This window comes from Erythranthe guttata, chromosome 3 (genome assembly GCF_056151865.1).
Source record: "Erythranthe guttata isolate IM_541 chromosome 3, IM_541, whole genome shotgun sequence".
NCBI lineage: Eukaryota > Viridiplantae > Streptophyta > Magnoliopsida > Lamiales > Phrymaceae > Erythranthe > Erythranthe guttata.
The window spans coordinates 4,059,103-4,131,191 of NC_142535.1; the positions used below are offsets into that span (position 1 = coordinate 4,059,103).

Consider the following 72,089-nt stretch of genomic DNA (forward strand, 5'->3'; position numbering starts at 1 on the left):
GCTTAATTAATTGTATGAAAAAAATGCATCTGACTCGAAAATGTAAAAAACATAAAATAAAATAACTAAAAACAATTCTAAAATTCCTCCTAACTCTTTTCGAAAATTTTGAGACTAGAAAAAAAAAAAAAATATATATATATATATATATATATATATATATATATATATATATATATATATATATATATATATATATGTACATATATATATATATATATATATATATATATGTACATATACATATATATATATATGTATATATATATATGTATATATATATATATATATATATATATATATATATATATATATATATATATATGTATATATATATATATGTATATATATATATATATATATATATATATATATATTACTTTGGTCGGGCTTTATTCGGGTTGAACCATGGTAAGCTCAAACTCGGCTCATAGTTTAATCGGATTTAATGAAATGGCTCAAACTCGGCCCGGCTCACAGTTAATCGGGCTCGGCTCAAATAAAATCGAGCCGAACTATCGGGCTTCGGGTAGGCCCGGCTCAATTGCCGGTCCTAAGTGTGAGTGTGATTCGTATCAATATTAGTATGAGTATTGTTATTGAGTGTGAGTGTGAGTGTGAGTGTGAGTGTAAGTATTATTTTTAGCATTAGGAGTAGCATTAGCATTAATATTAGCATTATTAGTATTTGTACGAGTATAAGTATTTTAATTGTGTTTGTATTAGTATTGGTATTGGTATTAGTATTAGTATTAGTATTAGTATTAGTATTAGTATTAGTATTAATATTAGTATTAATATTAGTATTAGTATTAGTATTAGTATTAGTATTAGCATTAGTATTAGTATCAGTATTAATATTACTATTAGGATTAATCTTAGTAATAGTAATAGTATTAGTATTAGTATTAATATTAGCTTTAGTATTAGCATTATTATTAGTATTAGTATTAATATTAATATTAGCATTAGTATTAGTATTAGTATTAGTATTAGCATTAATATTGGTGTTAGTGTTAGTGTTTAGTGTTAGTGTTAGTGTTAGTATTAGAGGTGACATGTACAATTATACTTCGTAATTTTGAGAGTTAAGATTAGAGGTGGCATGGACATTTGATTTTTGTATTTGGTTATATGTTATAATTATTTTGCCGTCTTAGATGTAATTTTCACTTAATGCTGATCTTACTGTATACTCCTATGATTTTTTTTATCAAGTTAATTTGATATATATTATATTTATTTCTTACACCTTTAGGTGATTTACTCGCTAGGCATTAATTAGATGAGTTCCATCAATAAATGTGCTTTCAAACCCGACTTTGATAATTAAGTTTCACATTAGCGACTCGAGTGTGTTGGTCGAGATAGTTGTAACATTTGTATCCATTAGTGTATCATATTTAATATCACATTTTTCATATTTAATATTTATATTGAAAGTTTTTAGTACATTATTTTTTCTAATTTTTTTTTTTTTTTTAAATTATCCCCGTGCATCGCACGAGTGAAGTACTAATAATATAGGTAAAAGAGAAAACATGGCTAAAGTTGGAAATATATTTAATTTGGTGAATATAGCACATCTCCAAGTTTATCTTAAATTGTTGAACAAATTGTGTATTTATCAGTTATCAAGGGACTCATACAACATTATATTGGTTCATTAATCATGAAACAAAAGATACACCCCTGGTTACTTTTCTATTAATATATTGCATATATGAATAGCAATTATTAATAGAGAAGGAGAAAACAAGGAAAGACAATAGGAAGTCCGATGCAACGGACCGAAATCGACCTCTTTAAAAAGAAAAATGGATCTTTTCACAAGTACAAAACGGTTTTGCTCCTCCTTTACCCGGGCTTGGGACTGGCTGTGCGGAGCAAATATTGCAGGCACGGAGTTACAAACATAAAACCTATATACAATTAGTAACAAAAAAACACACACACACATAATCACATATAGATAGAAGCAAGGAAATTGTACATACTACATACCATTCCAGGCAACTATCAAAGCTGAGAAATATAAAAATCGACCTTCAAACAATACATATATAATATATATTTATTAATTATTATATTAAATATAAATAACTAATTAGTAGTAATATATTAAATATTAGCTACAAATGGGGATTTTTAGGTTTCGATTATATAATTAAATAGTAGTATTATATTTAAATATTGGTTTGTTTGTTTAGATAAGCCTTTAAATTATAAGTACATTGCATATTTGCATATTTATTTATTTAAAAAAAAGGAAAAAAAATAAACAGGGATTTTTAATCGCCCCGATACGCTTGGGGATTTTATGGGACGGGTATGGGGATTCATTTTATAAAGTTCGGGGATTTTGAAAGGGACGAGGATGAGAATTTTCATAGCGGGACAGGGATGGGGATTCCAAAACCCGCCCCATTGCCATCCCTAGAAGGAGATAGCAACGGTGAACAAAAGAGAGCGCGACCACCAGAGGTGATAAGGAGTAGATGATGGTAGCGGTGCAGAGATGGAACGGGGAGATGGCAGCCTAGAGTAGTCTCTCTAATGGCGTAATCCGAAACCCTAGCATCTCTAACCGCTTTGGCGAATGTAGGACGGTGGCAGTGGAGCACGGCGGTGGAGGAGGTGAATTCCCGTGGCTAAGGCACAGAGCTGTGGCAAAAAGTGGAGAATGTCGGCTGATGGAGAGAAAAGGGAAAAGAGAAATATGGTTTCATGTAATCAGTGATCTTAAAAATTATATGACATGTGAGGGTAAATTAGATATGATTGAATTTTAATTTATTAAATATTAATTTAATTAGGACTTGCCCCATTACCTATATTGGATAAGTTTGAATTAACTCCCTACTGACTAATTAATTATTTAGTTAGTAGTATGTTCGGTTTCTTAGATTAGATTTTCTATTAAATTTATTAAAATCAGTTATTATATATGAATTGTCTATAAAACCACTTATTTTACAATAACAAAATATGATTTAAGGATAAAATTGTATTTTTCTTTTTTAGTCACCCCCTATTAAATTAATCTCAGGTGGTGCTACTAATTTAATGAAATATTAGCATTTCATAGCGGGCTTTGATTTTAATAGCGTGTTTGAAAAAGTGTGAATCTTGCCAACCAGACATGTTATTAGTCCCTACTATTTAGTCAGTAGAACCTTATAATGATAACCGAACGAGTCCTTAAGGGTTAATGACAAAGAGCCCCATGACAAGGGCACTTAATGAAAAAATGAACATCCAATTTTTTTGTCTTTCAAATAATTTCAGCTCATTCAAACTTATTTGCAAATAAGGAAAACCATTTTATATATACCAAAATTACCCCCAAATCATTGAAACTCAATTTAACTCAAATTTCATGATTTATACCCCAATTTAGCCTAATTTCACCAATTAACCAATTATGACCCTTATTTCAATTTTAACCCCAATTTTGACCCGTCATTGCCGGAGACCCCGGTTAGCCGCCGTTGACCGCCAGTCTCCAGCGTTTACTTTAAAAAAAAAAAATTATTTTGTTTTTAAAAAAAAAAATATTTTAATTAATATTGCTGTCTTTTTTTCTAGTTTATGAATTTGTACATAATATAGGTGAAAGAGAAAACATGGGTAAAATCGAAAATATATTTAATTTAGTAGTGAAATAAGATATTCTAAGGGTGAAAATAGCACGTCTCTAAGATTATCTTAAATTGTTGAACAAATTGTGTACACGGTCGGCTCAAGCCTATATGGGGGCCTAGGCTCAAACATAAATTTTAGGCCCTTTGGATCTTTCCAGTCTCTAGAAGTACAAAACGGTTTTGGAATCCCAGTTCAAAAAATTTTTGGAATCTAAAACTTAAAGGGGAAAAAGATTATCAGCCCTCCTCCTTTACCGGGCTTGGGACCGGCTGTGCTGAGCAAATAATGCAGGCACGGGCGGAGTTACAAGAATAAACCTATATATACAACTACCAACACGAAAACAGACCCACGTAATCACACATAGATATAATCAAGCAAACTGTACATACCATTCCAGACAACAAATATTAATTACGGCTGAGAAATAGTTTGATTCATATACCATAGTTTTTATGAGTTTTCATACTGGCAAACAAGCAGTTCAATTTTACAAGTAAATAAATTAATCACTAAGCAGCTAATACTTTTACGACTGCTTTCAAAATCTAAGGCAAGAAACCAAAGAACACCACATATGAAGACACATTCGGGGGGCTTATTGCAAGTCATGATCTCATATTGTGTAGTGAAGTTCACGAGGCAAGTTAATATGATAAAACTGTCTCCCAGAATCGAGAAATTCACGATAGAGATTAACCGAAGACTGCCAAAGAAAAATAAAGTAAATAAAAAACCACAGCTCCAGAAAATCAAACCACCGAAAGATAAAAAAGTCAATAACCAAATTGAGATTCAACATAATTCAATTATATATGTCATTATGATTACCTTAATTCCCGCTAAGAAAATTGAGAAACAAGCATAACACCATCAACTCAGCAACCAACCTGGAGCTCTAGGTGGTACTAGGAAGACGAGCTCGAACATACACCTTGTTCACTGAACAATAAATATACAACCAAAAAAGCCACAAAAAGAAACTCGAGAAAATTCAAGAAGCCAAACGTAGTTGGATTTGCTTACTTTTGTCTATTTTAATGCGTATTGTTGAAGTTATCAAATGGCATAAATAATTGAGAGTATCAAATTGAACATGCAGCTGAAACAGGGAACTAGTTTTTCAATATGCATATGCAGATATATAATATATAAATTGCCATAAAATAACCATAAAGAACAACAAATTAAGCAACACATGTCTAACAAACACAACCCAAAAAACTCCAACGAACAAACTGCCGACAACAGAAATCACTAAAGAATTGGAGGATGTTAAATTTAAACGAGTCTTGGCAATCCATTAAGAAGACGTAAGCTTAAAAGGCCTGAAAATATAATACACACCGAATTTCACCTGCACCAAGTATACTGGTTAATGAAGTGATGATGAACGGTCAGAAAATTCCGATGACAGAGAATCGATGGAGAGCCGTAATCATATGATAGGGCCGATCCCATCTAGGTTCTGCAAAAAAAGGCGAGCAAACCCCAAAACCGGAAGAACAGACCACAAACCACATTAAGCAAAGACCGAAATTATTCTCAACAGCAAAGACATACTGCCAGGGCCTTGATGCATAATCATACTACGGGTTCTGCAAAAAAGGCGAGCAAGTCCCATAACCAGAAAAAAAGATAGTGATCAGACAAACAAACAACTACAATCAACAACAATAAGAAGGAAAAACAGATTGCCTGAACCTAGATGAGTCCAGTTACTCTAGAAGCATTAAAATGCAATCGGTAAGTAAACCCACGTCTGTTTCAAGCAGAGAATAGAAATCAAGGACAGATCAGAAAGCACAACACAAAATGAAACATCGATGTAGTGACGAGGTAACAGAAGTCCTCTGAAATAAATAAATAACAAATTAGTTGTCTTCTCCGTTGTGCCTTTAGACAAGACTTTAGCCTCAGATCCAACTGCATTTAATAGACAAGATAGAAAAAAAGCACATAAGGTAATAGAAACACAGAAGGAAAATTTAATAAATTAAAGATTACAGATTATTCAATTATAAAAGGGGGGTAGAGCTATAAATATGCCATTATGATTACCTTAAATCCTGCTAAGAAAATTGAGAAACAATCATAGCACAATCAACTCCGCAACCCAGAGCTCTAGGAGGTACTAAGAAGACAAACTCGAACATACAGCTTGTTTTACTGAAGAATAAATATACCACAAAAAAAACCAGAGGACATGCAGAGAAAGTTCAAGAAGCCACACGTAATTCGATAATACATTACTACGCTAAATGTAGAAAATGAAAAGTTAACTATATCATCTCCATGCTTTTTTTTTCGCATAAAAAAGTTAACTTATCAGTGCAAGTACGAATGATATCAAAATTTCGGGGGCTTATGTTTTCTATTAACTTGTTTTGGCAAGTACGAATGATATCAAAATTTGCTTCCAAAGGCCGAAAAAAGGGTTTGGTTTAAGGGAAAAATGGTAAAACTGATTTGTAATACTCGAAAAACATATGATTAATGTTTCACAGTTAGATATTCTCGGCCCTCCTCCTTTACCCGGGCTTGGGACCGGCTGTGCTGAGCAAATATTGCAGCACAGGCGGAGTTACAAAAATAAATCTATATACAACTAGCAACAGTAAAACACACACATAGTACACATAATCACATATAGATAGAAACAAGGACATTGTACTAATCTACTTGTGCCTCCAGACAACAAATATTAATTAAGGCTGAGAAATATTTTGATTCATATAACATACCTACTAATCTACTTGTGCCTCCTGGCTATTATTACATTCGACAAAATTGTTTTTAAAAGTCTTCATACTGGCAAACAAGTAGGTTAATTTTATAAGTAAATTAATTAATACGGTATCCCACTAATCCCTAAGCAGCTAAAAATCACAGAAAATGATGGGATAAAAGCTTAGTTACTACAAAAAACTTCCGTACTCATTTCAATCATTCATTTCCCTTTCTTTTTTCTTTTAATTATTGTGGCGAACATTACTGATTAAGGAAAAACCTCATGTGAAAAAAATTACCAAAGTCGTATCGAGGACAAGTCCAAGAGGAAATAAATTTTATCACATAAGGCAACTAATACTTGCACATTTACGCAGAACTAAATCTTAATCAAATAAATTCATTAAGACTTGAAAAATGCATCACTTTAGCATATTACCAGTATTAGGTAAAAACATTAACTTACAATCTGCAAATAAAATTTTCGCACTAGAAAATTCCCACGTAGTACAAATCACGATGAAGAACTGACCAAGAACTGTGCAGAATGGTATTCCAAAGCATATTCAATAGATTTTAAACATCCTCAAAACAGCAGAGCAGCAAATCTAAAGTCTCCTCATAAGAATCACAACATACAAGCAGAAACCGAGGCCCCAACGGCAGCCACAAATGTATCATAAAATCAACAAATCCAACACAGGCAACTGAACCAGGTTTACTACTCTGGGATGCATAGTCCCAACTTCAAGAATGTGTAGAAATTTGCCAGGAAAAAAAACAAAATCTTCATAGACGAAAGTTAACTTGCTCAATGCATATAAGACCACTTCAAGATTTATAAAGCATGGATCAAAACCAAAAAGAGATCTTCAGAATAACTACTCACTTGATCTGCAGAAGCAGCACGATCCACACCAGTGGTGCATTATCTGACCAACTAAAACAACAAAGCAAAATAACAGAAAAACCGATAGAAATAACATCCGAACACTTTCAGGACTGCTCCCAAAATCTAACGCAAGAAATAATACTCTGTGCAAAAACCATGTTATAAACACTCGAGGATGGGTTAGGAAATGTAACATCCTATAGGGTGGAATGTGTTTTCTAATATGGTGGAGCAGTTCGTGCAGTTCCACAAACTGAGGCAAGAGAGCTCAATGGAGGACTATAGGCTGAAGTTTGAAGAGCTAAAGGCCTTCTTCATAAGTCACTCATACAGAAATTTAACTGAAGAATATTACACTAGGGCTTTTTTGGGACGGCTGAACGAAGATTTGAAGGCTGGTCTTACATCACCATGGATTTCATTGAGGGGCTGCTATTTGGTTAGCGGTGGATAGGCTCACCAAGTACAGGCCCTTACTCGCGCCATATCACCGGAGGTCATTCTAAGTCAAAAGGAAAAGATGCTATTTGGATAGTGGTGAATAGGCTCACCAAGTAAGGGCCCTTACTCGCGCCATATCACCGAAGGTCACTCTTAAGTCTAGAAGAAAGGATGCTATTTGGATAGTGGTGGATAGGCTCACCAAGTAAGGGCCCTTACTCGCGCCATATGACCGGAGGTCACACTTAAGTCTAAAAAAAATACTATTTGGATAATGGTGGATAGGCTCACCAAGTAAGGTCGCGCCATATAACCGGAGGTCACTCTTAAGTCTAGAAGAAAGGATCCTATTTGGATAGAGGTGGATAGGCTCACCAAGTAAGGGCCCTTACTCGCGCCCTATCACCGGAGGTCACTCTTAAGTCTAGATGAAAGGATGCTATTTGGATAGAGGTGGATAGGCTCACCAAGTAAGGGCCCTTACTCGCACCATATCACCGAAGGTCACTCTTAAGTCTAGAAGAAAGGATGCTATTTGGATAGTGGTGGATAGGCTCACCAAGTAAGGGCCCTTGCTCGCGCCATATCACCGAAGGTCACTCTTAAGTCTAGAAAAAAGGATGCTATTTGGATAGAGGTGGATAGGCGCACCAAGTAAGGGCCCTTACTCGCGCCATATCACCGGAGGTCACTCTTAAGTCTAGAAGAAAGGATGCTATTTGGATAGTGGTGGATAGGCTCACCAAGTAAGGGCCCTTACTCGCGCCATATCACCGAAGGTCACTCTTAAGTCTAGAAGAAAGGATGCTATTTGGATAGAGGTGGATAGGCTCACCAAGTAAGGGCCCTTACTCGCGCCATATCACCGGAGGTCACTCTTAAGTCTAGAAGAAAGGATGCTATTTGGATAGTGGTGGATAGGCTCACCAAGTAAGGGCCCTTACTCGCGCCATATCACCGAAGGTCACTCTTAAGTCTAGAAGAAAGAATGCTATTTGGATAGAGGTGGATAGGCTCACCAAGTAAGGGCCCTTACTCGCGCCATATCACCGAAGGTCACTCTTAAGTCTAGAAGAAAGGATGCTATTTGGATAGAGGTGGATAGGCTCACCAAGTAAGGGCCCTTACTCGCACCATATCACCGAAGTGACCTCTTAAGTCTAGAAAAAAGGATGCTATTTGGATAGAGGTGGATAGGCTCACCAAGTAAGGGCCCTTACTCGCGCCATATCACCGAAGGTCACTCTTAAGTCTAGAAGAAAGGATGCTATTTGGATTGAGGTGGATAGGCTCACCAAGTAATGGCCCTTACTCGCGCCATATCACCGGAGGTCACTCTTAAGTCTAGAAGAAAGAATGCTATTTGGATAGAGGTGGATAGGCTCACCAAGTAAGGGCCCTTACTCGCGCCATATCACCGAAGGTCACTCTTAAGTCTAGAAGAAAGGATGCTATTTGGATAGAGGTGGATAGGCTCACCAAGTAAGGGCCCTTACTCGCGCCATATCACCGAAGTGACCTCTTAAGTCTAGAAAAAAGGATGCTATTTGGATAGAGGTGGATAGGCTCACCAAGTAAGGGCCCTTACTCGCGCCATATCACCGAAGGTCACTCTTAAGTCTAGAAGAAAGGATGCTATTTGGATTGAGGTGGATAGCCTCACCAAGTAAGGGCCCTTACTCGCGCCATATCACCGGAGGTCACTCTTAAGTCTAGAAAAAAGGATGCTATTTGGATAGTGGTGGATAGGCTCACCAAGTAAGGGCCCTAACTCGCGCCATATCACCGGAGGTCACTCTTAAGTCTAGAAGAAAGGATGCTATTTGGATAGTGGTGGATAGGCTCACCAAGTAAGGGCCCTTACTCGCGCCATATCACCGGAGGTCACTCTTAAGTCTAGAAGAAAGGATGCTATTTGGATAGTGGTGGATAGGCTCACCAAGTAAGGGCCCTTACTCGCGCCATATCACCGGAGGTCACTCTTAAGTCTAGAAGAAAGGATGCTATTTGGATAGTGGTGGATAGGCTCACCAAGTAAGGGCCCTTACTCGCGCCATATCATCGGAGGTCACTCTTAAGTCTAGAACAAAGGATGCTATTTGGATAGAGGTGGATAGGCTCACCAAGTAAGGGCCCTTACTCGCGCCATATCACCGAAGGTCACTCTTAAGTCTAGAAGAAAGGATGCTATTTGGATAGTGGTGGATAGGCTCACCAAGTAAGGGCCCTTGCTCGCGCCATATCACCGAAGGTCACTCTTAAGTCTAGAAAAAAGGATGCTATTTGGATAGAGGTGGATAGGCTCACCAAGTAAGGGCCCTTACTCGCGCCATATCACCGGAGGTCACTCTAAGTCTAGAGGAAAGGATGCTATTTGGATAGTGGTGGATAGGCTCACCAAGTAAGGGCCCTTACTCGCGCCATATCACCGGAGGTCACTCTTAAGTCTAGAAGAAAGAATGCTATTTGGATAGAGGTGGATAGGCTCACCAAGTAAGGGCCCTTACTCGCGCCATATCACCGAAGGTCACTCTTAAGTCTAGAAGAAAGGATGCTATTTGGATAGTGGTGGATAGGCTCACCAAGTAAGGGCCCTTACTCGCGCCATATCACCGGAGGTCACTCTTAAGTCTAGAAAAAAGGATGCTATTTGGATAGAGGTGGATAGGCTCACCAAGTAAGGGCCCTTACTCGCGCCATATCACCGGAGGTCACTCTTAAGTCTAGAAGAAAGGATGCTATTTGGATAGTGGTGGATAGGCTCACCAAGTAAGGGCCCTTACTCGCGCCATATCACCGGAGGTCACTCTTAAGTCTAGAAGAAAGAATGCTATTTGGATAGAGGTGGATAGGCTCACCAAGTACGGGCCCTTACTCACGCCATATCACCGGATGTCACTCTTAAGCCTAGAATAAAGGATGGTATTTGGATAGTAGTGGATAGGCTCACTGGCCCTTACTTGCGCTATATCACGGTAGGTCACTCTAAATCTAGAGGAAAAGATGCTATCATTGAAAGAAGACCTAAATACCTTGCCAAATAAATTATCATTCAAAGAAGACCTAGACAGTAAGGCAGAGAAAAGAAACATATAACATAGAAGAGGCTCCCGATAATTAGACTGTAAGCATGTACAGAGTAAAAATGGAACTACGGCACTTCCCTTATACCACAAAAAAAGGTTACCGACTGGTAGGACGGCCAAATAAACTATCTTCCCGCATAGTCAATAGGTAATCCTGTCCAAAGGGTCCAAGGGTGCATAAGCAGTTGCAGAGCCTATTTTAAAAAAAATGTAAATGGAATTAGCACAACTTTAAAAACTTGAAAAGATACAAACCATGATAAGGAGAAAATACTCAAACCTGAAGCTCTGTCGAAGTCATATTTCCGTCGAAGTCTATGCCATCTCATATAAGAAAACCAAATCAAAGGACCATCAGAGACCCTGACCAGAGAGAACATAATCCAAACTCAAACAATCGGAAAATAGACAAAATAGTGGCCGTACAAAATCACCCAAATAAGAACAGGAAATCTTGTGGTCATATAAAGTAAAAATCTGAAAATCGAATGAGAAGGATGATGTTTACATTAAGAATATATAATTTGGAACAGACAAAATCATATCTACCAGTAGAAACAACTAGAACCCACTGATCAACATATTACACATCAGAAACAAAAGAAAGATCGATAAGCTAATTATTAAATCACAAAATAAATTATCTTCCCATCATCAGATCCAACCGAGATCCCTAGCTTAAGCAACCGAGATCTCTAGCTTAACCAACCGATATCAGATACATCTTTCTAGTTGCACAGTTAGCTTAGCTCCATAAAATAAAGATGAATCCTTTCCTAAAACCACAAAACACAAAGTACCAAATAGTAATAAAGCAGTATCATAAGGAGAATCAAATCTTAATCAGCAGACAAATAGGTTGAACATCCAAAACATATATACAGATCAAAAGGAAGAAACTTTTTCAGCAGAGCAGAATAACAAATTGTCATATAAACACAATTATCACATACCTGCATTCAAAGCGCCTTCTTCGCCAAATAATCTTTTTCAAAAATCAAATCAGCCGATTAGCAAACCCTAGAACCACGCCGGATCAAAATCACCAACAGAAAACCAAACCGGAATCACAATCAAACGGCCTCGCAAAGATACGCCGGCGAATCCACGACGATCCGATTATCAATCCGAATCACAATCAGACGGTATATCGAAAGAGGAAAAGAAAAACATGCGACGGATAATCGCCGCTGATTGAATTGAATTTAATTGCGCAGGTTTCATAGAGACGATGATAAATACAATTAAACAGAACCAATAATCAAACCAGACTCTAATCTAATCTAATAATCTAAAAAGACGAAACGACATACACAGAGAACCAAACTCAGACAATAGTTTGAGGGGATGGGTATATATAGAAGAGTCGGTGATGAGTGTACGGCTCAGATTAATCTCATCGAAGGGCCAGAAAAGAGTACTTATCCTTCTCGGTTATGGATATTACTATTTTATTCTTTTTTTTAATAATAATAATAATAATAATAATAATAATAATAATAATAATAATAATAATAATAATAATAATAATAATAATAATAATAATAATAATAATAATAATAATAATAATAATAATAATATTAATAATAATAATAATAATAATAATAATAATAATAATAATAATAATAATAATAATAATAATAATAATAATAATAATAATAATAATAATAATAATATTTATTGTGCAATAAAACTCTATTCAATTTAGGGTTAATGAGGCATAACCCCCTCATTACAAAAAATATTAGCACTAACCACCTATTATTATTTTAAATAGAATCAACCCCTCACATTTATCAATTACTAAACTACCCTCATATTTTCTAATAGCAATGAACTCCACTGTTTTTTCCCAAATCAGCAAATCTTCAACCATTTCTTCAATGTAATATTTCCCCAAAATTTTGTTAGTCTGCTATATTTCTTCTAAGAAAATTGCAAATAAAACTGCAAAATACATACGATCATTTCCCGGTTCCAACAAAATAGTGGTTTGCTACATTTGTTCACAAAAAAGAAAAACTGAGATTTGTGCGAATTGCAGAGAAATACAGGCCGACAACAATGGTGAAAGCTAGTAAACCGAAGACAGGTAGTTTTCTATACATTTATGGCTCCCGTCCACTTTTATTAACCTATTTTTTGTAATTTTACAACATAATTTATGTTTTTCACCCTTCTTAGCGTCTTCGAAGGACAAATAGAAGTCTCCTACAAAAATCCTATGCAACGGTAAGCCTGAAATCGACAATCGATTTTCACTTAAATTTGTTGCGGATTTAATAGTTGTTTGATTAATTATGTTATTTTTCATACACGAATCACTGAAAATTTCCCAAATTTCAGTGACGGTAAAATCAAAGAAACGCGACGACCATATGCGACGGTTCGGAATTCTTCCATGGTTGATAACTCGAAAATGGAGTTTGTAAACGAACTTGTTTTTTAGATCTACAAATCTATGGTCGCACTATTTGTTGACTCGTAAATATTAGTTTCCTATGAAATTTGTTTTATCAGAGTCCACAACAAAGAAGAGATCATTGTTGTGGCGAAAAACATAAAATATTGTAGTCATCTACACCCATAGTCAACTATAAAAATCGGGTTGTTCACTGTATTGTTCCTAAAGTCAACTATAAAAAATAGTAGATATTCAACTATAATTTTTACGATGTCAACTATAAAAAATTGGTAGTCAACTATAAAAAATGGGTAGTTAACTATATTGCTGGCAGAATCAACTACAAAAATTAGATAGTCAACTACAATTGTTCCGATGTCAACTATAAAAAAATTGGTATTCAACTATAATTTTTTCATTACTTCACTATATTATTTTTCATTAAGATACTATGGTGTTATAAAATTGAATACTCACAATAAAAATCTCATCTCCGGTGAAAACATGAATTTCATAGAGTAGAAAATAGATTGATTTCAACGACAAAAAAATGAGATGTAGAAGAATAGGTGAAGTAGTGAAAATAAATAGAGAAAAATAAAGAGAGAAAAAAACGAAACAGAAACAGACGAGAATAGTGGAAATCGGGGAAGACAGAGAGAGAGAGAGAGAGAGAGAGAGAGAGAGAGAGAGAGAGAGAGAGAGAGAGAGAGAGAGAGAGAGAGAGAGAGAGAGAGAGAGAGAGAGAGAGAGAGAGAGAGAGAGAGAGAGAGAGAGAGAGAGAGAGAGAGAGAGAGAGAGAGAGAGAGAGAGAGAGAGAGAGAGAGAGAGAGAGAGAGAGAGAGAGAGAGAGAGAGAGAGAGAAAAATGAATGGACAATATAAAATGACAAATACGAGAGAAATAAGGAGAAAAGAGAGAAAGTAGGAGAAAAATATGGACAAAAAATGGCATAATGGGCATTAACAATTAACATAAACTTAGGAGGTCACACAATTCAAAAAATATTAAATGAGTTTGTTTACAAATGGTCAATTATAAATTTGGCTCAAACTATATTATTTTACCAAATGAGGCGGGTATCCCTCATTTTTCCTTGAATTTTATTGTACTTTACAACTCCAATTATATTTTAGGGATTATTTGAGAAAACCCCCTCATATGCCTTTTATAGTTAGTGTAGACCAAAAAAAAGTTTTCAGAAAAAAAAATTCAAATACAAATAAAAAGTCAACGCCGGAGGAAGACCAACGGTCTCCGTCGGCTGACCGGCGTCTCCGGTGCTGGCGGTCAAAATTGGGATCAAATTAGAATAAGGGTTGTTAAGTGTATATTTATACACTTAATTATACCTTTTAATTGGAGCTTTTGGTGTGTTTTTACGATAATTGGTGCTTAATATGGTTATTAATTGTATTTAAGGTGCAAATTGAAGAATTGGCAACTTTTGGGGTGAAAACTGCAATTTCGGAGAAAAAGTGGGTCAAAAGTGAAAAAAGCAGAATTCTGGAGAATTAAAGGACCGCGCGGCCGTGCGGATTGTAGGCATAAATCTCACACGGCCGTCCGGATGGTCGAATTGGCGCAGTGAAGGAATCCTAATTACACAAGGAAACCCGCCCTATTATAGTTTTGCACCCTATTTAAAGGCCACAAGCACACAATTAGAGATATCTTTTACCTTTTATCTTAAATCTTTAGGTTTTTATTTTTCATCTTTCTACACGCGATCAAGGAGCACAAGAACGAAGACGAAGACTTGACGAATCTTTCATCCTAGTTCCCCTCTTTGACTTTTATTTATAGCTTTTATGATTTTTATTACTTTTATGTTTTTCGTTATGCGGAGCTAAGTTTTTAATCTAGGATTTTGTTGGAACCCTATGTAGGGATTGTGAACCCTTTTTCTTGAGATTATGCAATTATGATTTTATGATTATTTCTTCTACTTGATATGATTGTTAGTGCATGAACTTGATCAATTTATGTGCTTTATCTGTGATTATTGGGATTGACTCGACAGAGCTATTTTGATAATTAGACGGTGAGTAGAAGAGCCTTCGAGTAGTTTTCACCGGATGAGTGTGTCAATTGCATGTGGTGTCGTAGACATACAGATATCACCTTAGGTAGCCAATTACGAGACTTGTTAGTTAATGCTTTATTCATAATTGGTTTGCATAGACATATAGTGAATCGTTTATGAATACTAGACTCATAATACACGCGACAGCGGGTTATGAGTAAATTAGTGTCTCGGGTTAATAATCATGAATCATATATTTCATAATTGAGGGGTTTTGGGTGAGCGATTTTTGCATAGGGGGAAGATAAAATCCTAGGTCCGTTTTTATTGATATTTTCTCGTGTTTAATTGCTTTCATAATTAGTTTAATTGTTTGATTGATTTTATTTGACAAACTTGCGTAGGCTGGATAAAAATCGTAATTGTTAGAATTTGGTACTTAGGATTAGATAATTTGCGTATTCCCTGTGGGATCGACATCCGACTCTCACGAGTCCACTTTTACTACTTGTTTGCGATACGTGCACTTGCGTGTTGGTATTTAGCACCCAACAAGTTTTTGGCGCCGTCGCCGGGGAATACGACTATATTATCTATTTATTCTAATATCAAATTTAAGCAATTTTTCTTACTTCAGCCGTTTTATTTATTTTACTTTATAATTTTATTTGCTTATTTTATTTTTATTATTTTTGTTTAGGTACTTTTTATGCGAATGGAAGAAGAGAATAATCGTAGGGGAGATGACCCAGGGCGCTTACCGAATGCGGCAGGAGAGATCGTCAACGAGCAAGAGCAACGTCAGCTAATTAATCCACCACCTCGTCAACGAGCATTGCATGAGTACACCGTTCCAACACTCAATGGGTTTCAATCAAGCATCCAGCAGCCCCCCATTGAAGCCAACAATTTCGAAATTCGAGCGGGACTACTTACTATGCTCCAAAACAATGGGTTATTCAGCGGATTAGCTCATGAAGATCCGCATCTCCACTTGGTCAACTTCCTCGAAACGTGTGATTCGCATAAGATGAACGGAGTGTCGCCGGAAGCACTGCAGCTCCGCCTCTTCAAGCACTCTCTCCAAGGAGCCGCAAGAGAATGGCTACAAACTCGTGCACCGCATTCCATCTCGTCTTGGCCCCAGCTAGCACAGCTCTTCATGAATACGTACAACTCCCCAACCAAAACTGAGAGAATCCGGAGAGAAATACAAAACTTCTTACAAGAAGCCGGTGAAGCATTGTTCGAGACGTGGGAGCGATTCAAACAGTTAATTCGGAGATGCCCCAATCATGGTCTTCAAGAGTGGCGGCAACTTCAAATATTTTATGACGGATTGCAAGATAATTCGAGAACGGTGCTCGATTCAGCAGCTGGCGGTATGTTCATGAGCTTGACCTATGACGAAGCATACGAACTTTTGGAGCGAATCGCTAGGAATAAATACATGCGGGCATCGGACCGGTCAAATAGCGGAACCATAAAGGCGGGAGGAATTTTGGAGTTAGACGGAGTCACCGCAATCACCGCCCAGTTAGAAAAGCTATCAAAGCAAGTTGCAGCGTTGCAGACCCAGCAAGTCCATGCAATCCAAGGTCCCGACCGGTGCTTAGCAGAAACGGAGTCTCTAAATTACGTGAATGACACCAACCGACAACAGAGGAACCCGTACTCCAACACTTATAATCCGGGATGGAAAGATCACCCCAACTTTGGATGGGGAGGAAATCAGCAAGGACAAAGGCCAGCGCCCGAATTCCAAAATCCACCTCAAGCTCCGGCCCAAAGAGTTGACCTCGCTGACATCTTAGCGAAATTCATGACGTCGACTCAAGCTTCCATTCGAAATTTGGAAACACAGATGGGTCAGCTTGCAACCCAGCTAAACGCGAGGCCATCGGGAGCATTGCCGTCGAATACGGAAGATCCTCGAAAGAGCAACATCGAGCAGTGCAATGCAGTAACTTTGCGAAATGGGAGGCAATTAGAGGAAGGTCCTAAAAAGTCCGTTGCACCACCGCCTATTGTAGAGGAGCCCAAAGAAAAGACCGAGGTCGGGCCAAGCAACACAAAGATCGCAGTAAGTGAATCTACGCCCAAGGTACCCTTCCCTCAACGTTTTCAAAACTCCAAGCTTGATATGCAATTTCAGTCATTTTTGGATTATCTTAAAAAATTGCATGTTAATATTCCTTTTGTTGAGGCGCTTAAGCATATGCCGAATTGGGTTAAGTTTATAAAGGAACTTGTATCGAAGAAGATGAGGCTTCTGGAGTGTGCAGCAATCATAGACCTCAATGAGCAAAGTAGTGCTATCCTTGGAAATAAAATTCCACCGAAGCTTAGAGATCCGGGCAGTTGTACCATTCCATACACAATAGGTACTAGGTATTTTGGGCGGGCGTTGTGTGATCAAGGGGCGAGCGTAAATTTAATGCCTTTATCAATTTATGAGAAATTGAATTTAGGAGAAATTAAGCCTACTTCCGTGACCTTGCAGCTAGCCGATAGATCTTTTACTCACCCTTTAGGTATAGTTGAAGATGTATTGGTCAAGGTAGATAAGTTCATACCCCCGGCCGATTTTCTAGTACTAGACATAGAGGAAGATGAAAATATTCCCCTTATTTTAGGACGCCCATTCTTAGCAACCGGTAGGTCAATTATTGATGTAGGAAAGAGAGAGCTAAGAATGAGTGTGGGGGAAGAAACAGTGATCTTCAAGGTGTACCGGGTGGATGAAAAGCCTATTACGGCTAATGGATGTTATCTTCTTGATGAGGTAAGTGATTCTAAACTTTTTCCTGTTAAATTACATGATTTAAATTTTTTTGTGGATACTAATGTGCATGTAGGAGAACAAAAGAAAAGGGTTGAGTTGGTTACAACACCTACTCAAAACACCGTGATAAGAGACGATGTTGGCAAACCTCATGACATCAAGAAGAAAAAATTCAAGGGCATTCCTAAACGAACCAGTCGAAAGAAGAATCGGATCAACCCATTTATTCAAGACTTTCTCCAAAAGGAAGTACGGAGATGGGTTCAAAAGCTAAGGAATTGAAGAGCAAGAACAAAGTCTGGCTGAAGACTGTAAACTTAGCGCTTCTCGGGAGGCAACCCGAGCTTTCGTTTTTTGTATTTTATGTCATTTTAAATTTTTAGTTTGGCTGTTATTTTATTTTATTTTTCAAAAAAAAAAAAAAAAAAAAAAAAATCATAATTTCAAATCCCCTTTCTCCCCCACTTCGAACCCTAGCCTTCCTCTTTCAAAAATTTCACTTTTCTTTGACAAATTTCACCAGAAATTCACCAACTACACACACATACTACTTAATCTTGGTGGTTTCTTGTTGATTTGCGCAGGGAGGCTTCAAGAAAGGTGCAAATTTCTCCACAAACCCATTCCATCAATAACGCCCACAAGGTGTTCGACGAATTGCCCAAATCAAGTTTGGGGGAAATTTTGCACATCAATTCACTCCTAATCCCTTCCACACGCATTCTCAAGTCATGGGGAAACGAGGACGTGACGGGGAGGGCACCTCACAAGGCGAAATCACTTCTAAAGGCAAGGGGAAGGGCAAGAAAAACGCCGTTTAAACAGGTGTTTTCTATCCTTAAACTTTGGGCGAATCACATTGAGGGCAATGTGAATTTTAAGTTTGGGGGTGGTTATATTTGTGTTTTGCTTGTTTGTTAGTTTTCTTGCGTTATTTTTTTTGTTTTAGTTATCGTTTTATTATTCGAAAAAAAAAAAAAAAAAAAAAAAAAAAAAATTGGTTCGATGCATCGATGAATTATGATGATGGGAGATGGCCAATGTTTGATGATGAAATTGCTTGTTTTATGTTGATAAGGAATTAGTATTTGTTTAGCTTTCGATTCAACGGAACGTAGAAGTGAATTATTGCTAGGAATCACACCTTATGCATTGCTTTGGTTGAATGTTTTGCATTTTAAATTTGGAATTTATTTGTGCTCAATCATGCTTTGTTCGGTTTTAAATCTCACATTAAGACATTTATGATACGAAGTGTTGGGTAGTAAGCGATTTGGGATGTGATTTGGGCCTTCTTTGAACCGTTTGAGCCTTTCAAGCCTACCTTTAAATTTTTATCCTTAGAACCTTGATTTGAGCCTCGGTGAGAAAAGGTGTTCTTTCTTTTAGCCAATATGTGGAAGGTAGAAAAGTGGAGATTTTTGAATAATTATCCCTTGGAGTCGGTCGAAATGTTTTATAAGATCTTTCTTGTTCTTCGGAAAAAAAAAAAAAAAAAAAAGAAAAAAAAAAAAAAAAAAAAAAAAGAAGAAGAAGAATAGATTAGAAGGGAGAAATAAGGACTAGTTGTTGAATTGTGTTGAAAATTCGATCCATTGCCTAAAAGGCAAAAGTGTTGACGTGTGAATTTTGGAGAATCGAGTTTATTTAAGTCCCTAGAGGTGAATTCATTGTTTCAAACGCCTATCTTTCAATTTTTGGCGTAATCACCTCAATTCAAGAAAATTAGCCACACATTCCCATATTACCTACCTCGGACCAAAGAGCCTAACAATTGAAAGCCACAAAGTCCCAATGATCCCAATAGCTTATTGTTCAATATTAGTTGAGTAAAATAATTTGGTGAGTATTTGGAGTCAAATATATGCATGTAAGTATAAATTCTTTCTATCTTTAACTTGCAAATATTGGATACTTGAAGCAATTGTATGATTTGTGGTTTTTGGTAATAGTGAGTGACTAAGTGCCGTTGAATGTTAAGCTTGCGAATACCTATGAATTATCATCATAATTGTAAGTTCTGAAAACGCGAAGTTGACCCATCGATCTATGTAATGAGATGTATGGTTTTGTTTTGTGCTATTAATTTGATTTTACTTGAGGACAAGCAAAAGTTCAAGTTTGGGGGTGTCAAAATTGGTTAATGTGTGAAATTGGGGTGTAAATCATGAAATTGGAGTTGAATTAGGGTTTTAAGGAGTTGGGGGTAATTTGGATATATATAAAAGGATTTTCCATATTTGCAAATAAGTTTGAATGAGCTCGATTTATTTGGAAGACAAAAAGTTAGATGTCCCATTTTAATTAAGTGCTCTTGTTATGTGCATATTTGTCATTTGCTCTTATTAAAATAGGGTTTTATTTCGATAACTCATCCATCCGGAAGTAAAAATACATCCTAGATAAATAATTATCAAATATTCTTCTCAAAGATAGGAGCTCAAAGATAGGAGCACGTGAAAAAAAAAAAACCTCAACATAATTGAGTTTTCTTTGCGTAAAAATCTCAATAGAATTAAGTTTTCTCGACGTCTTCAACAAATTTCCCCTGGCAAAAAAAAAAAAAAAAAAAAAAAAAATCTATGTGTTATAAACATTTCGCTGCTTCAAAACTCTCCACAAAATTAATAGTGTTGTACTCACTATTGAAGAAACTCCAAGCAATTGTTCAATTGTTCAATTTTACCATAAAAATCGGTTTTTGTGGTTATTTAAAATGGATTACAAGATAAATAATATATAAATAATGATAAATTTGTTCGATAAAGTTCCGCCGAGGTAGGGATAATATCCGAGCAGGCCGGCCAGGTAAAGATACAAACTTTGGGGGAGCGGGAATAGACCAAATAAATTTCCAACTTTTTTTTACCGTTCCACTAACTGCCCCATCTCGGTGACTCGACGAATCCTTCGTGTGCACTCGACCAGCAAGAATAACTTGATAGCATGATTTCTCAGAGAAGTTTCCACTCAATGTATAGTCCCAGATTACCGTATGTTTTGAAAGATCACTTCCAATAGGAACCGCTAGTATTCGATGATTATCCACTGGCCAAAAGAATTCCGATAAAATATTTGTGTTCCATGATCGGATATTTGGGTCGATGAGATCAACCACCACGTTTGGAAATGAGGAGTTGATTGGTCGTCCTGTAACAATTCGAAATGCCCCATCTTCCACTAACCATGGGTCACCCCAAATGGCAGTTTCTCGACCATTATTCCATGATAGGATGGAATAGCTTGTAGGACTGACTTGATAAGAACCTCTTTCCCCGCATTCGATATCTTCTTTTCACTCCAGCCTTTGATTTTATTCCAAACACTATCCCTGAGGTAACCAAAAACCGCCTTACGAGATGATCCCATTGATGGCGGCATACCCATGTACTTGTCATATTTATCCACCACTTGAAATCGAACAATATTTGTGATCACCCTCATTCTCCTACTCGTAGTAGATGGACATAAAACCATGGTAGATTTATCCAAGTTAATTAGTTGACCCGAGGCAAGCACATACTCATTAAGAATACGCCTAAGGGTGGACGCACTCAACACAGTAGCATCAAGGGTCTAAATGACTTTTACCAAAGAGTCTCGTATTTGCAACCAAAAAAAATCATTACGGGATGAAAAGCGTAGGTAATAAGTTTTACATACGAAAGAACAAAATCGTCTTCCAGCATTAATAATTCTCTTACGCTTTCATGTGTAAAGTATTAGTATAACATTTAGGGCAAATGACAAATAGGCCCATAAGGCTAGACTTAAGTGCATATAACTCCAGACAAGAAAAACGTTTAACAAATAAACCCATCCTCATGTCTTAAAATACCCTTCATAATATAATTTTCATCAATTTCATCCATTATACTCTAACTTTATGAATATTGCACACTAACCCCGGATTTGAACAAATAAATCACATTAACCCCCCATTTTCATAAATTTTTGGATTTTTTTTCCAGCCGAATTCCGGCGTTGAATTTTATTTTATTTTTTTAGTAAAATATTTTTCCCTGTCTGTCTGCCGCCATTGACTTTTTTTTAACCTTTTTTTCTTCTACCAAAATTATTGTGTTAACAACAAAATTACCGTCTGAGACATTGAATGCCAAAATAGTAATATTACTACTGTCAGAGACAATAATATTACGGTCGGGACATAATACTGCAGTTCAAGACGATAAAATTAATTAATACATTAATATTATTGTGTTTACAACAATAGTATTGTCTGAAAGTAATATTACAGTCAGGACAATAATATTACTGTCTTTGAAAATAATATTACTGTATATGACTGCAATATTTGTCTTTGATAATATTATTGTATTTGACTGCAATATTACTTTCTCAGACAACTTTCTCAGACAGTAATATCGTAGTCTAAGACAGTAATATTAATGAAAAAAGTTATTAAAAAAAAGTCAACGAAGGAGACCGGCGGTCAACGGTTGCTAACCTGCCGGAAAAGAAATTCAGAAGAATTTAAAAAAAAAAAGTCAACGGCCGAAGATCGGCGGTGGTGGTCAAAATTGGTTAATTGGTGAAATTAGACAAAATTAGGGTGTAAATCATGAAATTGAAGTTGAACTAGGGTTTCTAGGAGTTGAGGGTAGTTTTGGAAAATATGAATCCGTATTAGCAAATAAGTTTGAATGATGTGGATATATTTGCAAGACAAAAAAATAGGATGCCCTTTTTTTAATTAAGTGCATTTGTCATGGGCCTAGTTGACATTTGCTCTAAAATTTAAGCTAGATCTTTGTATTATTGTTTTAAATAGAAGGGCTTTATATGCAATTATATCTAACTTAACTGGGGGCTCTATGTAATTTGCTCAATCTTATGGGCGAAAATTGAGTTTCTAACAAATCAACTGTCAAAAATTGAGATCAACTGCGGCCACTCTCCCTTGAAAGAGCCCTAGAACAGCTTAAGCAGCCGTGCTTTGCATTTCTCAGGCAAGTGGAATTCTCTTCTTCAAGTTTAAAAAGAATACATTCATTCATATATATATATATATATAAAAGGTGCTGTATCTATAATAAATATGGCAGCATTTGTACGCCAAAAATCCATCCCTCTGTTCACGAAGAAACCTTCATCTCTCTGCAAATCCATCTTTGATTTCTCAATTTCTCCCCGTTTGTATAATTCCACTACAGCATCGTCTAGGGAAACGCAATTGGGGAAAATCGATTCGGATTTAACAAATCTAAAAAACACCGAAAAATCTGATATAGTTATTTCATTCTTCAAAGAAGGTGGGTTTTCGAGCACCCAATTGGGGAAAATCGTGAAATACAAACCCTCTTTGGTATCAGCTAATCTCGAGAAATCAATCAAGCCCAAAATCAAGATTTTCCAGGACTTAGGGTTTTCGGGCAACGACATTGCCGATATAGCGTCGCATAACCCGTCGATTTTGTTTCGGAGCGCGAACAATATCCTCATCCCCTCGTTATCCGTGCTCAGGGCTTTGTTGGGATCCAACGAGGAGGTGGCGAAGCTTCTAAAGAAATCGGGGTGGTTTTTGGTGAAAGATTTGGAGAAGACGTTACTGCCGAATGTCGATTTCTTGAAGAGCTGTTGTGTAACCATGGAACAGATTATTCGGACGGTGAACTCGTTCCCAAGGTTTCTATTACAGAATCCCGAAAATATAAGAAAATGTGCGAATAAGGCCGAGGAAATGGGCGTCAAAAGGGGTTCGAAAATGTTCATTCACGCAGTTCGGACAGTTGCTTCGATGAGCGACGAGACGTGGGAAATGAAGTTACAGGCTTTTCGGGATCTCGGGTTTTCGGAAGACGACATTTTGAGGGCTTTTAGGAAGTCGGTTCCGGCTTTTGCTGTTTCTGTGGAGAAGATGAATAAGGTTAAAGAGGTTGTCGTTTCTAGCGGGAAGTACGACATGGCGTGTATTATCAGCCACCCGATATCGTTTATATGCAGCGTTGAAAAGAGGTATAAACCGAGGCTGCAAGTTTTAAGGATTTTGGAAAGTAAGAATTTGATTTCAAAGTGGCCGAGCTTTAGTACAATGTACAGCATATCAGACAAGCAGTTTTTCGACAAATTTGTCGGCCCTTATCAACATCAAGTTGGCCATGTATCGACGCCAAAGTGTGCAACCCGTGGCAAAAAAATGAGGTTAAATGAATCTTGATTATGAAATTAATTTTATTATTTTAACTTTAGATTACCGAAGCCTAGCGTAAATCGTTTGGCCGATTGGAAGGTAAAGATACTTTTTGAGTATTTATACTGCATTGCATTCTTGGTGCTAAACTTAGTTGTTTTTTACGATTCCTGGACAAGGTTTTAGTATTGATGTTTTGTAACTGGCTTATAAATCGTTTAGTGAGGAATTCTACATCGGTGACTAGCATCTTTTAGTATCTCCAAAGATCGATTTTTTACTTTTCATTTTCATCTATGATATGAAAAACTTAGATAATTTTTGGATTCGTTTTTAGAGTTATTTTCATTTTACTTTGCGGAAATATATTTTGAGGGAATAATTTGAGAATGAAAGTAATGTTTGTTTACAGGGAAAATGAGGGATAACCCCATCAATACACAAAATAATAGAGTTCAGGCCCATTTTAATATTTAGCATTTGTAAAGAAATCTAAAATTAACATTAGGAAATGTGAGACCCCCTCACGTGTTTATTATTCTAATTTTGTCATTTCTTCCCCACTCTTTCTCTCTCTCCCCCCCTCTCTTCTCAACCGTCCTTTTGACATGTTGTTCTTTTATTATTTTTTTTTCTCTCTCCTCTCTCCTCTCTTCTCTCTCTTCTCTCTCTTCTCTCTCTTCCATAATTTCCTCTTTTCTTCTCGTATCTTTTTCTGTTATTCCTTCTTTCCCTTTCTCATGTCTCCTCTCTCTCTCTTCTCTCTCTCCTTTCTCTTCCCTCATTTCCTCTGTTCTCGTCTGTTTCTGTTTCATTTTTTCTCTTTATTTTTCTCTATTTCTTCTCACCATTTTATCTTTTCTTCTACATCTCATTTTTTTGTCGTTGAAATCAATCTATTTTCTACTTAATGAAATTCATGTTTTCACCGGAGATGAGATTTTTATCATGAGTATTCAATTTTATAACACCATAGTATCTTAAATTGAAAAATAATATAGTGAATTAATGGAAAAATTATAGATGACTACCAATTTTTTTTATAGTTGACATCGGAACAATTATAGTTGACTATCTAATTTTTGTAGTTGACTCTGGCAACAATATAGTTAACTACCATTTTTTTATAGTTGACATCGTGAAAATTGTAGTTGACTATCTAATTTTTATAGTTGACTTTGGAAAAAATATAGTGAACTATCCGATTTTATAGTTGATTCTAAGTGTAGACTACTACACTATTTTATGTTTTTCGACAACAATGATCTCCTCTTTGTTGTGGACTCTTGATAAAACAAATTTAATAGGAAATAAATATTTATGATTCAACAAATAGTGCGACCATAGATCTGTAGATCTAAAAAACAAGCTTGTTTACAAACTTCATTTTTGAGTAATCAACCATGGAAGAATTCTGAACCGTTGCATATCGTCGTCGCGTACTGTTGCATACCGTTGATGTAGGAGACTTTGATTTGTCCTTCGGAGTCGCTGAGAAGGGTGTCAAAAACAGAAATTATGTGGTAAATGTACATAGATTAGGTTAATAGATGTCGAGGGGAGCGATGGGTGTATAAGAAATTACATATTTTCTTCTTGCTACCTTTCACCATTGTTGCCGATCTTTATTTCTCAACGATTCCCACACAATTTTTTTTTTTTTTTTAAGAAATGTAAGAAACTAGGGCATTGTTGCGACTGGGAAAGTATCCAATATATTTGCAGATTTGTTTTGCTATTTTCTTGGCACAAATATAGCTGACTAGCGAAAATTGGGGAGATAATATATTGACGTTGAAGATATGCAGTTTTAGGGAAAATAGTGGGGGGGTCATTGCTATTAGAAATTATGGGGGTAGTTCAGTAATTGCTAATTGTGAGGGGGTTTGAACCATTAAAAATAATGCGAGGTGGTTAGTCCTAATATTTTTCCTAACGAGGGGGTTATATCTCATTAATCCTTGTTTATATTTTAAGACGAGATAAATTACACTGTAGTTGTCAAATCTTGTTTAAATGTGCCGGAAACTGGTATTTTAGAAGAAGAATTTGAATAATAAAGTGAGCAAAATGAGTTTCTTAGTCCTGTAAGTTTGTTAGTTGGAAGATTTAGTTCACCTCATTTCAAAATTAGAATTTTAGTCTTGTAAATTACAAAATTTGAAAATATTGGTCCTGTGACCTGCTATAATCGCTAATTCAATAATTAGTTGAGTGAGTTGGCACTTAATTTATACAGTGGCGGTCGGATCGTTTCGCTGCATGAAGAGAGATAAATTTTTGAAATTGATTTGAGATGTTTTTTTGAAAAGCTTAAACAAACACAAATTTGTTTCCGAAAAAAAGTAAAAATGAGATGGGAATAGAACCAAAACTTAGAGTTATTCTATTTGTTGGGTACTTGAGCTTCCTTTTTACTTAAACAATTTACTAAATTTGTTATTTATTAAGTTCTAAATGTTTGGTAGCATTTTCATTTTCTTCCCACTCCCCCTCCCCCTCCGAAATGAATCTATGTTTGTTAAGTTTTTCAAAAAACATTTCTAAAAGTAATTTCAAAAATTTATCTCTTCTTTACACATGATGTGATCGTTACAGTAAAATACGTATTCACTAAAAAGCAAATGGACACCACTTTATGTTTCAACATTGTTTTTTGTCTTCTCCAAAAATATAAACAAACGTGAATGATTTCATTCTCAAAATTTATAAGTGTTTAGTTTCAAGGATCTTATTCGAACCCTATGTGGGATGTGAACCCAATTCTCTGATTTTATGCAAGTATTAATTCCAGATTATTTCTTCTACTTATTTTATTAAGTGCATGAACTTGATCAATTTATGTGCTTTATTGTTATTGTTGAATTCATGAAAATCGGTTTAACAATTAGAAATATAGTAAAAGAGCCTCTGTGGTGTTAGCATAGGAATATAGTTAACCTATTAGGTAGCCATTACTGAAATTTATGCTTAATGCTTTGTTCTTGATTGAATTGCGTAGGAATACAGTAATTTAGTCTTGAATAATAGAATTGTAATACACGCGGAAGCGGGTTATGATTAAATTAGCATCTCAAGTTAATAATCCATATTATTTGCTTGCATAATTCACAGAATTGGGAGATCAATAATCACATAGGGTGGAGATAAAATACTAGTGCCTTTTCAGTTGATAAATCTTCGTGCCATTCGTTTTCTTGTTTTTGCTTTCTTTTTATTTGTGTTTTATATTTTAGTTTATTTTAGTTAATCTTCTCTAGATTCGACTATGTAGGGTGGCCTTGAACATAATTGTGAGAATTTATCGCTTAGAATTAGATAGTTGAATATTCCTCGTGGGATCGATACTCGGATTTTTAGTCCACTATATTACTTGTACGATACGTTCAAGAAGCAAAGTCTACCTGAAGACTTAAATTATAGCGCTTCTCGGAAGGCGACCCGAACATTTGTCGTTTTATTTTCGTATTTCTAGTTGTTTTTATTTTTCTTAGAATTTATATAAGCTTGGAATCTAATAATTTAGTCATGTTTGAATTTTCAGGTTGTATAACGGACACACAAACACGAGATGACCGTCTTAAAATCAAGCCAAAACTCCAGACAGATGTCCTAGATGATCAACAGAGACAATGCACCTACGCAAATTGGGACGTCCGTCCTAAAAACTATGCAAAAGTTGAGACGGCCGTCCGAAATAACCCCTCATAAAAAGAATATTTAAAAAAAATTGCTTGGAAGAGGAAGAGATGATGGAGTACCCGGGGAGGACGTTTCGACTAATCAAGGTGTATTGTATCCTTAAACTTCGTTCTAATTACATTGAGGACAATGTAAATTTTAAGTTTGGGGGTGGAAAAACACTTTTTATGTGCTTTATATGTTTTAGATTGCCTTCACTAGATAAGTAATAAGCTTGGAATGAAATTGAAATTGGACACTGTTTGTTTCGAGTTTTGACAGAGTTTTGAAATTGTGGAACAACCGAGATGTTTGGAGGGTTCTAATTTTTGCCCGAGATTGGGAGTTTTAAAAGGATCTTTTGTGTGTGTTTTGATGATATGATAAGATATTGAGTGAATTTGAGTTAGGTGCATGGAATGAAATTTTACTACAAATACATTTTCCCTTTTACTTTTATTTCAAATAAACCCACAAAAATATAAATTCTCAAAATAGCCCTACATATTTCTTTTTTAGATAAGCCCAACCTACCCATATCCCATTCCACCCGACCCGACCTGACCCGGTCTAACCCGACCTTTTCTTTTCAGTTATTATTTTTATTTTTATTTTATCTTTGCGGCGGTAGCCTGGGTCATCGGAGAACCGGTTAACTGACTCAACATTAGTTAAATTCAAAATTAGTTAACTTTTCAAATTTTTTTCTTTTATTTTTTTTCCTGGTGGTGGGTCTTTGGAGCTCTGGTTAGCTGACTCAACATTACATTCAGCTAATCGTAGCCTAAATATTCGCCGCTGAAAAAAAGAGTTTAAAGGAAAAATAAATAAAAAGTCGAATGCCAGCTAATGCGAACTCAACTAATGCATAGTTAGCTATAATCAGAGCTCTGACATCCCGTTGCCGGAAAAATAAGAAATAGTTAAAAGAAAAAAAGTTGGACGTCGGTTGAAGTCAACTAATGCTTAACTAATCGAAGCTAAAATATTTTTGCACAAAATGAGTACAAATTAGAGAACATCCCATGGAATCTAGAAGATTATATATGTTCAATTAGACACCATAAGGGCAACGTGTAATAAGATTCATAGTTGAAGGGGTGATTGTAATTACCCAAAAAGAGGTTTTTTGTAATTTAATCTTTCTTTAGGGGCTGGCCGTAATTTATGTTGGAAATTTTAAGTGTTTAGACTCAATTTTTGTTGATTATTTATGTGGATGAAATATAGTTTCTCAAAATTAGTTTTAATGAATGAGATATTAATAAAATCACTTAATATAATGTATGGAAAATAAAGAAGTGAAATGCCACCATTGGAAAAGATGGAGGTGTTTAAGCACCTATTAAATGGATCGAATAGGTGTGTAATTAATGAGAAAAATGTGTGATACATTTTCATGAAATTATTTTCCTAACGGTTGTGACTTGTGGTCATAACCTTTGAAAATCTATAAATAGATTTTAAAATCCACCATTTGAATCATTCATTTTTCACATGAAATTCAATACATTAATTGAATTCACTTCTTATCATAGCATCTCATTGCATATTGGTGCAATTATAAAGTTCCATTTCTTCGTGTCTTATAAAGTCCTAAACGTCGTTATGTTCGCCGTGTTCCAATAATTGTTGTGCTACTTTGTTGGAACTGAAATAGTTATTGTATCTTGGAGACAATTGTCGTAAACCGAAAGCACTGCACGGGGAAATTTTGTCTTAAGGAGAAAGAACCGAGTTCTTGCCTCGACTACTTTTTTTCTTGTCAAACTTTTGTCCAAATTTTGTTTGTTCCCATTTCGAAATACACACCCAAATACCAATTTACCCTTATCATATATTGAGGGAAGGGAATAGTGCAGCTCGTAAAATTGTTAAACTATCTGCTTGGGGTCCTTGTAGCTCTAATGTTTTTCCAGATATTACTAACCATATTGTTTATTTGTATCCAATAAATTTCCAAGTTGAATGACATATTTATTTAACTTCTTAAAAAGAAAAAAGTTATATAATATATAAATGCAAAATATATATACTCTAACAGGTGAATTTGCATTTGAATTTTGAGCTAAATGATAGTGAATGAGTTGGGAATTGGCAGGGCCGGTTCTGAGGGGAGGCGAAATAGGCGGTCGCCTAGGGCCCCCGATTTTTTTCAAAAATTTGGGGCCCCAAAATTATTTTATATACACTTTATATATTAGTAATTATTTTTAAAAATTTATTATATATAATATTTTGGAACATCGGTTCTAAAATAAATTTAAACTAAATGATCAATAGATATTTTTAAAATTTTCTTAATTTTGGGGCCCCTAAATATTAATTTATAATGTCTTAATAACTTATTTTTATTCTAAAATAAGAATCAATATTTATTAGTGTATTCAAGTTTATAAATATTTTTGAAGTCTATTGGTATAAAAATTATATGTTACGGGAGGAAGTGAACCAGCAAATCATATTGTTAATTTTAAATTTTTGTCCATATTTTTAGTTACTTTATATTCATACATTTCAAAAAATATTTCAGGGGCACTGCCCCCGAACCCCCAGAATCTTTATTTTCTTCATTTTTAGAAAAAATATAAAATATTTATTTTTACTACATTCAATTTCGAACTGCCATTAATAAAAAAAAAATGGTTCATCAAATAGGGCCCCCTGTTTTCAGTTGTTCTTTAAACCTCGCCTAGGGCCCCCGAATTCCCAGGAACGGGCCTGGGAATTGGGATCATTTTTAATTTATTTTAATTTGTGTTTGGTCTTCTAAAAAAAGAAACAAAATAATAATAAAGAAGAAAAGAAAATTGTGTTTGGGTTTCCCTAATCCAAACCATAGACTGGATTCCTTGTACAACACAACAACCTCAAACCCCCCAAAACGGGAAAACAAAACCCTAATTTGGTGGCTTTCATCGTACGACAAGAACCTCGTACGGCCGAACTCATAAACCACCGCCGCAGCCGCCGCCGACGCCGCCGCTGCCGCTGCCGCTAATGAAGACCGGCAAGGCTGAACAAATCAGCCATCATCTTCCGGAATAAATCATTGAAGAAATATTGTACAGACTCCCGGTAAAATCTCTCTTGAGATTCAAGTGTGTTTCCCAATCATGGCGTTCATTGATCTCCACCAAACAATTCATCGAAACCCATCTCCAACACTCGAAAAAGATCGAATCTTTCATCGACAAAAGAATCATCTCAACCTGTAAGAACTCTTCGAAATCATCATGTCCAGGCAGACTAAAGGCATGTTCTCTGTCCTCCTTGGTGACCGAACCGGTCACTCGCGCCGTTTCTTTCGATTTCTTTCCGATGAATAGTTCGAGAGATATAGTTATCGTCGGTTCATGCAACGGTTTGATCTGCGTTCTAGTCGACGCATGTCGGTTTTTCTTGTTGAATCCTTCGACAAGAGAGTTCAAGGAATTACCCGACTTCTTTACCGGAACGACATGCCCCAAGAATCACGGTTCTATTAGTGGATATGGCTTTGGATTCGATGAGAGTAGTTGTGATTACAAGGTTTACGCCGTTTTTTCGATGACATCACCGTACGATCGAGATGTCGGTTTTCCTAGTAAATCCGTGGCGAGAGTGTATAGTTTCAGAACCGATTCTTGGGGAGTTAACGCGTTCTTCGAGGATAGATGGACACTAGGTCAAGGGAAGTTTGTGAGTGGGAAGCTTCATTGGATAAACTATTATAAAACGAAATTGAAATGGGAAATCGTTTGTTTCGATTTGACGAACGAGAGTTTCGGAACCGTGGAACGACCTAGTTGTATGGAGGGTTGTTACATTCCGAGGCTCGGAGTTTTCAAGGGATGTCTTTGTATGTCTTTCGACTGCGCTCTAACCGTCGGGTTCGATATATTGATTTGGAACGAATACGGGGTGGATGATTCGTGGTCACGATTGTTGACTATATCTTATCTATCCGTTTTTGAGAACTCTTCATTCACGAGAATGTTTAATCACGTAACCCCGTTGTTTCTTTTGCCAAGTGGCGAGATTCTGTTTACATCCGGATCGGATTTTTTGATTTACAATAAGAAAGACGGGTGTGTTAGGCAACGACACACAATTGCCTTTGACCGTGATCGTGTTCGTGAAGCGGAGGTCTACACGGAAAGTTTAGTCTCACTTGTACCAGATAATATTGCTTTCTTTTAAAGTTGTTTGTGCTTAGAATCCATAGGTTACTGTTTATTAAAATTAGTCATTTTTTTGAATCATAATTTTTTGCTAAGAGAAGATGTTTCCATGGCTCCATTAACTTTTCCATTTGTGTTTGTGAGATATTGATTTTCAGTAAGGGTATTAACGTCATTACCTATTTATTACTTATTTTTTATTGTGGTGGTATTGAAGTGAGAAAGAATTGGTCTTTGTTTTAGCCGCCCCTTTATATATAAGATAATAGTCAGTCCTAGGTATTACTTATTGCTTATTTTTTATTAGGATTTATCGACATCCTTCCTCGTATAAAAAACAAGCCCATCCTTCTTCGTACAAAACAAAACCGAAAAGTTGAGAGAAAAGTAGAAGCCGATGCAAAGATGTAACAACCTAAATATTTGGAGGGTTCACTTTGCCCCAGATTGGGAGTTCTTAGAGGATGTCTTCGTGTGTGTTTCGACTATCATGAAAATGTTACTATTCGGTTAGATATCGGGAATTGGAATGAGTATGGCGTGCAAGATTGGGGTAAATATGTCATTGTTTCTTATCTATCCGACACTCGGAGGTGATTATCAAGAATTTCTGATTATTACTTTACCCCGTTGTGTATCTTGCCAAATGACGAGGTTCAATTTGTGTACGGACTGTATGTTTTTGTTTAGAATCCAAAAGACGGCTGCTTTAGGAAATGGACCATAGTTGACTTCGATTGTTTTGGTGAAGCGCAAGACTAAACAGAAGGTTTAGGTGGTGTTTGCAAAATCTTAATTAAAAACAGAAGTCAGTGTCGTGAGTTAAGTTCGGATGAAGTGTTTATTTGTAAAAGTTTGGGGTTTCTGCAATTCACCAGGAAAATCAACTAAATACAAAAAACATGTGCAAGGGTAATGCAGTTTCCGACCTCGTTACAAGGGTAATGTAGCTTCTGAATTTGCTACAAGGGGGTATATGTAGTCATAGTCTTCGAGTTGCTAGCAATATTTTTATTCTGATTTGATATGATATGTTATAGCCAAACCGGCTTATTTTAAGAGAAGCACAAACAAAAATTCGTTTTGCAAACACCTAAAAACAATTATATACAGAAAAAAGCTCATAGTTTATTTCAAAAACAATTTTAGCAAACACCACCTTAATCTCAATTCTCACATATACATAAATAACTATAGTTTGCCAAAAGTGATTTTTCATGGAATGATGTTGTTTTGTTCCCTCCGCCCCCCATTTCAAGTCAAGGTTAACGTAGATGGTTCTGGGAAAGGGGAAGTTTGCTCGGGTGGTGGATTTTTCGGAGCCATGGTGTTTCCTTTATTCGCGGTTTCTTGAAGTTATACGGGCAATGCACACATATTTTCGCAGAAGCCCAGGCTATTTTAGATGGTTTATGAATATGTCAGGAGATGGGTTTTGCACAGGTTATTGTGGAGTCGGGTTCTAAATTGGTTATTGATACGATTCATAATAAATCCGTAGCAGCTTGGGATTTATTTTATATCATTGGAGGCATTCGAAGATTGCTCAAGGTACTTATCGTAAGGGGAACATGGTGGCGGATGAATTAGCTAAATCGGCACAAGATCACAAAGAGATGAATCAATATACAGTGATAGCGGATTTGCCTAGTCGTATTAGATCGTTATTAGTCCTAGCTAGGAACTCCTCGGTTTCGTAAAGCGTCACGTTGCAAATGAGATTCGGTGATCGGCTCAGATGGCATGCATGGAAATTTCGGTTGTTTGCAATTTTCAGTCTTGGTGGGGGCAGTTTTGCAATTCCAGCACTCTTATAATTCACATTTTGGGGCTTGGTGGGAGTCATCTTGACAATATCAGCACTTGTAGTTTATCTAGAATAGCTCTTTTTAGTTTGTTTCTTTTCCTCCCCTATTTGGGGTTTTGTTGTAGTAGAATAGTTATGTTTTCTGTGACTTTTTATTGTCATTGTACGGACGCTCTTTTTTTCTTATATAGGCCCACAAGGTTTTATCGAGGCCCTAATTTTTTTAAGACAGGAATAATAAAGTTATTTTGGAAAAAAGAAAAAGTTAAATGTTATTTTGTTTATTAGATTGAGTAACTTACACTAGTTTGCCCAATAGTGGATTTCCCATTGACAAAGTTGATTTGATGAATCAAGTTTGTGAATTAAAAAGGTATTGGAGACCAATTTTATGTGTTTTCCAAGTTTTTAGGTGTTTTCAAAATCAATTTTAGTTTTGCTTCATTTAAAATAAGTTATTATATCTCAAAAGTATGTATGAGCCTATGAGGTAGCTTATTGTTTATTTTTACTTTTATTTATTTTTATATGTTATGTATATATATTTATTTTAAAGCACTTTTGCCAATAACTATCAATTGTTTTGTACATTCATATGTAACCTAATTATTTTTAGCCAAACTTTTTTATTTGGATATTTTAAACATTTCACTGGAATAAGCTAATATTAACTGCTTAAGTTTTAACATTGCTTTTCAAAAGTTTTTCATATATCTTTAAATGAATATTTATACTAACTAAGGTTTTTAGTTCGTCGATCACTAATCATATATACAATTAAATCTCTATAAATTAATACAACCAGAACAAGTAAAATTTTATTAATTTACCGAAATAATAAATTATCGAACTAATAATTTAATATGTTTACAACGAAATTGGGACCGAAAAAATAATATTATTTAAACAAGATTGTTAATGTATTCATGTATTTTATATATGATTTAGTCTTTGGGTTTCCGAAACAGCGTAAAAGAGAAATGCTTTGAGTCATTACTATTTGACTCGGGCCTGTTCTAAAGATTCTACTATATTTCTACCAAAAGAGTCTTGAAATTGTAGAGAGAGAAATAATGGGGATGTTTGTTTCTATTTCCAAAATCAATTTCCAGTTTTATATTATTCATAAAACTGAGATCATGTTTGTTTGATAATTTTATCCAGAAAATCCCATTTTTTCTTCTCAAATTTCTATTAGAAATACACTATTCATATTTTTTTCAATTTTCAAACCTACTAAAACCTACTAATTAACCTATATATTTTATTCCACCAACTCATTTATCTGTCCTTCTATTCCCATTATTACTATTACTATTACTATTATTACTACTTCTACAATAAATAATAATAATAATAATAATAATAATAATAATAATCATAATAATAATAATAATAATAATAATAATAATAATAATAATAATAATAATAATAATAATAATAATCATCATCATCACTATCATCATCCTCAATCATTATATTCTACTTTTGCACGTACTTTCGTAGAGATTATTCACCACAACCAAACATATTCTCATTTCTACGCCTACATAAAACTAAAAATAACCCTTCATCCAAACATATACCTATTTTCTACACAAAAACCAATAAACTACCTTTTCCATCAGAAATTTTGAAAACTAGAAATTCTCATTGGAAACATAACCAAACATCCCCAATATATGTTAACGACACACTTAAAGTGGTTGAAATATAGAAGTTTCATGAATACACTTGTCATGTTGTAGATCTGCTCATTTTTCTTTCCTTCAGCAAGTGTATTTCACTGGATGTAGCATCAACAAAATCCTTAATATACCATTAATAAAATGAAATGCTATTTGCGGTCACAAAATTGCTATTCGCGGTTTCTAACAAAACCCCCCAAAACTTTTAAAAATATCTAAAAAACCCCCAAAACTGCAAATAGCAAAAAAAAAAAAAAAAAAAAAAAATCGAAAATTCGAAATCAAGCTTGAAGAAGGGTTGGGCTTCGATTTTTTGATGTAATTTCGACTCTTTTATGTGTAATATGCATTGGGTAGGTCGATTACGGAACCAATTTCATGTTAAAAAGCCCTACAAATCGATTTGTAGGGCTTTTTCTTTTCGCAAAAAACTGTTCGAACGCCCAAGATGGGCGCCCAAGGCGTGTACGAGCGCGGGGCGCCCATCTTGGGCGTTCGAACATTTAAAAAAAAAAAATATATATATATATATATATATATATATATACTTTTTTTTTTTGCACTGGACGCCCAACTCGGGCGCCCAAATGCAGTTTGCACGCCCAACTTGGGCGTGCACAGCATGAATGGACGCCCAAGTTCGGCTTTTACGCGTTTTGGGGGGGGGAGGGGTTTGGACTTTTTGGGAAGTTTTGGGGTTTTAGTGAAATAAAGTATTTTTTTGGGGGATTTTATTATAAACCGCAAATAGCAAATTTCAAACCGCAAAAAGCAATTCCCTTAATAAATGGTAAATAATACCTACACCTTTGGGATATGCTAAAATAACTATAAGATTTATGTGGTACCGATAATTACAACCACCCCTAAACATTGTTAGAAACTCTAACGGGAAAATGAATTGGATACGCTACTCCAATAGATTTCTAACGGACTATTAGTTTTAGGAAGTGCATTATTCCTCGTGGGGTAGATACTCGGACTTTTAATACACTATATTACTTGTATAATACGTGCACTTGCGTAAAGGTATTTCCAACTAAAAATAATATAAATAGAAAATTATATTATATATTTCGAAACTAAAATCGGATCGAAAATCAGATTTTGTGATATTTTATATGCGATTCCAATTCCGTTCAAAAAATAATCGAAAAAATCGGAAGAAAAAAGGGTTCCAAATTCTAATATTTTTTGATAGGAATTGACGACAATCGAAAATCCCGTTCAAATTTCCACCCCAGAGTACTGATATTTTTTAGGGTTAAATACAAACTGCACCTCTGACTATTATCAATATCGTATATCCCCTGTACTACAGAATGCGACAAAATTGCCCCTCAACTTAACGGTCAACCCTCAAATCTCTAACACCATTAGTTCATGTAGCGTAGTTACTTTTTCACCCTTACATTTTTATGATATAAATCAGTGTTCTAAAAATTTGGCCGAGGCGGCCGATTAATCGGTCTCCAAGGCGGAGACGGTCCCAAATCTATACGAGTTTAGTGTAAAGGTTTGAAAAATCGGGTTTTTGCCTATCTTCTTTGAGAGTCCACCCAAAGTCCAAAAATCTAGCGACAACGGTGACCAAGAACACGAACAACAAGGGCGAGCGGCTCTCTTATGCGATTTGGCGACTTATAAATATATTTTTACAATTTATAAATGTATTCATATATTTTTATAATTTGTAAATACACCCCTATATTTTTTATATTTACGCGTATCCCCGCGTGTCCGTATTCTAGTTTTTTGGAAATGTCGTATCACTGTGTCCGTATCCGCGTATCCGTGTCCGTGCAGCATAGCTTGATGGTGGTAATTGGTGAATAAGGGAGGCAAGCCTAGGAACAATGACTGGTATTATATAATTTAAAAAGGTTATATAAAGTGTATATGATTGAATGATGTTGTGTTTTTTTCTTGAATTATAGTTTGCCAAATTATTTCTCATAGCAGTCCGCAATTGTGACAATATTGGCTATTATCTTGGTTTATCTAATATAAGTATACTTGTATCCTATGTAGTACAGAAACTTCAACTTTAACTTCTTAAGGTTTTCGCGTTTCGGACACGTTTCGTATCGAACACTCGAGGACACCTACCAAACTTATGGGTAATTTTGCAATTTCTAAAAAGTTAGAAACATGTTGAATATCAAATTTTCAAATATTTTTGTTGTTTTCCTAATTATTTACACGATTTAATGATCAATTGCAAATTGATTGTTGATAGTAAAATTTATTTTGAATATGTTTATGAAAATATATAAAAAGAATTTATAGATAAATAAAAACTTGTATATGCTTATATAGTATATTTATAAATTTACCCGATAATTTTAATTTTGACGCATTTTTTCGAAGCTCCCATATCCTTATTTTCCAGAAAAATTGTTTCCCCGATTACCCGAGCCGATGTTTCTGGCGTCCGTGATACATAACTTGTATCCGCCTTATGCACGAATTTTATAGAAAGTAAGTAAACCAAAGGTCATTGTACTGAAATTAAAAAACTCCTACTACAAAAGGATAATTAGGAGACAAGCAATTTGTTGATGTTTGTGACTCAAGCAGCAGATGGTATATGAAATCTCACAAAAAAAATATTTATTTATTTTTCTTTTTGGAAATATTATATGCATACAAACTTCTATATGTATATATAAATTCTAATTTATTTATGTTGCTGTCAGAATTACCAACGGAAAGAAGAGAGGCTTCACTACAAGTGTGGAATTGACAAGTACGAGACTAAAGAATTTGTCGCTGGTGAATACAAGTGGTACGTACACATACGTATTCTTTACTAAAATTTAAAGCCTTTCATGGATTTGTTTATTTATTATTTCATTATTTTCATATTTCGAAAAATAAAGTTTTCATCCCTCAAGTTTGCGCTGATTTTACATTTGGTTCCTCATGTTTTAAAAATTAAACACTTTTAGCCATTTTCGTTAATTTTCCGTTAGTACTAACGGTATCAAATGTGTACCCATCATTGAAACATGACGGACCAAATATGTTTTTTGTGAACATCACTGACCAAATATGAAATTGGTGCAAACTTGAGGGATGAAAACTGTAATTTTGCGTTACCTATTGTCTTAATTTCAGCCAAAAGAAAGTAGTTGTCCATCTCATATAGAAGAAATGTACAACTATTATATTAATACATAAGTAATTCAATGATGCTTGAACTTGTACAAGAGACTGATAAATTATCCTAATGCAGACAGCTTCACAACAATATTGTTGGAAAATACTATATTTCTGCATATATCTCTTGACTCGTAATTCCGGCAATTATCTTTATTCACTAGGTATTATTTTTCTTATATTTGACGCCTATCGTTATAGTTTTGGTCTCAAAGTATGAACTTGTGAATTGCATGAAAAATTCACCTGCAACAAACATATATTGTTAATTTTTCATCAATTCAAAACAGTGAGAATTACACTTTTGGTCTCTTCTGTTTGGCTCGATTCCAAAGTGAACAAAAGTTCATCTCTAAGGTTCCATACATGGAATTGATTATCGTATAGTCATAGCTCACTTGAGAATTGCGATTGTGCACGCCGAAAATTGAATGTTTTTCTAAAGGGGCTTGATAGACGCAAAAGGGCTTTTGATAGGTTGCAGAATAATTTTCAACTTAATTCCAAAAAGTCCTAAAATCTAACAAATTTTCTCTTCAATCTATCAAATTGTTACGTTTTTCGGATTTTATTGAACTAGTAAGCGACAATAACCAAATGGACGACGATTATTCTAATTTCCAGATAAAGTTTTCTTTTTATTTTTAAGAATTTGTTTTTGGTTATTTCAAGTTTGTCAACACGAAATCCCCATATGCAATTTGGGATTCCATGTTAAACAACACGGAATTAAAAAAACAAAACAAAGAAATTGAAAACCGGGTATCGTGTTGAACAACACGGAAGTATAGCATAATTGGTTTTTGTTTTGTTTTTTTTTTTTTTAATTCGAGACATACATAATTCAAGAATCGTAAAAATATAAAATTACCTGAAATTTGTTATTGTATGAATCGAAAATTAGCCTCGAGATATTTTTTTGCTTGGGAGATCTAGTTTTAGAGAAAGCAAGGTTCTAAAATATGAAAATTAATAAATATTGAAATTACTATGTGATCTATCAAATTGTCACTATGTAAACATCATTTCATTCTTTTTTTAAATTTTTTTTACCTGGTTTAATAAACATAAAACTATAACAGATAAATATTTCAAGATTTCAATAAATCAAATGGTAACACGAAGATTTCCATAGTTATTAGTTTTGCATTCATGGGATTTTATTTCCTTAGTTATTTAATTACTTTCCTTTGTAAATTAATCCGAAAATAAGGAATATTCAGTCGTTATTTTAAGATGATTTCTTGAATAATAAAAACTTATTGAATAAACTACGGCACAAAAAATTATAAGTTGAAAAGAACCAAGATATCTTTGCACCAAAAGGCGAATCCCTCGCCCCAAGGGCCCCCATCCCTTGGCCCGACAAGGATTGATTGAGGATGTAAATCATGGTAACTCAACTGCCCGTTAAGGTAGTGGACCCGGACCTGGTGCCCACAAGGAACCAACCCTCATTTGGAGTTGAAATTCCCACACTGCGGCTGCCAGGATTCGATCCTAGGACCTTGCACCAACTTACCACCTCCGGAACCAGTTGAGCTACACCCATGCGGGCAAAACCAAGATATCTTTGATACCAGCAGAACCATTACTACATGGTACAACTACTCTCACAAAACTATGAATATATGGTCTTTTTATTTTCTTTGTCCTAATGTTTATATTAAATGGAAATACGTACGGTACAAACTCGAATTACTCTCTCCATTCCAAATTAACTGTCGCTTTGGGGAATTTTTCTTGTTCCAAATTATCTGTCACTTAAGAATTTCAATGATGCATTAATTACTATTTTCCCAATTTTGCCCTTATTAGTATTGAGAGAATTAATGGAAACGACACTAATAACATGGATATTTTAGTCATTCTACATACTTTTCTCTAGAATTGCCGCACATTGGTAAGTGTATATTCTTACACTTTATCGTATCTTTTTATTTGAGCTTTTGGTGTGTTTTAACGATAATTGGTGCTTAAAAATTTGATTTATTGTATTTTAGGTACAAATTGAAGAATTGGAAAAGTATGGGGTCAAAACTGCAATTTTGGAGAAAATATGGGCCAAAAGTGAAAAAATCAAAATTCTGAAGACTCAAAGCTCGGACCCCCGTCCGAGTTTTAGTTCAAATTGTGGGACCCCCGTCCGAGACTCCGAAGCTGCGCAGTAAAGGGATTTTAATTGTACAAGGAAACTGCCTTCTTCTCCAAGTTCTTCACCCTATATAAGATCAAACCAAGCACACAATTGGGGATCTTAAGGACGCAAATTCAAGAGCAAAGAAGATCAACGAAGATTCAAGCATAGTTTTTCTTATTTATTTATTTTATTTTCTTTATCATAAGAACCACGAGTAGCTAAGTTTTTATTTCTAGGATTTTATTTGGAACCCTATGTGGGATTTATGAACCCAATTCTATGATTTTATGCAAGTTTTAATTCCGGATTATTTATTCTACTTGTTTTATTAAGTTCATGAAACTGGCCACTTTATGCGCTTTTATGTTATTGTTAATCGCATGAATCGGAAGATCGGGTTAATAATTAGAACTGTGGTAGAAGAGCCTTTGTGGTACTAACATAGGAATATAATTAATCTCTTCGGTAGCCATTATTGAGATTTGTGCTTAATGCGGTGTTCTAGAATTAATTGCATAGGAATATAGTAATTGAATCTAGAGTATTAGAATTGTAATACACGCGGAAGCGGGTTACAATTATTTTAGCATCTCAGGTTATTAATCCGGGTTAATTGCTTGCATAATTGAAGGAATTGGGGGAAATAATAATCACATAGGGGGAAGAATAAAATCCTAGGCTTGTTTACTCTGATAAAATCTTCGTGTTTAATTTGCTTTCTTGCTTTGTCGTTTTAATTTGCTTTTTAATTTATTTTAATCTAGTTAATTCTTTCTAAAGTCGAGTGTATAGGGTGGGCTTCATAATAATTGGTAGAATTTAGCGTCTAGGATTAGATAATTAAATATTCCCTGTGGGTTCGATATCCGGACTTTTAGTCCACTATATTACTTGTACGATACGTGCACTTGCGTGTATGTTTTCGGCCAACACACATTTATTAGTATTGCCGCACATTTATTAGTTTTCTTAATATGTGCGCAAAGAGACACATACGTTGGCATGGAGGGAGTATTTGATTCTATTGTTGCTTTCAGAATTAATGGTCATGGAAACAAGAGAAGTACCACCTGCACATTTTTTATTCAAGATTAAATCGTTCTCCTTGCTCGAAAGTCGTGGGATTCACAAATACGAGACTAAGGAATTCGTCGCTGGAAATCACAAGTGGTATGTATATTTGTATTGTCATTAATTATGAAATTAAATTACATTAGTTGTTTAATGAGAAAATATAACCTAATTAATTTGTACAAGAGACTAATAATCTATCCCGATGGAGACGACAATGTCGGAAATGATAAGAACCATATTTCTGTATATTTGGCTATGGTGGAAAAAAGTTCAATACCCGCAAACCGGGTAGTTAATGCTGTCTTTAGCATCTTTCTCTTTAATCATAATTCGGGCAACTATCTTTGTTCACTAGGTATTATTATTATTGTTCGATCGATGCCTATTCAAAATAGAGTAAATTGCAAATACTACCCCTGTGTTATCTCGAAATAGCAAAAACCCCCCTGTGATAAATAAACTAGCAAAAACCCCCCTGTGAAATTTAGTCAAAGGCAGAATCCCCCCTAGCTGATTTTTTAGACTTGAAATGACAAAATTGTCCCTCAAGATGTATTTATATATATACATATTATATGTATATTTATTATTTTTAATTTATTTGTTTAGAAATTAAAAAAAATAGTAAACAACTAAATTGATTATTTTTTAAATAAAATAATTAAAATATTTATAAAATATAAGAATTTATTAATTGCAAGACTCCAGGGGTATTTGTGTCTTTTTATATCAAGTCAACCCTCAAATAGTTCCATAGGGGGGTTTTTGCTATTTAAATAATTTCACAGGGGGGTTTTTGCTAGTTTATTTATCACAGGGGTTTTTTTGCTATTTCAAGATTACACAGGGGTAGTTTTTGCAGTTTACTCATTCAAAATAATAACCAACGTCTTTCGGTCATGTTAAGTGTATATTTTTACACTTTATCGTATCTTTTTATTTGAGCTTTTGGTATGTTTTAATGATAATTGGTGCTTAAAAAGTTGATTTATTGTATTTTAGGTAGAAATTGAAGAATTGGCAACTTATGGGGTAGAAACTGCAAATTCAGAGAAAAAGTGGCAAGAATCCGGCGAAGCATTATTCGAGACGTGGGAGCGGTTCAAACAGTTATTAAGGAGGTGCCCGAATCACGGACTGCAAGAGTGGCCCCAACTGCAAAAATTTTACGATGGATTGCAAGACAACTCGAGAACCGTGCTCGACTCTGCAGCTGGAGGTATGTTCATGAGTTTGACCTACGACGAAGCATACGAACTCTTGGAGCGAATCGCTAGAAATAAATACATGCGGGCATCGGACCGGTCAAATAGCGGAGCAGTCAAGACGGGAGGAATTTTGGAGTTAGACGGGGTCACTGCAATCACGGCCCAGTTAGAGAAGCTATCGAAGCAAGTAGCGGCCTTGCAGACTCAGCAAGTCCATGCAGTCCAAGCTCCCGACCAAGGCGTAGACGAAACGGAGTCTCTAAATTATGTGCATGACACCAACCGACAACAGAGGAACCCGTACTCCAACACGTATAATCCTGGATGGAAGGATCACCCTAATTTTGGGTGGGGAGGAAATCAGCAAGGACAAAGGGAAGCACCACCTCAAGGCCAGCCGCCTAATTATTCACGACCAGCTCCCGGATTCCAAAATCCGCCTCAAGCACAACCTCAAGGTGGAGACCTCGCAAATATCTTGGCCCAATTTATGACGACCACCCAAGCATCCATTCGAAATTTGGAAACACAGATGGGCCAATTTGCGACCCAATTGAACGCGAGGCCAGCAGGTACACTACCGTCAAATACGGAAGACCCTCGCAAGGGCACCAACGAGCAATGCAAAGCCGTCAGTTTGAAGAATGGAAGACAACTAGAAGAAGTGGCGAAGAAGGCAACAAGCAAGGATGGGGGGGAGTAACAAGAAAAAGAAGCGGAGACTCTGACAGATCCACCAGGTGAGAAAAGGGTCGTTGCGCCTAAGCCGACCCCCCAGGTACCTTATCCTCGACGCCAGATAAAGGCGAAGCATGAGTCGTATTACAAAAGTTTTCTTGAGCAATTGAATGAATTACATATTAATATTCCTTTTACTCGAGCACTTGAACTAATGCCTCATTGGGTGAAATTTTTGAAAGACATGGTATCAAGAAAACGGAAATTCGGTGAACATGAGATGATAGCCTTAACCGAGCAATGCAGTGCCATTCTTACTCGCCCAATTCCACCAAAGCTTGGAGACCCGGGTAAGTTTACGATTCCAGTCGCTATCGGAGGTAAGTTCTTTGCAAAATCCCTCATAGATTTAGGTGCGAGCATTAATCTCATGCCCTTCTCAGTTTTTCAAAGTTTGGGATTAGGAGATATAAAATTGGTATCGGTGACTTTACAGCTAGGCGATAGATCACTCATATACCCAAAAGGAATAGTAGAAGATGTGTTAGTTAAAGTAGATAAATTCATCTTTCCTGCAGATTTTGTAGTTCTTGATATGGAAGAAGATAAAGAAATTCCTTTGATTTTGGGAAGAACTTTTTTGAGAACGGGTAGAACTATAATTGATGTGTATAATGGAATTTTATCTATGTCTTTGGGGGATGAAACGATTAAATTTGATGTTTTCCGTACAATGAAACACCCTCAAGAGGGTGATGAATGTTTTGCTTTTGATGTGTTAGATCAATTGAATTTTGATTTTGTGGAACCTTTAATTGCGGATCCATTGGAAGCATCTTTGAGTGTAGGAACATCGGTTGAGGAAGAAGCAGTGACGGAACAATTATGTTGGTTGGATTCGGCAAAGCCGCTGTCAAGACCACGCTTTGAAAGTTTGGAAACGGAGCTCCCGTTAACTGTCACTTTTAAACCTTCAGTGATCGAACCTCCGAAACTTGAGCTTAAAGTTTTACCATCTCATTTAAAATATATGTATCTTGGAGCTCATGAGACCTTACCTGTTATTATTTCTTCATCTTTGACAGGTCTACAGGAAAAGAGACTTTTAGAGGTCTTGCGAGAGCACAAGCTAGCACTTGGATGGACAATTGCCGACATCAAGGGCATAAGTCCAACTTTTTGCAAGCACAAGATCATATTGGAGGAGAGCCATAAATCTTCCGTGGAACAACAGAGGCGATTGAACCCCATCATGAAGGAAGTTGTGAAGAAAGAAATCATCAAGTGGTTAGACGCAGGTATTATGTTTCCTATTTCTGATAGTGCGTGGGTTAGTCCGGTACAATGTGTACCGAAGAAGGGGGGAATAACTGTTATAAAAAACGAAAAAAATGAATTAATCCCTTCTAGGACAGTGACGGGTTGGCGAATTTGCATGGATTATAGAAAATTGAATAAAGCCACTCGAAAAGATCACTTCCCTTTGCCCTTTATTGATCAAATGCTTGATAGGCTAGCTTGTCAAGAATTTTATTGCTTTTTAGACGGGTATTCCGGTTATAACCAAATTGCCATAGCTCCCGAGGATCAAGACAAAACCACTTTTACTTGTCCTTTTGGTACTTTTGCTTTTAGACGTATGCCTTTTGGTTTATGCAATGCTCCTGCTACTTTTCAACGGTGTATGATGGCAATTTTTACGGACATGGTTGAATGTGGTCTTGAAATTTTTATGGATGATTTTTCTGTTTTCGGTGATACGTATGACACTTGTCTCCAAATACTGGCTAAGGTTCTTCGCATGTGTGAAGAGACAAATTTGGTGCTCAACTGGGAAAAGTGCCATTTTATGGTGCAAGAAGGAATTGTGCTAGGACACAAGGTGTCAAGGAAAGGGTTAGAAGTCGATCGAGCGAAAATCGAGACAATCGAGAAATTACCACCACCAAGTTCCGTAAAGGGGATTCGAAGTTTCTTGGGACATGCAGGATTCTATAGACGGTTCATCAAGGATTTTTCCAAGGTTGCCAAACCATTGTGCAATTTGTTGAAGAAGGACGTCAAATTTGATTTCAATGACGAATGCCTCAAAGCCTTCGACGACTTGAAAACAAGGTTAGTAACTGCTCCTATTATTGTTGTGCCCGATTGGAATGAACCGTTTGAGCTTATGTGTGATGCCAGTGATTTTGCGGTAGGTGCTGTGTTAGGTCAAAGAAAGAATAAAATTTTTCATTCAATTTACTATGCTAGTAAAACTCTAAACGAGGCACAATTAAATTATACCACCACTGAAAAAGAGTTACTAGCAGTTGTTTTTGCATTCGAAAAATTTAGATCATATCTTATTGGCACAAAAGTTATTGTCTTCACGGATCACTCGGCTTTGAAATATTTGATAGAAAAGAAAGAAGCAAAACCTAGACTTATTAGGTGGGTCCTATTGTTACAAGAATTCGATTTGGAAATTCGTGATCGTAAGGGTAGCGAAATCCAAGTAGCCGATCATTTATCTAGGCTAGAAACGGAATTAAAAGATCCAATTTGCATTAATGAAAACTTTCCGGATGAACAATTGCTTGTTGTTGAAAATCAAGAAGTACCATGGTATGCGGATTTTGTGAATTATTTAGTTAGCCATGTACTTCCACCCGAGCTTACTTTTCATCAACGAAAAAAGTTTTTACACGATGTGAATTTCTACTTTTGGGAAGAACCCTTTTTGTTTAGACAATGCAGCGATTTGGTCATTCGAAGATGTGTGCCTGAAAGCGAGCAAGGAAATATACTTTTTCACTGCCATGGCTCGGATTATACGGGACATTATGGAGGTGAGCGCACGGCGAGAGAGGTGCTTCAATCAGGTTTCTTTTGGCCAACTTTGTTTAAAGATTGCTATAATTTTGTTTCAAGTTGTGATAGATTCCAGCGAGTTGGTAATATTTCTAGGAGGCACGAACTCCCATTAAATACAATGATCGAAGTAGAGCCCTTCGATGTATGGGGAATAGATTTTATGGGGCCTTTTGTCCCATCATTCAATAACCTATACATCTTAGTGGCCGTCGATTATGTATCTAAATGGGTTGAGGCGGCCACCTTTCCTACTAATGATTCTGCAGTGGTTTGTGCTTTCTTAAAAAGACAGATTTTCACTCGCTTTGGAACGCCACGAACAATTATTAGTGATGGAGGCACTCACTTTTGCAATAAACAATTCGAAGCACTCTTGGCCAAGTATGGTGTAAAGCACAAGGTCGCATTGGCCTACCACCCTCAGACGAACGAGCAAGGCGAGGTCACGAATCGTGAAATCAAAAACATCCTCGAAAAGGTTGTGAGTCCTACCCGGAAGGATTGGTCGAGAAAATTAGATGATGCACTTTGGGCATATCGTACAGCTTACAAAACTCCACTTGGGACGACACTGTTTCGATTGATTTATGGCAAGGCGTGTCATCTACCGGTTGAATTGGAGCATAATGCGTTTTGGGCAATTAAGAAGCCGAATTTCGATATTGAAGCGTGCAAGGAGAAACGAATGTTTCAACTCAACGAGCTCGATGAATTGAGATTGAATGCGTATGAAAGCAATCGTGTATACAAAGAGAAAACCAAGCGTTGGCACGATAACAAGATATTGCATCGAGAATTTCAAAAGGGGCAATTGGTTCTCCTCTACAACTCCCGTCTAAAGTTTTTTCCGGGAAAACTCAAGTCAAGATGGTCCGGACCGTTTACTATACTCGACGTATTTCCGCACGGAGCAGTCGAATTATTGGATCCCGAAACCGAAAAATCGTTCAAGTTCAATGGGCAAAGCCTCAAGCATTATCGTGGAGGGGAATTCAATCGCCAAGTGACTTCGGTCACGTTAGCTTGAACAAAGAAGCAGACAAAGTCCGGCTGAAGACTGTAAACTTAGCGCTTCTCGGGAGGCAACCCGAGATTTCGTTTTTCTTTCTTTTATTTTATTTTATTTTATTTTAATTTTTTTATTTATCTTGTTAGTTTTAGTTCTTATTTTATTTTAACTTAAAAAAAAAAAAGTTTCAGGGGCACTAATAAGAAATTTTTATTTTTTTCAGGGGCTTAATTGCAATTTCTGAAACTCTTCACACGGCCGTGCAAGAAAAATGGCATAAATCTCACACGGCCGTGTGAGATTTTGGAGGTGCTACTGGACAATTTCGAGAAAGGGCGCGGCCGTGCGGATTTTTTACCTAAATCTCGCACGGCCGTCCGAGAATCAGAGGCAGCTACTGGACAAAATTGAGCAGGGGCGCGGCCGTGCGGATTTTTTACCTAAATCTCGCACGGCCGTCCGAGAATCCACATGCTACTGCCCAAAACTGCAATTTCGCACGGTCGTACGAGAAAGGAGTGCATTTATTCACACGGCCGTGCGAATCAAAAAAACGGGGCAGATTAAAAAGGGGTCTCCACACCCCAATTTTCACAATTTCAATCCTCTCTCTCCCCCACTTCGAACCCTAACCCTCTCCCTTCGAAAATTCTTCTTTTCTTTGACAAATTTCACCAAAAATTCACCGACCACACACACATAATACTCAAACACGGTGATTTGTTGTTGATTTGTGCAGGGAGGATTCAAGAAGGGTGCAAATTTCTCTAAAAAACCATTCAACAAGGATCGCCCACAAGGTGTTCGACGATTTGCCCGAGTCAAGTTTGGGGGAAATTTTGCACACCAATTCACTTAAAATCCCTTCCACAAGCATTCTCACATCATGGGGAAACGAGGACGTGACGGGGAGGGCACCTGACAAGGCGAAGGCACTTCAAAAGGCAAGGGGAAGGGCAAGAAAGCCGATCAAATTCCAACCCCCGATGAAGATGCTTTTTGTGTCGAAGGCTCCAAGGTTCGATTTGAAAAACAAAAAGTGAAGAAACTTGTACGGAGCGCGCCTATGAGATCACCCTACCGCAATTTCAACCGTTGCATCAAGAATTCCTACGACGAGGGTGGCAATCGTTGTTGGAACCGGCGGAGTTGATAAACTTATCTTTGGTCCGCGAGTTCTACGCCAACACCCGTATTCTCCTAACTTCGGATAGAAAGACGAGCACGGTTCGAGGGAAGCGGGTCGATTGGAGTGCCAAGGCCATCAACTCCTTCTACAACATCCGCCATGAGCCATTCAATTGGGAACAAATGCAACTCGCGGTAAACAAGAGATCAACTCGGCGCAAATTAATTTTTCAATGTTCTGTATAAGCTTCAATCGAAAATACCATACTCAATTTTCAAGAAATGGGTCTATGCATTCTAAATTACTCTTCTTTTATGAGTCAACATCATGGCAAATCTCACCAAACTTGAATTCACTGCCCTAGACATTTCGAAAAACAATTATTTTACATGGGTTCTAGAGAAATTCACTTAAATGCAATGAACCTTGGCAAAACCATCAATAATGGTAATAAGGAAAGTGAACAAAATAAGGTGAGATCAATGATTTTCATTCGCCATCACCTAAGGGGTTGAAATCTGAATATCTTGGGGTTAATATAAGACCCAGCTGTTCTTGGAACGATTTGAAAGAAATATATGATCACCAAAAAAATGTGATTTTCCACAGGCTCGATATAACCACCTAAATTTTTTAAGTTTTTGCGGATCGCCACATGAACAATTTTTTATTGCACGAGTTCACCTGTACTTAATAAATTGTGTCACTTTGCCATTTTTTGCCCGTTTTCAGGTCAAAATGACCGGTTCTTAACCCATGTGTGTGCGTGCACATGACAAATCCAAGGCTATTGATGTCTTTTCGATTTTTAAAATGGAATATATTTTTTTTTTAAATGGAATAAATGTAAAATAGAATAAAAAAAAAAACCCTGTCAGTTTTATTTTATTTAATTAATTATTTGTATATATACATATATTATACAAACACAGTTTTTGAAGAAAGATTCACACACACACACACAACACATTTTTCCCAATTTTGCACTAATTTAATCGGTTGAATTAACCTGGTACGTTTGCATTTTACTATTTTTCATCGAATATTTGATTATTTGATTGAATCCTACTTCAGATATGTTGATTTTAATAAAAATAAAATAAAACAAATGTTTTGCATTTGAATTATTATTATTATTATTATTATTATTATTATTATTATTATTATTATTATTATTATTATTATTATTATTATTATTATTATTATTATTATTATTATTATTATTATTATTATTATTATTATTATTATTATTATTATTATTATTATTATTATTATTATTATTATTATTATTATTATTATTATTATTATTATTATTATTATTATTATTATTATTATTATTATTATTATTATTATTATTATTATTATTATTATTATTATTATTATTATTATTATTATTATTATTATTATTATTATTATTATTATTATTATTATTATTATTATTATTATTATTATTATTATTATTATTATTATTATTATTATTATTATTATTATTATTATTATTATTATTATTATGATTATTATTATTATTATTATGATTATTATGATTATGATTATTATGATTATTATTATAATTATTATGATTATTATGATTATTATGATTATTATTATTATTATTATTATTATTATTATTATTATTATTATTATTATGATTATTATTATTATTATTATGATTATTATTATTATGATTATTATGATTATGATTATTATGATTATTATGATTATGATTATTATTATTATTATTATTATTATTATTATTATTATTATTATTATTATTATTATTATTATTATTATTATTATTATTATGATGATTATGATGATTATGATGATTATTATTATTATGATGATTATTATTATTATGATGATTATGATGATTATGATGATTATTATTATTATGATGATTATTATGATTATGATTATTATGATTATTATTATGATTATTATGATTATTATGATTATTATTATTATTATTATTATTATTATTATTATGATGATTATTATTATTATTATTATGATTATTATTATTATGATTATTATGATTATGATTATTATGATTATTATGATTATTATGATTATTATTATTATTATTATTATTATTATTATTATTATTATTATTATTATTATTATTATTATTATGATGATTATGATGATTATGATGATTATTATTATTATGATGATTATTATTATTATTATTATTATTATTATTATTATTATTATTATTATTATTATTATTATTATTATTATTATTATTATTATTATTATTATTATTATTATTATTATTATTATTATTATTATTATTATTATTATTATTATTATTATTATTATTATTATTATTATTATTATTATTATTATTATTATTATTATTATTATTATTATTATTATTATTATTATTATTATTATTATTATTATTATTATTATTATTGTTGTTGTTGTTGTTATTATTATTATCATTATTATTATTATCATTATTATTATCATTATTATCATTATTATTATTATTATTATCATTATTATTATCATTATTATCATTATTATTATTAGTATTATTATTATTATTATTATTATTATTATTATTATTATTATTATTATTATTATTATTATTATTATTATTATTATTATTATTATTATTATTATTATTATTATTATTATTATTATTATTATTATTATTATTAAAAACGATCGGATTAGATAAGAAAACGAGAAAACTAGAATAAAATAAAAGAAACCCATAAAAAAACCGAAAAAAAAGAAAAAAAAAAGAAAAAAAAAGAGACAACTAAAATAAATAAATAAAAATAAACCAATTACAAAAAATAAGAAAGGAAAAATAAATAAAGAAACAAACGATAAAAAAAAAAAAGAAAAGAAAAAAAAAAGGGACAAGATAACGTGAAAAGAAGAAGAAGAAAAAAAAAAAAAAAAAGAGGTGAAAGTCACGGAGGGAGATGGCGCGATAGAGCCTAGGGCTTATGCCTGGGCGCATTTCAACATCCCATCCACCCCACCTCCAGCCCAGCCCCATCCCCCTCTCGACTAAACACACCAGTCTGGTCCCACCCCAACCCATCCCTCTCTCGACAAGAGATGGTATATGGAGTTGAGACACACTTGAATAAGAATACAATACATACATACACTTGCTCTCGTCTTGTTTTTCCCTTGTTTTATAATACTTCCCACTATTCTCATCCCCATTTTGATTGTTTTTTAATAATTAATTTTCTTTTTGTATTTTCTATTTTTTATTATTTTATAATTTTATAAATTTTTTATTTTTATAATTTATTTTTATTTTATTGTTCTCGTTTTTTTTTTATTTTTTCTTTGTCAGGTGTATAAATTGACCATCAACTAAAACATAGTCGATTAATGAATTGACTACTAATCGTTGCTGAATATGAAAATGACTATTAAATGTACAAAAATAACCATAATGTTGCAATGAAACCCAACACGATTGAAAAAAAAGAAAAAACTCAAACAACCAAAAATAACAAAAAAACAACTAAAAAAAACTGAAAATCAACTATTTCTCTTTACAAAACAACAAATATACAAAAAAATATAATCGATTTATACAAATTAGATGATAGATTGACAATGGTAAAACAAAAATGCACAACCATTATACCCCGAGTCCAACTAGAAGTGGCAAAATAAGTAATCATTAAACAATAAAAAAATGAATTAAATAATGCAGTCGATTAACCTTAATCGACTAATACTAAACATAGTCGATTACGGATCCAACCTTTGCGAATTTCTCCATCCGTGCCGTCCTCCGTGCGATCTACCAAAAAACCCTAGATCTTCTCTTCATCATCACAACGTCGTCGTCGTCGCCGCCACACCACACCATCAACGTCGTCCCGCCCTAAACCCTAAAGCCGTTAATTATGTTGTTTTGATTGTCTTTGATTACGCAGACGAAGAGGTGTGCTCGAATCTACCTTAACGTAGCCGAGAACAACACCATGACATGGTCAAGCACCGCCTTCAACACCACCGCGGTGAAGAAATCTGCCGCTTCGAAAAAGAGTGAAGAAAAATTGTTTTGGAGAAAACGAGAAAAGGAGAGAGAGAGTAGAGAAGAAGAGAAGAACTTGGGAAGAGAATGATAGACATAGAGGAGGGATGTGGAGTAATAAGAAGTGAGAAGTTAGGTTAAGACAATTATAAATCTTTAAGGGTATAATTGGTAGTTTACTTCTACTAATCACACAACGTCCCAATCTAATAACTAAACGGGTTTTCTCAAATTATTTATTTGAGGGAGGTCTACCTTACATGACTTTTCCAAATGAGGGTGTCTTACTAATTTTTTCTAGGGAAAAGTACAGTTTGCACCCCTGAACCATGGGGTCTGTCACAAACACCTCCATGAACTACAAAACTTAACAAAATGACCCCTCCTTTTTCTGGTCAAACGTTAAAAAATTAACACCGTTAATTTAAGAGTGTAATTACCTATGTACACCATATGACTGTAACATGGTCTGTATTGTGGACAGTGGACAGCTTTGAGTGTAATTTGATTTCTTCGCTGAGATTCTTCCATGGTTTTGAATTATCTAAAAGCTTTGAGTCTCAAGAGGTTTGAAGATATTTGATGACAAAAAGTCAAGAAATCTGAAGAGAGACAAAGGTTAGTGTTGTTTTTAGGGCTTTCATCTGTAAATTCCGACTTGGTCAATTACTCCATTTTTTTACATAATTATGTGAGGGGTTTGTTTTAAAAACATATTTCTTGTGTTTACTTTGTCCATTTTGACGGTAAATTGGGATTTTCACAAAACTAATACACGGTTTTGAGAAAATTAGGGTTTTCTAGAATTTTTTTTCAAATTTTTGGGGATTAATTTGATTTTGTCTTAAGATTTAATGGATTTTTGTTGGTAATTCAGGATTTTTCATAACAATTTCCAAAAATATTGTTCACTTTTTATGGGGATTTCTTTATTTTTGTATTAAGATTTAATTTTGGGGATTGTTTTCTTCATCGTGCAGCAAAAAATAGAATCTCATTGTTTATTAATTACTCCATCATTCCCTCAATAGTTGTCACTTTTGTTAGCTGCACACATATTAAGAAACTTAATAAATATGCATAGATAGTAGCAAAAAATATAGCAAATCACTAAAATGTCTATGCCATTAATTGATTTTTAAATAATTATATTTTAATTAATTATGAGTGAGAAAGGGTAAAATTGAAAAAATTGCAATTATTATTCATTGGAATAGTGAAATGACAAATAATTTGAAAAATGAGAAATTGACAAAAGTGACAAATATTAAGAGAATGATGGAGTAATAACTAATAACTTACTTACCATTTACTTCTATAAAAAAAATAAAAAAGAAAAAAATAATAAAAAAACTTATTTACCATATAAAACTAGTCTTAATTGTACTCAAGAGTCCAAATATTTTGGAAACCGTCAAAAAGTCAAAACTCACAAAACAAGGATTTGTTCGACCCTACACCCGGTGATAAACACCGGGTGGGTCTTCTGCTGCCACGTGTCACTTTTTTGTATTTTATAATACATTCCCCGCTAGGGTTTACCTTGAGGGGTTTTAGAAAAATAAAAAAAGGGACACGTGGCAGCAGAAGACCCACCCGGTGTTTTTCACCGGGTGTAGGATCGAGGGAGCCCAAAACAAGGGTGCGTGTGAAATTCTGGAAACGTGTGGAGGTCAGGAGGTGGCCTCATAAAAAAAAGAAACAAAAAAAGATATATTCGTAACCGAGAAGAATACGTACTCTTTTTTGACCCTCCGATCAGATTAATCTCAGCCGTCCACTCATCACCGACTCTTCTATAAATACCCATTCCCTCATTACTTAAACTCTCGTCTTTATGTTACTCGCTTATTGGTTCAATCGCCTTTGGTTCTGCGGATCAGAATTTGGTTTGATTATTGGTTCTGTTTATTTGTCGTCTCCGTTTGTTTAGATTATATGTATTATCGTTGCTATGAAACCTGCGCAATTCTATTCAATTCAATCAGCGGCGATTATCCGTCGTATGCTTTTTTTTTTTTTTTTTTCTCTTTCGTGGTACCGTGTGATTGATGTCCTGATTTGATTTTATTTGGGTTATTTTGCCGGTTTGATAATCGGATCGTCATGGATTCCCCGGCCGTTTGATTGTGATTCTGAATTGGTGATTTTGATCCGGCGAGGTATTAGGTATGTATGATGTACACTTATTCATCAACAAGTGATTTATTATCCTGCGTTATGCGATTGGATTGTGTGTTTCATCTTGCTAGGGTTTGGTAATCGGCTGATTTGAAATAGCTCAACCTGGTTTGAACATGATCCTTTGTAGAAGAAAGCGCTTTGAATATGGTTATGTTCTCCCCCTCGTAATAATTGTATAAACACAATTCTAAGCAGAGTGTAAAGTTTCGTCCTTTTGATTCTCTGCCACTGGATGTTCAACCTATTTGTCTCGTCTGAAGAATTTTCTCTCACTGTTCTGCTGATCAAGATTTGATTCTCCTTATGATATACATATGTGCAATATGATATTCCTCGACCTTCGACCTTTGCTTTTGGACTGTGTTGTGTTCATCCACAGGTGTTGTAATAAAGTAGGAACTCAGCTTTCAGTCAGTTCCGTTCCAGATATTGTTCAATCTCGCTTTCTCTTTCTCTCTCTCTCTCTCTCTCTCTCTCTCTCTCTCTCTCTCTCTCCCTCATCCTCCTTATTTTGCTAACTTTATATCACAATTTTTTTAAAATCCATTTACTGCTTTACTGCTTTATTACTATTTGGTACTTTCTGTTTTGTGGTTTTAGGAAGGTTGTGTTTCCTCTTTATTTTATGGAGCTAAGCTAACTGTGCAACTACAACGATCGATCCATTTTACTAGAGCTTGTGCACACCTGGATAATGTGGATAGGAGCTTCTTATGTACACCTGAATACTGTGGATAGGGTCGCCAATTGCTTAAGCTAGAGATCTTGGTTCGATTATGATCACAGGAAGATAATTTATTTTGTGATTTAATTAGCTTATGGATCTTCGATTTGTTTCTGATTCTGATTGTGTAATATGTTGATCAGTGGGTTCTAGTGGAGTCTACTGTTGGATATGATTTTGTCAGTTCTAGGTTAAATATTCTTAATGTAATCATCATCCTTGTCATTCGATTTTCAGATTTTTACTTTATACGACCATAGTATTTCCTGTTCTTATTTGGGTGATTTTGATACGGAATGTGTCATGATGTTTGGTTACGGTTCACTATTTTGTCTATTTCCTTTTATGAGATGACATAGACTTCGACGGAAACAATAATAAATCATGAGAAGATGAAGCTTCAAGTTTGAGTATTTTTCCTTATCCTTGTTTTGGTTATATGGCAGTTTTGTGTGAAGTCCTTAGAAGTTTGGTTACCACGTAAGATGTTTTTGGCTCAGGGGAATCGGAGTATCTGGTACATACTTATATTTTACCATGAAAGAGTCTCTGCCTGTTTAATCTGTCTCATCTAAAGAATTGCTTCTTCTTTATGCCGTTTGAAGACTCAGTGTTCCTTGTTTTTCTAAAGCTAACTATTTTCTTGCTTGTGGTTGAAGGCTTAGTGAGATGCGTCTACGGTACTTTTGAGATAGTATTTTCTTATGTCTCCGTCAACCGTCACCTTTTCGTCCAATATTCATATTACTACTTTATACGGTCATAGAGCTTTCAAATCAATCTTCAAATCCTCTGTTCTTCTTTTACTTTCTGTTTGCAGGCATTTGCAACAAAAATGATGGTGGACCTCTGTTTTGGGGTTTAAAGAAAAGTTTTGCTAGTTTCCGTCTAATATTATTTTGAACTGACTCGGCAACTCGATTAGTAAATTTGATTTTACAAGCGCTAATGTACGCTTTGGACAGGTTAATCTATTGCTTATCATCTATTGCCTAAGCAGGAAGATAATTTATTTAGGCGTCCTACTAGTCGGTACCCTCTTTTTTTGTGGTTTAAGGGAAGTTGTTGTAGTTCCATTTTACTCTCTGAAACTACATGTGCTATAGGAATGACGAATCTGATCTTAAATGTATCCTTGGACCGTTTGCACATGATCACCTATCGCTTAAGCAAACGGTTGGAAAATGCAGTTGGATATGAGCTTCAGAGTCTTATGTAAAGCTACAGATGCGATGGAAACTTAATGGCGATGATAATCTACCTTGTATTTTATCTAAATCTCTTTCGCTCCTGTCTGTTTGTGGTTCTGATTGGGTGGTTTTGCTGGTCTTGTTTGTATGATAATTGATCCGGCAAGATATTTATGATGTTTGGTTATGGAGTGATGTGCGTTTTAATATCCCGTGGTTTGGATTTGATTCATGTTTTCCCACCCTGGTCTGATTACCCCCTCGCAACCTAGGTGATTTATTCTGTCCTGTCTGGTGAATACAGTTGGATCTGAGGCTTGGAGTATTATCTTACCACCTGATGGGCACGAACATAAGGGGAAGACAGCCAATCTCTTATTTTGTGCTTATACCCCCTCCATCTCTGGATGTTTTATCTGTTTTGCCGGTTATATGCAGTTGGATTGGATGTTTGGAGTCGTATCTTAAAGCTATGGGAACGAGAAATAACGGGGACGATAATTTAACTTGTGTGCTAAGGGGATATTCATACTTGGATGTTTTGGTCTGCCGTGACCGATCGGAGGTTCAGTTTTATCTAAAGCTACTTTCTGGGACATAATGGGGAAGATCTAACATATGATTGATCTTTTTCTTGGGAATTCTATTCTCATTTTTAGTGCTAATATCCCCTCCCCCCACCTTAATGTTCTTTTTTGTCCATTACATGCAGTTGAATTTGGGGTTTAGATTCTTATCGGAAAGCTACTGGCGGAGTCAATACATAATGGGGAAGATAATCTAATTTCTGGTTTAAATAATTTCATGGCGCTTATACTCCCTTATTCTGTGATAATACATCCTTCTCCACCTCGATGTTCTGTTCTCTCTTGTCTATGACATGCAGTTCGATTTGAGGTTTAGAGTCTTGTCTGAAGCCATTGATGGGACAATAGATAATGAGGAAAATAACTAATTGGTGATTTGTTTATTCGTAGGACTTCTATTCCTTATTGTTCGCTAATTCACCCTCCCTACCTTGAAGCTATTGTTGGGAACTTGGGGTCGAGACGTAATGGGGAAGATGCTCTTATTTTTGATATATTTGTTTCTTAGGTACTCTTGTCGCCTTTTTGTGTGCTAATATCCCTCACTAGATAGATGTTTTATTTCGTCTTGTCTGGTTAATGCAGTTGGATCTAACGTTTACAGTCTTGCTGATGGGATTGATACATAATAGGGAAGATAATCTTATTCCCTTATTCTATTGTAATACACCCTTCTCCACCTGGATGTTCTATTCTCTCTTTTCTATTATATGCAGTTGAATTTGAGGTTTAGAGTCTTGTCTGAAGCCATTGGTGGGACAAAGAGTTAATGGGGTAGATAACTAATTTCTGATCTGTTTATTTCTTAGGACTTATATTCCTTCTTGTTCGCTAATTCCCCCTCTTTACCTAGATGTTTCATTGCTTGCAGTTCTGAGTTTAGTGGCTCACCTTAAAGCTATTGTTGAGATCGAGACATAATGGGGAAGATGATCTAATTTTTCATTTTTTTGTTCCCTAGGAATTCTATTACCTTTTCGTGTCACTACTTAGATGTTTTATTTTGTCTTTTCTGGTAAATGCAGTTGGATCTGAGGTTTAGAGTCTTATCTTAAAAGCTGCTAAAGGATCGAGACATAATGGGGAAGATAATATAATTAGTGATATATTTGTTTTATAGGACTACTATTTCCATATTGTGTTCTAATACCCCCCTTCCTACATGGATGTTGCCTGATTTTTAAATCTGATTTGTCCTTTGAATTGCAGTTCGGTCTGAGGTTTTTAGAGTCTTGTCGGAAGCTACTTGGGTCGGATAACGGGGAAGATCTAATTGATGATTTATTTATTTCATCGGACTTCTTTTACCTTCTATGTTTTTACCCGATCCCTGTCTGTTTCATTTTGCATGCAGTTTTGGATTTGAGGTTTATATTCTTATCTTAAAGCTACTGGTGGAGTCGATCCATAATGGGGAAGATAATCTAATTTCTGATTTATATATTTCGCGGCACTTATACTCTCTTGTTCTGTGCTAATACATCCTTTCTCCATCTGGATGTTCTGTTCGCTCTTGTCTAACATGCATTTGGATTTAAGGTTTAGAGTCTTGTCTGAAGCCATTGATGGGATAGAGATAAAACAAGGAATATAACTAATTTATGATTTGTTCACCCTCCCTACCTGGATGTTTCATTCTGTTGACCATTGATTGCAGTTGTTCTGAGTTTAGTGTCTTACCTTAAAGCTATTGTTGGGATCGAGACATAATGGGGAAGATGATCTAATTTTCATTTATTTGTTTCCTAAGAATTCTATCACCTTTTTGTGTCACTACCTAGGTGTTTAATTTTGTCTTGTCTGGTAAATGCAGTTTGATCTGAGGTTTAGTGTCTTGTCTTAAAAGCTGCTAACGGACCGAGACATAATGGGGAAGATAATATTATTAGTGATATATTTATTTCCATATTGTGTTCTAATACCCCCTTCCTGCACTGATGTTGCCTGATTTTCTAATCTGATTCGTCCTTTAAATTGCAGTTCGGTCTGAGGTTTTTAGAGTCTTATCGGAAGCTACTTGGGTCGGGACATAATGGGGAATATCTAATTGATGATTTATTTATTTTAATGCTTCTAGAATAATTGGACTCATCCAGGTTCAGGCAATCTGTTCTTCCTTCTTACTGTTGATTTTCGTTATTTATTTGTCTGATAACTATGTTTTTTTTTTTTCTGGTAACGCAATTTGTCTGTCCTATTTCTGCCTAAACTGGTTTGATTAAAGTGCTGTTGTAATTTCTCTACCAGATCACACCCTTTTTTTGATATATTTCCAGTCCCCCAAAAGCACTGATGAAATCCCTAGTTAACTGTTGAGCGAAAAAAAAAGCATCGAGATTATAATCCCAGTTAACTTTTTTCATTTTTCTACACATAGACTTAGTAATGTATAATCGACTTACGTGTGGCTTCTTGAACTTTCTCTGCATATCCTCTGGTTTCCTTTTGTGGCTTTTTTGGTAAACAAGGTGCATGTTCGAGTTCGTCTTTCTAGTACCTCCTAGAGCTCCGGGTTGCGGAGTTGATTGTGTTCTGATTGTTTCTCAATTTTCTTAGCAGGATTTAAGGTAATCATATTTATAGCTCTACGCTCCTTTTATAATTGAATGATCTATAATCTTTAATTTATTAACTTTTCTAATCTTGAATAGGATAATTTAAATTATAAATTATAAATTATAATTTATGGATGATTACAGCTAGAGTTTATCTGTTTATAATATCTTGGCTAATATGCATGACGGTAACTATATGATACGCTTACACTAAGGATAAAATTCTCTCATATCTGCTTAGGCTGCATGTTCTGTGTTGAGTCTTTTACTTCCATCTGCTACCTATAATCTATTTTATACGTTCCTACTCTAGTTTTTTTAGGATTCTAGTGATCCAAATTTATATAATTCATAAATTATAAATTATATTGTACTGATTTTAATTTTTGAATTTGAATTAAATATAATCATCAACTTGCCGAATATAAAATTTATTTTCAATAGTGGCATTTTATATTTGTTTCTTGCATTCTTCTTAATTAACATGCCATCCTAGCTCCACTGATGGGAATCATAAACTTAAATTTGCTATTTTTTCGAAATCCACTTTTCTAAGTAATCTATTAAAATTGCAATTCGGTATGACTACTAAAACGACTGTTGACATTGATGTTTTATTATTCATAACTTAACTTCTGCCTATTATGTGTTAATAATCTTGTCTCTTCTTTTGCTTGTTGGTTATTGACTTTTTATCTTTCGGTGGTTCGCTTTTTCGGAGCTGTAATTTTTTATTCAGTTAATCCCTATTATGAATTTCGCGATTCCAGGAGACACTTCTGTCATATTAACTTGCCTCATGAACTTCACTACAAAATATGAGATCATGAAAGGGATTAACTGAAGAATGCCAAAGAAAATAAAGTAAATAAAAAAACACAGCTCCGGAAATGCGAACCAACCAAAGATAAAAAGTAAAAGAAGAGTCAAAATTTTCGATACATAGTAGGCAAAGTTCAGTTATGAATAAGATTTTCAGCCTCTAGTTTAAAGCCCAAGAAAATATCAATGTCAACACTCGTTTTAGTAGCTTACTTAGAAAAGTGAATTTTCGGACAAATAGAGACTTGAGAAACTAGTGAACCTAGGATGGCATGTTAATTAAGAAGAATGCAAGAAACAGATTTAAAATGCCACTTTTATTGAAAATAAATTTTATATTCGGCAAGTTTATGAAAATATAAAATAAATATCTGAATTCAAATCAGTACATTATAACTTATAATTTATGAATTATATAAATCTGGATCACTAGTATCCTAAAACACTAGAGGAAGAACATAGAAAATAGATTATAGGTACTAGAAAGAAGTAAAAGAGTGGACGCAGAACATGCAGCCAAAGCAGAGATGAGGAAACTTTTTCCTTACTATGAGCGTATCATATAGTTACCGTCATAAATTCTAACCAATATATTATAAACAGATAAAATCTAGCTGTAATCATCCATAAATTATAAATAATAATTTAAATTATCCTACTCAAGATTAGAAAATTTTATAAATTAAAGATTATAGATTATAAATTGCTAATGTCTATATGTAGAAATATGAAAAAAGTTAACTAGGATTTATGGTGCAACTTACCTTTCAAAGAATCCAATCTTTCATTCCCGAACAAAGCATGTGGACAGAGATTATCACTTTGTACATGATCGGATTCAAGCAAAAGCACTAGAAGTCTCTTCCAGCAAAGACCAATTAGCAGACATCTTCACTAAGCCTTCTTCGTTCGAGCCTCGTCGGCGTCCCTTCCTTGCTTGGCTTGAGGGGGCATGATAGCATTACACCAACCACACAGGAGCACTCTCGGCACAAATACACTGAATAATTCTTAATATACACGTGCACTCTCTAGTCAACTAGGGTTACCATATGTAACCATATATATATGATGTAAATTCTTTGAAACATTTGGAATGAAAAAGTGAGATGGTATTTCCATATTCTCTCCATCTTATTTCCTTTACCTTGATTATTTAACAATCGAGAATAAGAAACCTATAACACAAACTTTTTACCTCTCCAAAATAAATTGAGCTTCATCGAGGGTGATATATTAAACCTATGATCCTTACCGGTTCAAGGAACATGGCTGGTTCTGAGAGTAAGCGAAGTAGGCGGTCGCCTAGGGCCCCCGAGTTTTTACGAAAATTTGGGGCCCCGAAATATTTTATTTACACTTTATATACTAGTAATTATTTTAAAAATTTATTATACATAATATTTTGGAACATCAGTTCTAAAATAAATTTAAGCTAATTGATCAATAGATTTTTTGTAATTTTCTTAACTTTGGGGCCCCTAAATATTAAATTTATAATGTCTTAATTATATATTTTTATTCTAAAATAAGAATCAATATTCATTAGTGTATTCAAGTTTATAAATATTTATGAAGTCTATTTGTTATAAAGAGTATACGTCACGGGAGGAAGTGTACCACCTAATGATATTGTTAATTTTGATTTTTTTTTCCATATTTTTAGCTACTTTATATTCATACATTTCAAAAAATATTTCGGGGGCACCGCCCCCGAACCCCCATGATCTTTTATTTCATCACTTTTAGAAAATATTATTTATATTTTTTAATACATTCAATTTCGAACACCCATTAATATAAAAAAAATGGTTTATCAAATAGGGGCCCTGTTTTTAGTTGTTCTTTAAACCTCGCCTAGGGCCCCCGAATTCTCAGGAACGCCCCTATCAAGGAATATGGTAGAGCAATTCATGCTGATCACGTGTTGTAAATATACTAAACGATTTCAAACAAAATAAGAATATACGAGTTCAAGTATAAGGAAATATGACCTTGTTTCTTATTTTGTTCTTTCTTGAATTCTCAAGTGTGTTCCATGTCTTGACGGTTTATTTGATGCTATACCCAGTGAAATACACCGGGTGATTATTAACCGTTGATCTGCATATAATCACACACAACCATGTGAAAGTGTGCTTAGTGGGTGGTTATTTAACCACATCAATGGTTAAAACTCACCCGGTGTAGTATCAAATCAACTCACCTGTACAATTGTGTGCTATTTATAAGGAAAACTCACCTTTTTCATCTTAAAATTTATTAAATTAATCCAATTTCAAATAGAATCTCACTGTTTATTAATTATTAACTTATTTGCCGTACAGTTTCTCAAAAAAAAAAAAAAAAAAAAATACTTAAGCCCAAGTTTCAATCTATTTTATATAGCCCACGGAGAGCCCAAATATTCTGAAAACAGTCAAAAGTCAAAAAATTAAAATAACAAAACAAGGGGGCGACTGAAATTCAAAGAAACGCGTGGATGTGGCCTCATATTTGAAACTGAAATGCTATTCATAGAACAACTTTTACCGGCTTGCAGTGCGACTTTATTTCATTTGTAACTTTTCTTCAAAAAATTCAAAATCCTCTCAAACCCTATCCAAGGTCCTTCGAGTTCTTGCGGATTAAACGAGCAATTCAACAACGATTTAAGGTGAAATTCGAACTCGAAATCGTTAACCCAATGTTTTATAGCAAATTTCGTCGAAAATCTATACGTTTTCAGTATTTTGAAAACATTCGAAACTTTTCGGAAATAAAGTTACGTTTCGTGTAAAAACTCACGAAATTAAGGGGCTAATTTCGTGATTTTTTACACGAAATTAGCTTAATTGTTTGTTTTTCTTACGTTTCGTGCACAATCATACGAAACAATATCTTTTTGGTTTTAAATGTTTTTTTTAAGTATACTATTTTTTCCAGCAGGTTTAGCAAATCAAAATCTACTACATACTGATCGAAATCCACTATTTAGTTAATGTAATCCATTATGTACTTTTTTTTAATAATTTCTTGGTTTTTTTTTTTTCAGTTTAAAAAAAATGGTCATTGCAAATAAGCCCATCAATGGGTACTTATTCATAACGAGATCCAGACTAAAAACTCCCTTACCAATAAGTCCACACATGGTCCAAATTTTTGTAAAATGACTAAAATAGCCCCTCGTACTTTAATATGCTCCAGTTTCATCCTTAACTTAATTTAACTTCAATTTGACCCCAAATTTCACAAATTATTCAATTTTGACCCAAAACTTTTTTTTTTCAAAAATATTTTTTTTTCAAAAAAAAATTTTTCATGCCGGATCCCGGCGTTGACTTTTCAATTTTTTTGAATTTTTTTTTCTTTTCTTCCGGATTTTTTCGCCGGTTTCCGGCGTTGACTTTTTCGATTTTTTTTCCTTTCTGTAACATTTTTTTTCGTTTAAACAACAATATTGCTGTGATTGACAGTAATATTAACTGTTAAACACAGTAAAATTAACTAAACTACAGTTTAACACAGTAATATTGCTATATTAATCCCTGGCACAGTAATATTAACACAACAGAACTCATTATTATTGTGTAATAGAGTAATATTACTATGTTGACCGTTCAACAAATGTAAACATAATAAAAAGCCAAAAGAATTAATATTACTGTGAGTGACAGTAATATTACAATAACAACAGTAATATTACCGTCAACCACAGTAATATTACAATAATAAACAGTAATATTATTACGTTACTCCGTGAATAACTCAAACAAACAAAAAAATCCAAACAAAATAATAATATTGATGTGGTTGACAACAATATTACAATAACAATAGTAATATTACCGTCAACCACAGTAATATTATTGTGTTTATAGTAATATTACAATAATATACAGTAATACTATTACGTTACTCCGTGGATAACTCAAACAAAACAAAAAACCCAAAAAAATAATAATATTGATGTTGCTGACAGTAATATTATTGTGTTTACAATTATTTTACTGTCAACAACACTAATATAATTACGTTGACTTGTCAACAAATCAAACAAAGAAAAAAAATAACAAAAAATAAAAAATAATAATATTACATTAATTTACTGTCAACGGCAACACAATTACATAAATGTATTGTCAACGGCAGTACAATTACGTTAATTAACTATCATTGACAGTACAATTACGTTAATTTACTGTCAGTGACAACACAATTACGGTCAACGTTTAGCGACGGACGAAAAAAAAAAAAAAAACTTAAAAAAACACTAAAAAAGTCAACGGCGGAAACCGGTGAAAAAATCCGGAAGAAAAGAAAAGAGAAATAAAAAAAATCGAATAAGTCAACGCCAGAATTTTATTTTATTTTTTTTGAAATTTTGTTTTTTGAAAAAAGAAAAATTTTGGGTCAAAATTGAATAATTTGTAAAATTTGGGGTCAAATTGAGGTTAAATTAAGTTAAGGATGAAATTGGAGCATATTAAAGTATGCCCCAATTTTGAAAAGTCAACGCCGGCGGCAAATTTTTTTTTTTGAAAAAAAAAGTCAAAATTGAATTTTTATGGTCAAAATTGAATTTTTGTGGATAAAATTGATTAAATTGGGGTTACAATTAAGAATTAGGGGCCTTAAGATATAGGTCCCTGGTGACAAAATTTATTAGAACTAAATAACAAGTCCAATAAAACATTTGCTTCACATCCTTTATAAAATTCATTCCAAAAATACCCTTCCACTCACAAATTAGAAATTTGCATTTAGTAAATTCAAATTGCATTTATCATTTTATTTGTTCTGCATTTAATAGTTTCATATTGGCGTTTTCTTTTATTTCTTCATTTTAATATTTATACATTATTATGAAACAAATCTTTTTTCTTTTATTTTCACATAATATTGAAAATTACAACAACAAAACATGCTAATTTTTTAATCCAATATACATATTTTCAATTTTTCTGCAGTAGACTGTGGTATACTACGGGATGCTATAGTGTACTACAATGTACAATATACTATGCTTTACTATGGTTTACTATGACGTACTATCAAACCCTAGCCGCCAACAAATTGGCCAGCCCTAGCAGTCCAACGCAGCCGCCGCCGCCAAACCCTAGCGGTCGTAGAACAGTCACCGTCGAGCCGTTCTTGCCGTGTACGCAACTAAGCCCAATCCCCACAACTAGCCCTAGGCACCGCTCAAAATACAACGAAAAGATCTACGCCGACACACATCTTGCAAACCCTTCCCTGATGCAATCCCACTTCCACCATCCAAGACGAGCCTGGGACATCGGCGCCGCCGCCAAACCCTAGCGGTCGTAGACCAGTCACCATCGAGCCGTTCTTACTGTGTGCGCAACCAAACCCACACATACCATGAATTAATCCCCACAACCAGCCCTAGCCACCGATCAAAAAGCAACGAAAAGATCTAAACCGACACACATCTCGCCAACCCTTTTCTGATGCAATCGCCACTTCCACCGTCCAAGGCGAGCCTGTGACATCGCCGCCGCCGCGCAAAGACATCTGAATTAGCCACCAGGCCACCGTCGATTGCAGATTTATTGCTCCGCTATAAACTTTAAAAAAATCAGATCTACTAATTAAAGAGAAAGAAAATGAAAGCAAAAGAAAGAAAAGAACAGGAGTGAATGAGAAAGATTGGGGTAGGGAAAAATGATAGAGAAAGAGAGAGAAATTGTGAGAGAGGGAGAAGAGAAGTTGGGCGACGGAGAAAGCAATAGAGAAAGGGGAAGAAAGTGAGAAATAATAGAAGTGATTTTTTTATTAGTTATGTATTAAGGGTAGTTTTGGGTTTAAAATTTTTAAAAGGATGTCTATTAATTTTTGTTTAGAACTAAGGATTTAATTAAAATTTTCTAATTGAGTTTGTCTCCTACATCTAATTAGGTTTGGTTTGAGGGGTGTCATGCATATTACCCCTAAGAATTAAGTATAAATGGTTGAGGGTAATATTGGCATATACATTAATGTCTCCTTTATTTATAATAAATATAAAGGGATGAGCTTATTGGTGAAAGAGATATAACCCCTAAACCTAGAATAATAAAGCTGCTTGGTTTGGGACTTATGCACAAATACCCCATAAAAAAAATCCAACAGGTTTACCAAAAAATGAAATCGGCTACACACTCATCAAAATTTATCGACAATCACTATATATATATATATATATATATATATATATATATATATATATATATATATATATATATATATATATATATATATATATATATATATATATATATATATATATATATGTGTGTGTGTGTGTGTGTGTGTATATATGTAAACGTAAAATTCATTGTGAAATTAAGGTAATCCACTATTGACTGTCTAAATTCGAAATCCAATCCACCATTCAGTATAAGTGCTATCATCGACCCACCATTCTAGCATGATCCACTATTCATTACTCATGAGAATTCGAAATCCAGTATTCTTTGTAAGCGTCGTCGACCCCGACTCTTCTATTACCCGGGCCTGCATCATGTATATTTGTCGGCAACAACTGCGACTCCAAGTCACACCAAGAACACTTATCCCGCAGATCCGATCGACTTTAGGCGAAGCCTGATCCCAATTTGTTTTTTAGAGAAAATTAATTTCCAAGCAAGTCCAAATGGTAAATACGAAAATATACAAAGACTTTCCATTTTGTTATCAAATTCAAGAAAACACATAAGCCCATAAAAGTTTCGAAATCCTACAAATCTTACAATCGGAAACTATAACCCTGCCCTATTGATCTTTGCAAGCATCAATGTAAACCGGTCAAAGTCATTTAGAGCAGGCCTAGGGGTGGAAATCGGAACGAAATCTCCGATTTCCGCCGATTCCGATCCGAAAAATTTCGATTTTGGAACAAGTTTTTTAATTCCGAATTCCGAAAATCCGATTTCCGAAATTTCCGAAAAAAATCGGATCGGAATCGGAATTTGATATAGAATTGCCGGAATTTCCGAATTCCGATCCGAAATTATTCCGAATTATTCCGAAATTTTCCGGTTTTTTTTCCGATTTTCCGATTTTTTTTAATATATTTAAAAATTATTATATGTATCTTCATGCTAAAACCAAGAAATACTTTGGGCTGGTATGTAGAATTATTTGTTTAAAGAATATAAAAAAATGTGATCCATATTATATTGGCCCATTTATAAATTACTAGCCCACTTTTTTCAACCCTAATACCTTTTTTCATTTCTTGTCTTTTGCAGCGCCGCTTTGCTCAACTACCCTAATACCTTTTTTCAACCCATTTTCATCTTCTTTGCCTCTTCACTCTTCCTCACAATAAATTCTACTTTTTTACAGCACTGGTTCGAAATTGAAGATGCTTTGATGGAGTTGGAGGCTTCAGATGAAAGTCGGCGTTAGAAATATTAGCTATATTAATAAATATTACGTTTTATTAGAAAAACACGTTTTATACTTATTCATATGTAAACACGCTTATATTACTTTATTATAAATAGGAATAGTTAGTGGAGAAAATAAAGATACAACAGAGAAAACAATTAGTCGTCTTCCCCAATATATCTTCTCTCTCTCTGTAAAATATACTTGGTAAATTTCAATTCAATTCCATGGAGGTTTACATATTATAATATGGTATCAGATTGAGAATTATGTTTCCGCATTCAATCATTTGTTCACATCGTGTTTTTTTTTCATTTTCGTTCCGTTTGTGATTTCTTTGGGCTGCATTCATGGCGAATCCGCCCAATCCTGTTCGGTCTCGTTCTCTCATCGACGATCCGTCGAGTCCTTACTATCTTCATCCGTCTGACGGTCCCGGACTGATCCTGGTATCGCAATTGCTCACCGGAGATAACTACGCCTCTTGGAGCCGCTCAATCACTATCTCTCTCACAGTGAAGAATAAATTAGGGTTTCTCGATGGCACAATCATCAAACCTGATGCTGATGATGCGATTCTTCTCAATTCATGGATCCGCAATCAGAATATGGTATTTTCCTGGATTTTAAATTCTTTGTCAAAAGAAATTCAAGCCAGTGTGCTCTATTCAAACTCTGCCCAAGAAATTTGGGATGATTTGCTCTCACGATTCAGACAGAGCAATGGACCGCGTTTGTTTCAATTGAAGCGCGAATTGGTGAGTCTTACGCAAGGAACACAATCTGTCAATGTCTATTATACCAGATTGAAAGCCATATGGGATGAGATTTCTACGTTTCATCCGTCGAATACTTGCACGTGTGGTGCTCTTCAACAACTGCATGACTATTCCAATATGGAATATGTGATGCATTTCTTAATGGGACTCAATGATTCGTTCCATCAAGCTCGTAGTCAGATTTTACTTGTTGACCCCCTGCCACCTATCAATCGTGTTTTTGCTCTCATGGTGCAAGAAGAGAGGCAGCATTCCATCATGCCTGTCCATACAGATCATCTCACCATGCTTGCCAAATCTGAACAATCCAAGAAGCATTATGGACAACAGTTCTCTTCTCAGTTCAATAAAGGTAAAGGGCGTCCGTTCTGCACTCACTGCAATACTCATGGTCATACGGTGGAAAACTGCTATAAGATTCATGGGTTTCCTCCCGGTTTCAAGTCAAGAAAGTTTAATCCTCCCACTGGAAATCGTGTCTCTGTCAATCAAGCATCCGGTCTTGATCCCAACATTGGTGATCCATCTTCTTCTATGGATAACTTGTTGCAGAATTTCAGTGCTTCTCAGTGCCAACAGCTGATGACCTTGTTCTCTCATCATCTCCAAGGTGGTTCTTCTTCCCGCACACAGTCTTTGGATGATCACACTAACAGCAACATCACTTGTTGTGTATCAGGTAATATACACTACAAGAAAAATGATTTTTAACAACATAAATTTAACAACGTGCAGCCAAGGAAAGTTGTTATATTATGTATTTAACAACATGCGTTTAATAAATGTTGTTGTTAGTACTAAAAAAATATTTTTAACAACAATCGCATTTTGCACCTTGTTAAAGTAGTTTACTACAAGACGGGAATGCATGTCGTAAAATCTCCGTCTTGAAATTGTAGACAACAACGTGTTTCCGCGCCTTGTGGATTAATATAACTGTAACAAGATACGGCGCATGTTGTTGAATTAGATTACTTCAAAACATTTTGTAGTGCCATAACTTCAACGTATTTTTTAATTAGATTTACAAGTAATAAATTATGAATTAATTTACTAATACTAACATTATTTAAGAAGCTAATTATGTATGTTATATAACCTCATAGTTCTAATTATTTAATATCTAAGTATTAAAATAATGTTTATATATATATATATATATATATATATATATATATATATATATATATATATATATATATATATATATATATATATATATATATATATTAAACAGAAAATATATTTATATTTTTAATATAACAGTATAAAAAAGTAAACATAAGATGTAGGAAAAAAAAAAGAGTAAAAAATACAAAAGAATTATAACAACAATTTAATAAAGTGACGGTAGTTTCCTCCATTAGTATTACCTTTTTTCTTTTTATTTTTAATATCCCCTAATCTTATTTTATTTTATTTTCCTTTTCTTCTTGCCCTGTTCCTCTTTCCATCTCCTCGCGCTAGACGGAAAACCTAAAACTCTCGCTACGACGATTCCCTCTCGTCGTGACGATTCTCTGCCTTGTTGTTCCTAAAATGCCAAATATCAACAAAAAAAAATTCATTGAACTCCAGATTTGAAGAAATTTTTGCTGCAATACCAGGAAATCTCTGTCAAGGAATCATAAAATACGTGGTACCAATCTCGCTTCTTGCTCAATCGCCCATCTATTTTGAATCAGGTACAATTATTCACTTCTTGATCAATTTAATTTTACAGTGATGTTTTGGCGGAATATTTTTTCTTCTGATTCTTCAATTTTCAAATTATATGTGTAAAGGTCCAAGTTTTAATTTGGGGAGTATCCCTGCTGTTAATGCTACAATTTTCAGTGGTTATTCCACTAAATGTAGTGAGTTAATTTTCAAATTTACATATTTTCCAACAATTTTGTTCAATAAAAAATCTAATGTCATTAGATGTAATTAATTGGTACTGAAAAATTCATGTTGCAAACAATCGGAACAAATATTTCTCTTTCCGTGTTTTGTGGGTACTCTTTTGATAGAGAGGTGTCTAAAATTTATGTTTGAGTTAAGGGTGTGCAGAGTACTGTGAATGGGTTGTATTCGTTTTAAGATATTCGAAATAAGTTTGCTAGAACATAAATAATCTGCTAAACTAAATATATGCCCTTGCTTTATTTGTTATTTTCTTGTGAATTTATGTAATTGGATATATTTTTTACCAGAAAGAGCAGGATGAATTGACCAATACTCTTCCAATATCAATGGTAATTCTTGTGGTTGGCCAAAGGCAAAAGAAATCGAGCAAGCAACATTGTACTTGCACGGTGCATTTGAACAGGACTAAAAAACTGCTTGGATCATTAGGAATAAACTGCCTCGAGCTAACGGTGATGATGAGTGCTACAATATTAACAGAATACATGTTGCTGACGTCATTCTTGCCACACCATCAGCGGTTAGTTAGTTGCGAGACTTATTTTCCCATTTTCATATGATCTTATTATTTCTTAAAATAACGTTTCTTGCAATCCTAAAATGCAATCAGGTGTTTTATCCCGTGTTCGTTTGCTATTTGTTTCTGCTACAAGCCAATTATAAATGACTTGGGTAATATTTATTGTGCATCACCTTCTTGATTAAAGTTACTTGCATTCTGAAATTTTAATATATGAGGATAATTTACCGTATTTTACTTTTCGTAGCGGCATGGGTGATAGGTTCACCTCGGGGGATTAAAAGGTCTGCCCAAATCTTATACATGGTGAGTATGAAAATGATCTCATTTCTTGTCATTTTAAATATATTTAAACTTTCTTGTTTGCATGTTTTACTAAGTACAGTTGTGTGGCAAAGAAGTTTTGTGAAAATGATAAGTGAAGGTACTATTCATTGACAACTTAACTTTTGAAAGGTGTTATTTTGGTACATACATATATTATTTCATTTTAATTGCTATCCTTTTTTGTCATTGGTGTTAGATAGATTTGGATCCATTGTCGCGAAAGAAACTGAAGACAAGGGAAATCGAAGATTAGATGAACTTTGACTTGAATAGAATGTGAGTTTAGACTACGGTACAAGAATACTACAAGTTAAATGTAAATAAATTAGTTTAGTCT

The 72,089-nt window shown here is 34.6% G+C and overlaps 2 protein-coding genes, 1 long non-coding RNA gene and 1 other non-coding gene across 4 annotated transcripts in view; 3 read left to right on the plus strand and 1 right to left on the minus strand.

Moving 5' to 3' along the window:
* Window positions 1–16,419: 16,419 nt before the first annotated feature.
* On the minus strand, window positions 16,420–16,526 carry LOC148771570 (small nucleolar RNA R71). The gene has a single exon (XR_016030604.1). It is a non-coding gene; the product is annotated as a small nucleolar RNA R71 (small nucleolar RNA).
* Window positions 16,527–22,847: 6,321 nt separating this feature from the next.
* LOC148771571 (uncharacterized) lies at window positions 22,848–24,451 on the plus strand. Its single transcript, XM_088815433.1, has one exon. The coding sequence runs from the start codon at window positions 23,069–23,071 to the stop codon at window positions 24,185–24,187; it is 1,119 nt and encodes a 372-aa protein (XP_088671559.1). The 5' UTR covers window positions 22,848–23,068; the 3' UTR covers window positions 24,188–24,451.
* A 6,390-nt stretch (window positions 24,452–30,841) lies between these two features.
* On the plus strand, window positions 30,842–32,218 carry LOC105973893 (F-box/kelch-repeat protein At3g23880). Its single transcript, XM_012998935.2, is given in 1 exon segment — window positions 30,842–32,218. A coding segment is annotated over 1 exon segment (1,182 nt). The 3' UTR covers window positions 32,024–32,218.
* Window positions 32,219–70,445: 38,227 nt separating this feature from the next.
* LOC148771572 (uncharacterized) overlaps window positions 70,446–72,089 on the plus strand; it is a 1,743-nt gene continuing 99 nt past the window's right edge. Inside the window, exons 1-5 of the long non-coding RNA XR_016030225.1 lie at window positions 70,446–70,682; window positions 71,193–71,425; window positions 71,516–71,577; window positions 71,673–71,849; window positions 71,953–72,089. The exon at window positions 71,953–72,089 is cut by the window's right edge and continues 99 nt beyond it. This is a non-coding gene — a long non-coding RNA (uncharacterized LOC148771572). The remainder of the gene's footprint in view (window positions 70,683–71,192; window positions 71,426–71,515; window positions 71,578–71,672; window positions 71,850–71,952) is intronic.

Coding starts and splice junctions, on each gene's coding strand:
- LOC148771571 (XM_088815433.1), top strand. CDS start 23,069: ATGGCAGCATTTGTACGCCAAAAATCCATCCCTCTGTTCACGAAGAAA.